The sequence below is a fragment of the Sus scrofa genome, unplaced genomic scaffold (genome assembly GCF_000003025.6).
Source record: "Sus scrofa isolate TJ Tabasco breed Duroc unplaced genomic scaffold, Sscrofa11.1 Contig498, whole genome shotgun sequence".
Taxonomy (NCBI): domain Eukaryota; kingdom Metazoa; phylum Chordata; class Mammalia; order Artiodactyla; family Suidae; genus Sus; species Sus scrofa.
The window spans coordinates 258,856-328,665 of NW_018085227.1; the positions used below are offsets into that span (position 1 = coordinate 258,856).

Consider the following 69,810-nt stretch of genomic DNA (forward strand, 5'->3'; position numbering starts at 1 on the left):
GGATATTGTTATTCAGAGGAATCTAAAAGTATCTGGCTGTCTAATCTAAGCTGGCTTTTCCAGGTCCTCCCCCTTTTAGCAGTGGAAAACTAGAAAGTGTTTTATTTGTTTTTCTGCCATGCATCTTAACAAGCCACAGTCTTAGAAACATCCTAAAGCTATCAAGTCTGTGTTTGACAAATAGTGGTTAGACCTATGCAATTTTTATTCAAATACATACTACTTAAAAATAAGGTGGACTTTAAGTAAAAGCCTACATGGATGGGAAGGGAAGGAAAAGAAAATGACATTTTTTAGAATCCATTCTGTCTGCTTTCCACAAACAGTCAGAACAAGCAATTAATATACTTTTTAACAATTAATTTACTTTTATCATCCTTATATTAGAGAGTAAATAGGGGTAGAGAGGTAAAATGAATCTTCCAGGATAACACAACTAGGAAAAGACAGATCCAAGATTTAATTCTAAGTTCCCTGTATATTTAGAACAATGATCTTTGCCCCTTACAGTATCCAGACTTGAACTAGTTTTGTGAATTCTCTAAACTTTAGGTTCTTCAGCCATTAGGCAAAATGATTGACCAGATGATTTTCAAAGACTGTCTCTTAATTAAAAATATATTTACCATAATCAGTAATAAACCAAATTAAGGAGAATTGTACAATATATTTTTTGAATTATTATCCTTTCTTTCCACAAACTGCATTATTTTGTATGCTCATATACCCCACACTAAGGCTAATAATATTTTGGAATAATTGATTTGGATCATAATAATTTTCTAAATGTTTAGTCTTAGTATTAAGGAATTCCTCAAATCTATGATATTCCACCAGTTTTTGAAAGCCAATCAGATTTGAGTAAGTCTATTTTCTGTGTTTAACCTTTACAAGTTGCCACTTGATTATTTCCTATCAATTAATCAAGTGTGATAGTATCCGCATATCTCTTTTAAAAAAATTGTATTGTTAAATCTCAGTCCTCTGAACTGTTCTCTTTTGTTCAGTGTTGACTCAGAACCCAAACAGTTGGACCTGCTGAATCAAGATTATTCAACAATATTCAAAAGAACCTCTTTACAATATCACTTTTCCATGAAAATATTCTAATTATATGAAAAAACCTGTTATGCCCAACATAGTTAATATAACTTAATTAATTAAAGTCCTACACGTGGACATCATCCGAACAGCAAAAGGTTATGCAGTTGAGTGAGAAGGTTCTGAGTTAGAAGGCTAAACAACATTTATCTCAGGCTTCTCTAAGTAGTCTTAACCTGATACATGTTTACAGAATTTGGGAGTCTCTGAAGCCTGAATTTATGTTCACAATTTTGATGATCTGTACATTTTTCAATAAAAATAGCCTATAAATTTCAACAGATTTTCAAATGGATCCATAATTGCAAAAAGCTTGCAAACACTCCACTAACTTCTAGGCAAAATATTTCACATCTCTCAGCCCTGTCTTATTTTCATGAATTTAAACTAAATGACTTAAAAGATTCTAACTTTACTTTTCTGTTGTTCTGAGAGCAAAACTGTTGCTATTAAATCTCAGATCAAGAGATCTATGTTTATTGCACAGAATACATTGGGGTGGTTTTTCCAATATTTAAATATTGGTTACTTAGTTTCTTCTTCACAGCTGTCTTCACTTCCTGGTTTCTCAGAGTATAGATAAGTGGATTCAGAAAAGGGGTGAAAATGGTATAGAAAATAGAGTTTTGTCCATCAGGAAGTTTGTGAAAGGCCACATAAAGATAAAGATGCAGGGCCCAAAGAACATTGACACAACTATGAAATGTGCAGTGCAGGGCGACAAAGCCTTAGATGATCCTGAGGAGGAGTGGTCCTTTATAGTGACAAGAACAGTAATGTAGGAGGTGAGCAAAAGCAGAAAACTGATAAGAGCAATCACGCCACTGGTTGAAATTATGAAGATTCCAAGAATATATGTATCTATACATGCTAACTGGATGACCAAAGGAAGGTCACAGAAGAAACTGTCTACAACATTGGGCCCACAGAACGGTAAATAGAGAGTAAAAGCTAACTGGGTCATTGTATGCAGAAAGCCCACTGTCCAAGAAGCTACCACAAGCCCCACACACATGCTTTGGCTCATAACTGATGAATAATGGAGTGGTTTGCATATGGCAATGCACCTGTCAAAAGACATGGAGATGAGCAGCACAATCTCAGTCCCAGTGAAGAGGTGCAAAAAGAAGATCTGAGAAATGCAGCCCTCAAAGGAGATCGTCTTGTGCTGAGCAAAATGTCCATGATCACCTTTGGAGTGGCAAAGGAGGACAGGCACATGTCAATGAGAGACAGGTTGCTGAGCAGGAAGTACATGGGGGAGTGAAGGTGTGGGCTGAACAGAACTGTGAGCAAAATCAGGCAGTTGCCCAACATGGACATCAGGTAGAAAAGGGAAAACATCACAAAAAAGAAAATCTGGAGCTCAGGAGAATCAGTAAGTCCAAGTAATACAAATTCAGACACCCTGGAATGGTTGGCCCCCTCCATTGATCTGCAGGCTCTGCTCTATAATGACAAAATGGAACAAAATGACAGAGCTAGAAAATATGATACTTCTGCAATTATATATGAGGCAGTTATAATATCAGTTAATAATTCACCAGAACATTGACTACCTAAAATCCAACAGATACCTATCTCAGCAAAGATTTTTTTTTGGAACCACTTAACAATTGTTCTCAGATATCACTACTCATGGACAACTTCTTGATTTTGTTCAGCATCAAGTACATACTGGGTTATACTCATCACATATCCATATAATAATATTGTTTTCTGAATATCGACTAAGGAGTTAATATTACTCATAGTCACAGAGGATGATTATACTAAGTGAAAGTGCTCTGCTTCATAAGTCAGGTAACTAAAAATTTAAATGAGGGTTAAACTCTCAAAGCTTTCTGTTAAACCAAAAAAAAAAAAATGCAGTTATGTTGAATCTACTGTTGTTGAACCTGGATTTAAAAGAGAGTTTAACATAACATAATGATTTCAGAAGACCCATTTAGTATGCTATGAGGGTGATAAGTGAGTTTTTCATTAAGCGACCTCCTGTTTTCTCAGCTACAAAAAATTTCAGTTCCTTTCACACTTCATTTGCATATTTTCAAATTATTTTTGTTAGTATTGATAAAGGCTATTTAAACTATTAATATATAAACGGTAAATTAATTTCTTAATATCATAAAATTACTGGAGACCAAAAGGCATATCTGTAACAAGAGAATTATTTTCAATTTTATGAAATAAAGTTGAATAACACATGAGAGTTATTTCATGATCTCACAGAAATATTTTTTTTAAAAGAGGGAGAAATTTGCTTCTTAATTTCTACTCATGTTACTCAAAGAAAGTTTTTGAGATTAGGAAAAATGAAAGAAAGATTCTAGGACAAAACCTAGGCAATATAGAATATGAGTGTCATTTGGGGCCCTCTCTAGCACCAGCCTGTAAGATGCTCAAAACGAAACAAAGAAACTCACATTGATGATGGTATGTCAAAATGATACCAGAGCCAACTGAAAGAGAAAAAAAAAAGGTTGCTTTAAGAACTCAGACTCACTTTTCAAAATTGAGTTTTCAACTTACAGCAGATTGCAAGTTCTGCAAATACCTTCTATAATGTTTTTAATTTAAATGACCAGTTTTCCTGTGTGGAGAAAAATCTGGCTTCATCCTCATTTACTTGCACTATTCAAATTGTTCTTTCAGTGTTGATAATCATTTTTAAGATTTGTCAGAGACTGAGTTCCCGTTGTGGCACAGTGGTTAACGAATCCAAATAGTAACCATGAGGTTGAGGGTTCGATCCCTGGCCTTGCTCCGTGGGTTAAGGATCTATCATTGCCAAGAGCTGTGGTGTAGGTTGCAGACGCGGCTTGGATCCCACTTTGCTATGGCTCTGGCTTAGGCCAGTGGCTACAGCTCCAATTTGTCTCCTAGCCTGGGAACCTCCATATGCTGCACGAGCAGCCCTAGAAAAGGTAAAAAGACCGAAAAAAAAAAAAAAGTTTTCAGAGAATATCCCAGAAATGTTAAAACTGAACTGTGGCACAGTGGTTAAGAGGGTTGCATTCTTGACCTGCTGTGTGACCTTGATCACACTTGAGTAGCCTCTCTAAGATTTGGCCTCTTTACCTGAAAGAATTAAATTAGATGGTCTATTTAAAGCATATTTCCTGGAAACATTCAAGAATTCTCTAGGTTTCATGGAATTCCCATTGTGGCACAGCAGAAAGAAATCCAACTAGGAACCATGAGGTCCCGGGTTCGATCCCTGGCCTCACTCAATGGGTTAAGAATCGGGCATTACCATGAGCTGTGGTGTAGGTCACAGATGCGGCTCGGATCTGGCATTGCTGTGGCTCTGGCATAGGCCAGTGGCTGTAGCTCTGATTAGACTCCTAGCCTGGGAACCCCCGTATGCCATGGGTGCAGCCCTGAAAAGACAAAGGACCAAAAAAAAAAAAAAAAAAAAAAAAGAAAAGAAGAATCCTCTTGGTTTCAGAATCCAAATTTCAGAATATTGTTTATAAATACTTGTTTTATTTAATTAATAATATTTACAATAAAACTATTCTAATCTAGTTTCAAGTCAGCAATTTAGAAAAAGATGAGAGCCCATGTTCCCAGAATCATTTCATCCTTTTGAGGTTAAATTACTTCTTTTCTTATAAGAATAGTATGAGTATCTTAATATATTAAAGGTGTTAATTCTCAACCTCGGATACTTGAATATTTCTTCTATTTTCCTGACTTTATAATGTAATAAGTAATAAAAACACAAAGCTATTATTATACCTAATTTAAATTTATATACATATTATTAATATGTTATGTATTGATTGTAAATGAATAAATAGTTGTCAAGTTTTATCTTCAGAGGAGCATTTCTAATACTTATTTAATTAAATCATCCATCTTTACGTCTTCAAATGACATATTTTTCCTTTACTACTTCTCTTATTTTTTAATCTGTACAGTTATTAAATGAAAATTGTCCGTCTAAAAACACAGACTACAACTGCTTCTCAAGATCCTTAATATTATTTCCAGCTTTTAACCTGCCAGCTAAGGATCAGAAATCAAAAACATCATATCCTTCAAGATTCACAAACCTATTGAAATCACCATAGTCCTTGGTAAACATCAGAAGCCTTGAGTATGGATATATATTTTCTCTGTTCTTGCTATAAAAGCCACTAGAAAGCAGGAACATTGGGGAGATCAAGGATTAGACACTACAGTCTGCTTGCAGTGGGAGTTATTAAAATGTTGAGCCAACTTTTCCTAAAGTTGCAGCAAAAGCTGTGAAGTGTGCTTTGCGATTTAAAGTGAGGATGTGCATTCGTGATGAACAGTATTCATTAGAGAAAAAGCACCACTGGGACTGGCCTTGTGGAGACCTTTGAGCAGTTGTTTAAGGAGCGTTTAAGAAGCAAAACATTGTTCCTTTGATTAAGGAAATATCCCCACTTTTATGCCCAGTGTTCAATGTCCCAAAGTTGGAAAGTGACTCTTTTGGGCTAAAGCACTTTGTCACCTGCAAACCCTTGAAGAATCATGTAAAGAAAGAATCTCTGCAGTAAAATTTCAGACAGGACATTAAAAATTACTACAGGCTAGTAGTATGCTGATAGCTGCTGCCAGGTAGGTGAACTTTGGGTAAGGAGAAGTTGAAAAGCTTAAAGTAGCTGAAAGAAGTAAAGACAGGTACACGACAAATAGCCTAGAGCAAGGGTCTAAGCATTAAATTATACAAATAAAAGCACAGCATTCAGCACAATGCCTGGCAAAGAGAAAATGCTGAATAAAATATAGTAAAAGGAATAGCAGGGGTAATTATAATTATTAATGTAATTTTTTGAAATAACTCAGGACACAGTTCAGGAAGACACTAGGTGTGAAATTTCAACGCTAACCTGTAAGTGAGAGTCTTGAAGACTTGAGGGTCAATTATCCGTCTGTGACTTGCCCTCCAAACACAGCTTTCTTCCCAAATACCTCAGTGATGTGAACTCTTTACAGCTACCACAGTTATCCTACTTTCCTCCTAAGACCAGCAATAAAGCCCACAGAAATCTTCCTTAACTGGCCACATTCCTTGCAGGCTTTGAAATAAGAAAAATAGCAACTTTGTTTTTAAGACATTTTTGTTTTATTTCTCTTCTGTAAAGAGAAAGAAAGGAAATAACTAAAACAAAAAAGACAAACCAATACAACAACAGTCACAAAGATTCAGTAAATCTGAAATAGTTGCCCTGGCTTAAAATTAAAGATAAGTGTATATGATTATTACTAGAATTATCCTGGAAAAGGCAAGAGGATGAACAGAAAAGTAATAGCAATAAAAGATAATTCAGAAAGAGCATGGAGACACATGTTCAGTGTCTTGAAATCTGCTGTTTTGTGGATTTTGTCAGTTTTTTATGCTACTCCATCTGTCTGTTTATGCTACTCCATCTTTCTTAGGAGCACAAAGACTATTCATATTACATGTGGTTTGTAATTTATCCTTTTACTATTACAGGTATGTTTTAAATAAGTAAAAATAGATCATAATACTCAAATGACTATGAGTTATTCAATTATCCTTTATTATTGATTTAAATAATCCCCACTAAAGAGGCTGCAGCTCTAACAGTGGCAAGAGTGGTGGTTGGGGCCAAGGTGGTAGAATCAAAGGGAGAAATGATCTAATTTGGCAATTTCAGGATGGTATAGCTAATCCAGACTTGTTAACAGATTGGATGTGGACTATGTGAGAAAATATTTTTAAAATAGTACAAATCCAAATTTTTGGACCAGAGGCTAGAAAAATGGAAGTACAATTAACTGAGATTGTGTTATGGGATGAGGAGAGGGGTATGGTGAAAATCAGGAGTCAGTGAGTTCTCTTTGTGATTCAGTGGTTAATGAACCCAACTAGGATTCATGAGGATGGATCCATGAGGGTTTGATCCCAGGCCTGGCCCAGTGGGTTAAGGATCCAGCATTGCCATGAGCAGTGGTGTAGGTTGCAGATATGGCTTGGATCCTCTGTTGCTCTGGCTGTGGTGTAGGCCAGCGGCTGCAGCTCCAATTCAGCCCTTAGCCTGGGAACTTCCATATGCCATGGGTGCAACCCTAAAAAGCAAAAATAATAAACATAACAAGAATAATTAAAAAATCAGGAATCAGTCTGGGATGTTACACATGCAGAGAGACATTAAAGTCCAGCTGCAACAGGGGCATGGGCTTCTGCAGAGAGGAGAGAAAGTTATGCAGAGAGCTTGTCCATATTTAGATATAGGACTTAAAGCCAAGAAACTGGGTCACAAAAGAGAAACTCTCAAAGAAGGATGAAGGAACAGCTGGTTAGACAGAGAGGGGAAGATGAGAGTGGAGAGTCCTGGGAAGGCATTGTGTCAAATGTCATTCAGAAGTCACATATGATGAGACTGAATAAGGATCATTAATGTCGTTGGTGGTCATGAGAAGAACTATTTTATTGGCATGATTGGGTGAATTGAAAGGAAAGATTAAAAGCAGAAGGTATAAACATGCCAGCCTGAAAAGACTGACTAAGCACTGTATGATACCAACTACATGACAGCCTATAAAAGGTAAACTAAAGAATTAGCTAAAAATCAATGGTTGTCGGGGCTTGAGGAGAGAAGAGAGGAAGAGATGAATAGGTGGAACACAGTATTTTTAGGGCAGCAAAACAACTTTGCATGATACTGTAATGATGGATAGGTGACATGCCTTCATCAAAATCCATAGAACTGTATGAAAAATGGGAATTCTAATGTAAATTTTGGATGTTATTTTAAAATAAAGTATCAACATTGGTTCATCAATCATTACAAATACACCATACTTAAGCAAGATATTAAAAGGGAAAATATGTATATGTAGTGGTGGGCAGAAAGTATATAGAAATTCTATATTTTCTGCTCAACTTTTCTATAAATTTAAAATTGCTTCTTAAAAGTCTATTCATGTTTAGGAGTTCCTGTCATGGCGCAGCAGAAACTAATCTGACTAGGAACCCTAAGCTTGCAGGTTTGATCCCTGGCCTCACTCAGAGGGTTAAGGAACTGGCGTTTCCATGAGCAGTGGTGTAGGTCACAGACATGGCTCAGATCTGGCATTGCTGGGGCATTGGTGTAGGCTGGCAGCTGAACCTCTGATTTGATTCCTAGCCTGGGAACCTCCATGTGCCTTGGGTGGGGCTCTAAAAAGACAAAAAACAAATGAACAATAAAATCTTTTAATGTTTAAAATCTAGATTACTTATTAAGCTTTGCTGTAAAGGGAAACTGTGGAAGGAGAAAGTTGAAAAAAAAGGTTTTTATTTAATATAAAAGAAAAATGGTTATATGCTAAGGGAAAAAAAATCCAATAGGGAGGAAAAAGTTAACAGTGCAGAGCAGAGAAAGAATTACCAGGGTGATGGCCCTTAGTAGGAAAGAGGGGGTGAATACTCATGCACAGATGGAAGAGTGAGCTTTTGTAGGAGCAGCATCAGGTAACCCAGTCTCAGGAAAGAGGCAGGTATGTGGGAAGACAGAGGGGTAGAAGCTTGAGGAATTCATTTCTTCTCCTTTCTCAATGAAATAGGAAGCTACAAGATAAGCTGAGAGTGAAGATGGGGAGGAGGTATTTGAGAAAAGAGAAAACTCTTTATGTAACCTGAATATTTTTACCATGCACATGGTTTATATTCATGGCCATTTTAATTTTGATTATTTGAAAATAAAATATAAAAAAAATTAATCCTAGATTTCCCATCGTGGTGCAGTGGAAATGAATCTGACTAGGAACCGTGAGGTTCCGGTTCAATCCCTGGATTCTTTCAGTGGGTTAAGGATCTGGCATTGCTGTGAGCTGTGGTGTAGGTTGCAGACCAGGCTCAGATCCTGTGTTGCTGTGGCTGTGATGTAGGCCAGCGGCTACAGCTCTGATTAAACCCCTAGCCTAGGACCATCCATATGCCGCAGGTGCAGCCCTGAAAAGATAAAAAAGACAAAAAAAAAATTTAATCCCCAGCATTTTGGGTTCCAGATTTGTTTTGAATATTGCCCATTCAGTATATTCAAAAGAAACTTAAATTTGGTTAAGTCAATGAGGCAGAGAAGCAGTAGCAATAGAGGCTTCTGTTTGTCTAGGGGAGATCTGATAGGAGCACAGTAGCTCTGGATCATCATCTTGTCCCTAGTCTGTGGCTAACATGATGGCATTTTTCAGACAAGATTGCAAAGATTGTAGCAAGAGCAGCCACCTTGACAGCCTCGGTGCCCTGTGGGAGACATCTCTGGATGCCTAGCTATGGTCTGTTCTTCCAGACTTTACAACTGTTTCCTAAGCATGTAATTCTCTATGTTATCATATTTTTTTACATAGCTAGAATGCAATAGATTCCTGACTGGTCCACCAAAGAATCACCATTAGTACACTCAGTGTGAAATTAGTACACTCAGTTGGGGATGAGATCAGCAAACAGATAGGGGTCAAAAAAGTCCACTAAGACTAATAATGAAGTTATAGAGCAAAAAAGTGAAATGTTTCCATGGCCTTTCCACATGAAAATGACAAGTTTTATTTGCCTTCCTCTAAATAATTATGGAAGAAAATTTTACAGTTTAATTCCTTTAAAACATAAGCATGGAATTTACTATTTAATGATTATTTTTCAACTCTCATGTCATCATAGAATCTTGAGTTTACAGCCCTAAGTCATTTATGAAACCATATGAGACAATTTATTATTTTGCTTAAACCCTTAGAATGGGTTTATTATACTTAAAAAAAAAACTCATTATATTCACTTCATAGACCCGTATATAGTTGGAAACTATAAGGATGTCCAACACAAACTCTAATCATTTACCCATTCATTTATTATATCCCAGTCAATTTGGACCTTTGCTGTGATCCTCAAATACACCAAGTTCATTCTTGTCTTCCCATTTTTTACTACCTGTCCCATCTGCCTGCAGTGTTCTGCCCATTGATGTTTGCATGGTTGGCATATCCCATTTATCTAGATATCAGCCAAAACTTCACTTCTGTTTAAAGGCCCTGCTTCAAGGCTAAATATAAACTTATTACCCCACCTCACACTTGCTGATTTAATATTTTTCTTTTCTTTCTAGTGTGTTCAGGATACCTCTTATTTAATCCATGCTGTTTATTTTCTACATGATTGGCTGTCTATTGCTACTCGATTGTAACTTCAGGGAACAGTGATTTTACTTCTCCCACTTATAGCTTTTTCCCAATGCCTAGAACAGTCCTGACAAATGGGAGGTGATCTATAAATGTCATGTTTGGAAAATGAATAAACTGATTTCAGCTGAAATTCTCCCATCTTGATTTTCTTACTCATATTTCCCACTTTTGATCAGGCTAATTGTTGATTAACAACCTTTTCAGTGAGATTTTTACTTCCTGGTTGCGAAGGGTATAAATCACAGGGTTCAATAGAGGAAAGATCACCGTGTGGAAGAGGGAAACCACCTTGTCTGCTGGAAAGGCTCTGAAGGGGCGGGTGTAGATGAAGATACCAGGCCCAAACATGAGAAATATAACAATGATATGGGTGGTGCATGTAGACATGGCTTTGGTATTCCCCTCAGAGGAGGAACCACGGACACGACAGAGGATGACAGGATAAGAGGCCAGAAGCCCCAAGAAACACAGGAGGGTCATGAGACCACTGTTGAAGACCATCAGGAGCTCCACCACAAAGGTGTCAGTGCAGGCCAGCTTGATGACCTGTGGCACATCACAGAAGAAGTTGTCTAGTCGGTTTGGACCACAGAAGGGCAAGTGGAGGATGAGGGCCACCTGGATGATGGAGTGGACAAAGCCTCCAAGCCACTGAGCCAAGGACAAGGCATAGCATGCTCTAGGGTTCATGACAGTTGAGTAGTGTAAAGGACGACAGATGGCAATGTAGCGGTCCAAGGCCATCACTACCAGGAGTAACATCTCCCCTCCTCTAAGGAAGTGCAAGAAAAAGAGCCGAGTGATGCAGCCTCTGTAGGAGATCACCTTCTTCTCAGAGAGGAAGTCCACCAGCATCCTGGGAGCCACGATGAAGGAGTAGGATGCATCCAGGAAGGCCAAGGTGCCAGAAAGAAGTAGAGTGGAGCCGTGAGGCCAGGGTCTGACCTGATGGTGAGGATGATGAGGAAGTTTCCAGGGAGGATGATGAGATAGAAAATGAAAACTAGCACAAAGACCAGGAGCTGGATATTTTGAGACTGGGTCAGACCAACCAGGATAAATTCAGTCACCACAGTACTGTTCTCACTCTCCATTTCCTCTGCCTGCAGTACATCAGGGAATAGAGGATTTATTTCCATTCTTTCATCTAGGTTATAGTTCTTCTATAACTAAAACTTGTGTATTCTACATCTATGTTACACCACGACCCTCCCACAAAGTAAGAAATCTCTCCTACCCTTTAGTCTTCTATATATCATAAGCACCGACTCCCTTGTCTTGAAGCTATACTTGTCACCTCTGTCCTGTGTTCCAATTTAATTGCTCTCTCGTGCAGCACTCTGTCCTGACCTGGATTTGTTCATGATTTTTGTGAGATATATGAACATTTTTCTGACAGAGAAAAAACTTAAACACAGATATCAATTTCTGAAGTTTTATTTGAAATGGGAGGGGATTGCGATGAGGTAGGGATTGACAGCAAAGAGGAATGACAGATATTTTTAAGGTAACAGAAATGCTCCATATCTCAATTGTAATGGCTACAAATGTCTTTTATTTTCAAAATTTATTGAACTATTAAACTATACAGAAACTGGTACATTTACTATATAATAGTAATATAAGAATACTTACCTAAAAAGTTAAAAAAACAATTATGACTTGAAATGTTTTCTTTTTCTCTATAGAATATTAACCCATCATCCTGGTCTAAATAAAAAGAATCTTGGTCATTTTGAAGAAATTGAGATCTGAGGCTTATTTGTACAGTGGTCTGCAAATTAGCAGTGTGCTCACCTGATGTACATTATAATTCATTGGTAGTGAAATTCGGGGACCTAGGGTAGGCCACCCCAAAATATGGCTCAATGACATATTGATTATTTCGAATTAAAATTACTTAAATGGCCAATGCAAAGGAAACACTCTGACCCTACTTTCTTTCTCCCTTAAAGCAGGAAGGAAATCTCTCCTGTGAAATGTATACTCCCTTCATCTGGAGGTACAAGGAGACCCTTATCAATGGAGGTAGGGAATTGAGGCTGAGAAACCTGTATGAACAAATCTTGTTACTTCTTTATTTTTCTACCCCAAACCCCAACTCCATTAGATGCGTCACTGATTGAGCACCTAAAACCTGTTTCTTTGTCCTATCAAGTCCTCACAAATTTATTGAGTTTTTCATCAAAAGAGTATAAAAGCTTCTGCTTTGGACAGTTGTTTATGTCCCATTTCTATGAGGTCTCCATGGACATGATTAAAATTGGTTTCTTTTCCTCTGTTAACCTATCTTGTTTCCATTTCATTATTAGTCCAGCCACAAGATCAAGATGGGTAGAGGGGAAAATTTCCCCTCCCCAACATAAACATCAATGATTATACCCCATTCTTTGAACTACTTTTGAAAGTGTCATAGTGTAATTTAATGTAAAAATACAAAAAAAAAAACCCCTAAATGTATTGTTTTTACATGCTCAAAAATTGTTTATTGTTAGGATAAGAAAATGTAAAAACTTGAAGACTTTTGAACTAGAGCATAATACCGCAGTGTGATATATAACAATATTGCACATGCTTTCAGTTACAGGACACATTTGTTTTTAAGTAGAGTGGATAATGGAGTGTCGAGAGGATGGAAAGATGGGTGTACTACTTTTAACTATAAATGGTGATAGAATGAAAGAGAAGATAAAGAAGGAAAAAAAATTCACATCCCAAATCAAGAAACCAAAGAACATATTTATAATGGCATATCTATTTAAAATAAGAGTTCCCATCATGGCTCAGCAGAAACGAATCTGACTTAGCATCCATGAGGACGTAGGTTTGATCCCTGGCCTCGCTCAGTGGGTTGGATCTGGAGTTGCCATGAGCTGTGGTATAGGTCGCAGATGCAGCTCTGATCCCAAGTTGCTGTGGCTGTGGCATAGGCCAGTGGCTATAGCTCTGATTCAGCCTCTAGCCTGGGAATCTCCACATGCCACAGGTGGAACTCTAAAAAGATGAAACAACAAAAAAAATTAAAATGTCTGATTTTGTATGCCTAAACCCAGATAGATTCATTAATAGCAGATGTTAGTCAAAATTAGGAATTATTAAAGAGGTACATTACATCACTTAGGCACTCAGCATGTGTGCTCACACATACATATATGCCAAGCACACATGTTGTTTCCTAAGCAAAACTGAAGCACAAACATTTACAGATGGCCTGATCCAAATTGCTTTGCTCTTCTCCACACCTTTCCTTTCCTTCCTTTCTTTCTTCTCTTTTTCTTTCTTCTCTCCTCCCTCCTCTCTCCCTTCCTTTCTTGTTTTCTCAGCATTCATTAGCTTCAATATTTATCATTCCATCTTAGCATAAAACCAACTGTTTGAAAAGTAAGTCAAGAATCCCTCTGTACTTATTCCTATACTGTTTGCATCTTGCACTCTATAACACACTTGGTTATTTCATACTCTTTCAAACACTGAGGCTACCTTTATACATAAGAAAAATCTTTATCTCTAAGTTTAAGAGTTGTAGGCTTTTCCCTCTCTGCCTTGTGTTTTATTTCCTATCATGCACTTATGTTCTTCTATTGACTTCTTAACAGATGGGATTTATTACCACCTAACATCCCTCACTTCTTTCAGTTAATATACCCTATGTAAAGTTAAGACCAAATATTAACATCTTGAAGACAACTGGAATTTTAATAAAGGCTTTATATATCCCCAATAAAGTAATTCAAAATATCAGGATAAACTAGACATATATTATTAAAAACAAATAAAATGTGCTACTGTATTATTGAATTCAGACTTGAAATATTAGTTTTTTTCCAACTATAATTCTGACCATTGCATTCCAAGAGAGCAGATGTCCCATCAGAAGAGTTGTGATGTTTCCACTTATTCCTTCTTTCTGTTCCTCATACATATGTAGAATGACAAACAAATTTACCTCTCTAGCAGTCCAACATTGCTATCCCACAGTAGACACCACCTTCTAATGGAAGGGACAATAATTGATTATTCCTGCCTTTGTTCTTAAATATCTCTTCTCACAGAGGGGCCTCAATGTTTGGAAATAACAACCAATTTGTGATGCGACAGAGAATGTACTTTGGGAATTTGAAGACTAACAAAACTACAGAACACTTTAAAGGGAAATTTCAGAATGCCAGTAAGATATTATCAAAGAATTAGAGATTTGTTAAGTACAAATATGCACATACATATCAGTTAAGGAGACACTGTGTCACTTATGGGTTCTGAAAGCAATATTCCACTAGTGACAGAAATAGTGGAATGGTGAGCATGTTTATTGAGTCTGAGTGAATAGAAAGCCAAGGGATGTTTATATGTTACACTGCAATTCAAAAAGACAAAAATAGGAGTTCCCATCATGACTCAGTGGAAATGAATCTAACTAGCATTCATTAGCTTGAGGATGCAGGTTTGATCCCTGGCCTTGCTCAGTGGGTTAAGGATCAAGCATTGCCATAAACTGTGGTGTAGGTCACAATCGTGGCTTGGATTCCACATTGCTGTGGCTATGGTGTAGGCCAGCAGCTGCAGAACCAATTCGACCCCTAGCTTGGGAACCTCCATATGCTGCAGGTACGGCCCTAAAAAAAAAAAAAAAAAAGACAAAAACAAGAAAAAAAAAGAGACAGATAAATATAATAACTGACAGGAAATCATCGATATATCAAGAAAGGAAATGATATGGTCACATAGATGATAAGTAACTTAGATTCAATATATTTCCAATGACAAAGACATAGGCAAAGAGAAAATAAATGACGGACGCTTGCAAAGTCTCCTTTGAATAAATCTTTATTTAAAAGAACCTGCATGTTGTAGAACTGAAAATCCTCTAGAGGAGACATCCTCCTAAATAGACCCTATTGTGGTCTTGATATTTGCTGTTTTTCATTTAGGAATATTTGTCTCCTATGCTCGGCTAAAGAAATGATGAGGGAGTATTTCTTTTTCAATTTAATGTTATTAAACAGAAAAAAAATAATTAAGAATCATGTGGTAGAAAGCAACTTAGTTTAAATTTTAGTAGATGTGATTTTGCTTTAAAGATATTTTCTATTAAAAAAATTAAAATATTGTCCTTACATGTTTAATAAAAAAAACAATGCAGAACCAAACATATTTCATTCTACTTTATATCTAGTTCATAGGAAGAGAAGTAGGAGGAGTGAAAAATGGGAAAAATAGAGAAAGAAATAGATATACAAAATTAGGAAGATAAAAATGTAGAGAAAGAGAAAAAGAAAATCAAAGAATAGGGACAAATGCAAAGACAGTATTAGGAAAGGAAGAAATGAACATAAAAGGATAAAGAAGCATAGAAATGCATATTCTCTAAAACCACATATACAAATAGATTTAACAAATGAAAGAAAGTTATTCATTCAAAAAAGAGAAAGAAGGAAACAAACAAAAAAGAAAATATTTGGAGAAACATATGAGGAGAAAAGTCCTCATCTTGGAGTACATTGCAGTCTTTATTGCCACTGAAGATTTTTTTAAATGTGATTTTTTTTCCATAACTATAGACATAATCAGGTACCTTTCTTCCTAATGTTTGCATAAAACTTAAATTAACCTGATGATCTAAAATAGTCCCCAGAAGGGAGACTTCTTACTCCTACTGGTAAAAATTGATAATTTTAGACAATTTTAGAAACAAAGTCATGAACCAGGCTTGTATTTCAGTGTTAGCAATGTCTCACTGAACAAGACAAAAGGGTTCCTGCCCCTGGGGATTTTTACATTGTAATGCACGGAGAGGACAGAAAACTCTAACATATCAGAGAGAAAATATCGGATGGTGGTGAGTGCTATGATGTACTATGATATAGTGACGTGCTGGGAAGAGATGGGAAAGAAATGGCTGCTCCTGGTGAGCTGGCCACAGAGAGCCTTGCTGAGGACATGGCTTTTCAACTGAGATCTACAATAAGCCAACTATGAGAACATCTGCAAAAATAACTGATAAAAGGCCCTGAAGCTGGAAGAAGGAGGTGCAGTGAGAAACATAAAGGAGAAAGAAGCAAGAAGGCCAGTATGGCAAGGTTAATAGTGGGTAAGTTGGAAAAAAAAAATGATAAGGCAGGATAGAGAGGAAATATCAGGTATAGACCAAAAGGCAATTGGTCATCATTCCATTTGAGACATTATAAGCAGAAGAGAACCATTATCTAATTTACATTTTTAAAGGATTATTCTGTTCACTAGTAAAGAACAGGTCATAGAGGGCAAAGAGTAGAAGCTAGGAGACTAGTCAGAGGGCATTTGCAGTACCACAGAGGAGGTGACAGGAGGGTAGGCTAGAACAGGAGATGGAAGGAATAATTTATACCAAATATATATATTGGAGAAATAGTCCAAGGGGCTTGTTGATAAGGAAGATAAGGAAGCAAGAATAACTCTTGATTTTGATCTTGATTTTTTTTTTAATTTGATCTTGATTTCGACCTCAATTTTGATCAGCATAACTGTGTGGGTGGTTGTGTAATTTTGAAATATGGGGGTAACTGAAACAGGTAAAGGTTGAAGATTAGATATTCTGCTTTAAATATATTTGTTTTTTAAAGTAAACTTTTCAAAATGAATCATATATTCATGTTTCAGAAATGAAAGATTTAAAAATAATTTGTACAATGAGAAATCTCCTTCCCATCTGTCCTCCATATGTCCATTTCTCCTCATATCTGACAACAGACAACTAAAATCTCTTGTGTCCTTCAACAAATTACATGCATTTAGAAGCAAGCATGAAAACAAGATCTTGGTTATTCTTTAAATATAATTTATACACATGAAAATGTACAGATAAGTTTTGGGACTGATCATTTCTGTCAAATGTATGCACTCAAGGAACAAGTTGTAGAATGTTTCCATCGTTCCAGAAAGCTGCTTTTTGACCCTTGTCATTCTTCCCTGCAACTACCACCATAGTGAGCAACCCCTTTTGAATGTCTAACATAATAGGCTATTTTTGCTTTTCTTTGGATTTTATAGAAGTAAAATCATGATATGTGTTCTGTTTTATCTGACTTTTTAACTGCATTATGTTTTTAAGGTTCATGCATGTTTTGCATTATCTGCGGCTATTCCTTTTAATTACTGAATAATGTTCCACTGTAGGTATAAAGCCCAAAGTTTTTATCATTTTTATTATTTTTTTTTTTTTGCTACTTCTAGGACCACTCCTGCAGCATATGGAGGTTCCCAGGCTAGGGGTCTAATTGGAGCTGTGGCCACTGGCCTGCACCAGAGCCACAGCAATGTGGAATCTAAGCCGCATATGCGACCTACACCACAGCTCATGGCAACGCTGGATCCTTAATCCACTGAGCGAGGCCAGGGATTAAACCTGCAACCTCATGGTTCCTAGTCGGATTCATTAACCACTAAGCCATGACGGGAACTCCCCTGCTTATTAATTTCATAATGATGTAGTTCGATGAGCAGTATTTTTTAATTTTTTAATGTTTAATGTATAAATTGTGCTTTTGTGCTATTTAAGAAATCATTGCTTATCCCAAGGATGGAAAATATATAATCTTCCATATTTTCTTCTAGAAGCTTTATATTTCTAACTATTACATTTAGGTCTATGATCCAACTCAAATTAATGTTGTGTATGCAGTGAGATAGAGGTCCAAGTTCATTATTTTCCATTTGAGTATTCAGTTGCTCTAGCATCACTTGTTTAAAACTTTCCTTTCCCAGAGAATTGTATAGATATCTTTGACAAAAATTAAGGTACCATTCTTATGAGTCTGCCTCTACCCACTGTTTTGGTCCATCGTTTTTCTCTTTCATCTGAAACTTTTCAGCCAGGATCACTTTCTTATTGTTCAAACATGTCCTTTGAAATTTTTCTTAGTTGGTTATCTACTAGTAGCAAACTTTGTTTTGTTTTTCTGAGGATGTTTTTATTTTCACAGAGCTGATAATTAATGATTTTCTCTCCAAACACTAATTATAACTCTTCATTGGTTTACATTTTTGCTATTAAAGACATCAGCTGACACCCTAACTCTCTCTTAAGAATAATCTCTGTTTTTCTAGTCAGATATGTTCAACATCTGTTTAGTGGTCTTACTGATCTGCAGTTCTATTATGATCTGTTTTAAAGTGCATTTAAACAAATGCATTCTTTCCAGCTTTCATTCTTTCTATCCCATTTTGTCTCTGCCCTGCATTATTGATCATTTACTTAGGTCTATATTGTAGGTTACTTTTTCTCTGGATGTGTCTAATTTGTATTTAAATATATCTTTTGAATTTTTAACCTAAATCTGGAGTTCTCTGTATTTTTCTCATAATTCTCCTGTTTGTTTTTATACCATCTTTCTCTTTATTCATATTTCCAACCATTTTTTAATTTTTCCAAAAATATTAAATACACTTAATTTATATTCTGTGGTTCTTTTGTGGTTTTGATTGTCCTTTCTGTTGCTCATCTGGCTTTCACAAAGTCTTGCTTTAATTTGTGTTCACCGATGTTTGACTGTAAGCTCTTTTTTCTTCCAAGTTTATCAGTAAAATACTTTGAATCCTTGAACAAAGATAGGCATCTTCAAAGGATATTTGTATTTCTATCAGGAAGCATTATAACTCTAGAACCAAAAACACTGGAGGAAATTATCAGCTATCAGTGATTCAGACTACTCACTAGTATAAATTCAAACCCCCCAAATATATATGAGCCCATTTATGCTTCATAATTCTTTTTTCTCTTTCTTGCCTTTTGGGGTGATGAGATTTTAAAAATCTATTTCACCACTACCCAGAGAACATATCCTTTGAGACCTGAGCATGTGGAACTGATCCTTAGGTGGATTTGGTGCCCTACCACCCCCACTTGCGGCCTTGAAAACAGAACACAAGTCCAAACAGCAGAACCTGATATCTGTTTCCTCATTTATTTCTCTGGGTTCTCAACCTCATTTGATTTTTACACTCTCTGTGTTCTACGCCATCTTTTTTTTTTTTTTTTTTTTTTTTTTTTGCCAGTTCTCAAAGTATTTTAAAAAGTGTTTATCCTACATGAGTATTTGTATTCATTTTTAGTAAACCTATCTAGTGTGCCACCAAAGGGGAATGGAGCAACTCTATAGTTTCTGAATTGTCAAGGTGTGTAGCTTTCCTACTCTTTAGCCATGCAAGTTCCCACATTAGTTTCAGGCTTATAGTTTTGAACCTCTACCCCTCAGACTGGAACTCAAACCCTCAGGCTGGGACATACAACCCTAGCTAAAGCCTAGACTGGACTTGAACCCACTGTTTTGTTGTTGTTGTTGTTTAATTAAAATCACTCACCTGATCCCAGGACTTACTGAAGTTCAAGTTCTTTTTCTTTTTTTTTTTTTTTTTTTTTTTGTCTTTTTAGGGCCACACCCATGGCATATGAAGGTTTCCACTCTAGGGGTCAAATCAGAGCAGCTTCAGCCTTTGCCAGAGTAACTCAGGATCCGAGCCACAACTCAGGATCTGAGCCATGTCTGTAACCAACACCACAGTTTCCAGCAACACTGGATCCTCAATGGGTTATTGAGCAAGGCCAGGGATCGAACCCAGGTCCTCATGGATACTAGCTGGGTTCATTAACCACTGAGCCAAAATGGGAACTCCTGAAGTTCAGGTTCTTTTATGTTGCAGCACAGAAGGAATTCAGCGAGAGACAAAATGATAGGTAAGAAGATGGACAAAGTGTGCCATCTCAAATGGCGAGAGAGCAGCCCTGGGAGAAAGACACTCCACCAAGTGTGGGCCATCTCAGAAGGCAGGAGGGAAGAGTCCTCAAAATATGGGGTGGTTAGTTTTTTATAGCTTGGGCAATATCATAGTCTAACAGGTGGGAGGATTATTACGACTATTTCAGAGAAGGGGTAAGGATTTCCAGGAATTGGGCCACTGCCCACTTTTTGGCCTTTTATGGTCAGCCTTGTAACTGTCATGGTGCCTGTGAGCATGTCATTCAGCTGCTAACTTGCTACAATGAGGATATAATGAACTCGAGATCCAAGCTGCATCTGTGACCTACACCACAGCTCATGGCATTGCTGGATCCTTAACCTACTGAGCAAGGCCAGGGATCGAACTCACATCCTCATGGATCCTAGCTGAGTTTGTTTGTGTTGAGCTACAATGGGAACTCCTATAACTTTTAATTTAAATATCAGTTTTGTTAGATATAAAATCTAAGGTTTTTACTTACTTGTCTGAAGAATTTTGTAGCTTACATTCCACCTCACCGTTTACTAAATGATAGTTAATTATATTGTATAGCAATGCAAGATAGGCAAACTGGCTTGGTTGCAATAGAGCTAGGTGGGGAGACCTCACAGATTTTGCCAGAGGAAAGCCTCAATTCCTAGGGAAAGAGAGATTGCTAGTAATGCCTTTTTTTTTTTTTCTTTCCTTATATGTTCATGTATTTTTAATGTCAATAAACAGATTATTTTAGTAATTAAAAAACAGGAGAACTTATTTTGTTTGGCTATAAAGTTTTTTTGTTTTTGTTTTTGTTTTACCATATGGAATAGCAAGGTCCTTTTATTAACATTAAGATTTGCAAAAAGCTATGAGATGGGTGGAACTTGGGTTCTAAAATATCAGGCCAGATTTCCCTCATGGCTCAGTGGATTAAAGATCTGGTGCTGTCACTGCTCTGGCTTTGGTTACTACAGGTGCGATCCCTGACTGGAGAACTTCCATATGCCATAAGCACAGCCAAAAAAATAAATAAATAAAAAATAAAAATAAAATATCAGGCTAGTCAATGACTAACTCAAAGTGTTATCATTATCTGGACCTTAAGATATTAATTGATTACTCAATTCAGATACTGCTAATATTAGGAATGGAAATACAATGGCAATTTTTGAAGGAAAGAGAAACAGACTGAAAGACACAAAAAAAGACTCAAAGACATTTAAAAGCAATGTAGAGAAACAAGGAAGAGCTAAATGGAAATAGGGAGTCTATCCACATAACTGAGGTCATTGAATTTCTTAGATGCAGCACTGTAGATGAAAAGATTATATATGAGATTAATACCCATTTATTCTACACTAGCCTGTCTTATATCCCTGCTCATTGTCTAAGGCAAGATTCCCTCTCTTGGAACTACTGACATTTGGGGCCAGATAATGTGGCGGAGGGGGGTAATTAGCTCATGTTTACATCATCCCTGGTTTCTATATATTACATGGCAACCACACTCCCCAATGTGACTGTCAAAAATGTCACCAGTCCCTTGGAGGCTGAAATTGCCCCAGTCTAGAATTACTAATTCATAATAATTCATAAGTCATAGTACTAATCATGTTCTCCATGAGTCCAGCCAGGTCACTGCTTACAAGTGTGCCGAAAGTTCTCCGCTTCCCTTCTGTTAATTTTATATGTATTTCTAATTGAGCAATTCTTCATTACAATACTGTTTTGATGTGTGTTCTTCTCTTTGCTCTGTCAACTTAAAAAAAATGCACAACCTGAAAGTTGAGAGTTAAGTTTTATTTTGGGCAAAATTAGGACTTAGGCCTGGGAGACAGCATCTCAGGTAGCCCTGAGAAACTACTCTGAGGAGATGAGGGGGGAGCTAGGATATAAGAGTTTTTGCAACAAAGGGAAGGTAATGGGAACAAAAGATTTACCGAAAACTGGATACATCAAGTTAAGGGAATTCATCCTGTTTCTAAGGGAAGGGATTCTCTCCTTTGATATGCACCCCAGCTATCTGGGCCAGTATTCTTTGTTTCTTTCCTGAGTTCCCTCAGGGCCCACCAGCTGACCCTTGGAGTGGCTGCACTCACAGATGACTGTGACATTCTTTGTTTTGTCCACTTAACTATAGGCCAGGAGGCAGTATTTCAGACACCTCTGAAATACCACCCCAAAGAGGAAAGGGGAAATCTCGGGATATGTGATAAAGGTGAAGGGGGAGGTGCATGCAGCCATACACACATTCTACAAAAGTTTGCTGCTGGTCTCATGAAGGTTACTATGAGTCAGGAGGAAGATACATCACCATGAAGGATTTTAGTGTTTTTCTAGATATGAGGAGATGCAAGAATTGGGCATATAGTATCTTCTCTTAAAAATATCTAACTATCTGACAACCTGTTCTTCCAGTTTTTCCAGAGCAGAGTACCTCACTCCTGAGCTCTACTCAGGGGGTGCTGTGGGTTGGCGGGGCTGCAGTGGCTCATGATTTAATCCACATAGAGAGTGATGGCAAGTCCCAAACTCCAGTACATAGCTAGCTTCAGTATTTTCAATAATATCCTTCTGTAGTACAATATACTTACATTTGAAGAGAATCTTGAGTCGGCAATCTCTTTCTTAAGAACAGTAATCTTAGCTAAATGAAGAATAAATGACAAAATGAATAGAGGTCTGGCTGGTTCACGTAAGAGAAATAACAAAGTAATATAAAATCTAGAAACATAACTCATCTTTTTTATTATGTATTCTTATATCTTTTATACATTAGTTTTTTTTTCATTCTTTGTTGTAAAATATTAGAGAGTCTACTGTTTTATTTATTTCCAGGCAATAAGTCAACTCAAAATTCAGGAATCATAATTTTTATCAGTGTCTTTGGATTCTTAGGAGAAAAATTACTGCAACATTGGAGTCATTGTGATATTTTGATTTATAAAAAAATGTATATATTTGGTCATTCAAATTGAAACCAAGCAGGGCCCTGTGTGTCTCCTGGGCACAAAAGCCTTTCTGTGTCCCCCATTTCTTATTTTTAGGAAGTAGGCTTCAGCCTCCATGACCTTCCCCAAGTTCCAAAGGGCAGGTTTAAATAGTTGCTAATTAGAGAAGGGAGAGGATACAGAGACAAGGGAGGAACAGTCAATAAAAAATATTATAGCCCTGAGGCAGGGTCCAGGTTTAGCCTCAAGGGATACAGATAACAATATCTTTGAGCTCTTCTGCAGTACTAAACTCCTCCCTGCCCCAACAAGTGAAAGATGTTAAATGCCTGATGAAGCATTCTTCATTCCTGAAAGGTTATAGTGCAATAATCTCAAGAACCACCAGAACTAGTCCCAGGACCACCCAACATCAGCTCTGAAGAAGAATGCAAGCTTGCATCTACCCTGGTCCTTATCTGTGGCCCTTTTTTCCATTTCCAAAACTATAAGACCATCTGTTATTCTCTCCCATAGGAGGGCACAGTCTTTGGAGCATTAACTGCTGTGGCCTCCTTTTCCTGACAAAGCAATAAAAGCTACTCCTTTCTCCTTCACCCAAAACTCTGCCTCCATGTTTCTATTTGGCACCAGAGGACAGAGGCTGAGTTTTGGCAACAGTGATCAAAATATATTTTTGATATATTTGGTCTTTATCCACATTTTCTGGCTCTCAGCTCCCAAAACCCTTGGAATTTTCTGATCAATGCAATGGGGAGCATCTTTTGTTATATGATCTTTTGTCCTCAAGGCCACAAAGGAGAAATGAATGTCTTGTTATTCCTAAAAAGCCCTTTTGATCACAATTAAGTTTATATTAATGAGGGTGACTTTTGAGTCCTACCCCAGGGTGGCTGCCAGGAGAATCAACAACCACATGATTACAGGGTTGGAACTTTCAGTCCCACCCCTGATTCTCAGGGAAAGGAGAGGAGTTTGAGGTTAAGTAAGTCATCATTGACCAATTATTTAGCCAATTATAAGTATGTAGTGAAGCCTCCATAAAAACCCAGAAGGACAGTTTTTTGGTCCATTTTGGAGAGCTTCTATATCCTGGAAACAGTACTGTGTGCTATCATGCCAGGTCTCAAGCTCCACAAGAACAGAAACTCCTTTGTTGAGAACCTCACCCTATGTATCTCTTCATCTGGCTATTGATTCATATGCTATGACATCCTTTGTAATAAGTTGGTAATCTAGTGAGTAAACAGGTTTCCCTGAGTTCTGTGAACTGTTCTAGCAAGTTAATCAAACCCAAGGAGGGGATCTTAGAAACCTCTGATTTATAGCTAGTCAGTCAGAAGCACAGGTAACAATTGGCTGGTGGCTGGTATCTCAAGTGGAGGTTAGTCTGTGGGACTGAGCCCTTTACCTGTGGAATCTGAGTCTATCTCCAGGAAGACAGTGTCAAAATTGAGTTGAAGAGTCTATCTCCAGGAAGATAGTGTCAAAATTGAGTTGAATTCTTGGACACCCTGCTGAAGTTCAAGATTGTGTATTGGAGTTCCCGTCGTGGCTTGGTGGTTAACGAACCTGACTGGTAACCAAGAGGTTGCAGGTTTGATCCCTGGCCTTGCTCTGTGGGTTAAGGATCCCGCATTGCTGTGAGCAGTGGTGTAGGTCACAGATGTGGTTCAGATCCTACATTGCTGTGGTTGTGGCATAGGCTGGCGGCTGCAGCTCTGATTCGACCCCTAGCCTGGGAACCTCCATATGCTATGAATGTGGCCCTCAAAAAAAAAAAAATAATAATAATTGTGTATTGGTGTGGAGAAGCCTCCACCCAAACATGGGGGTCTGGGAACCCTATTTACTCATCAGTGGGAAAATTTTCCAAAGCAAGAAATAAACTTTATGTACCATCAGTCCATCCTATGTGCCTGAGGTGCACTGGGTCTGGCACAATTTACCTTCTCGACTAATAAATAGAATATAGATCAAAAATAATCCTGGGAATGTTTTTATCAGTTATTCACATATATTAATTCTTGATGCTGACAGGAACCTATTTCCCTTGAGGTCTAGTCATAGTATGTTATCAAATAAAATACAAGACTAACACACTCAAAGCTCACAAAGTTCACTTGCCTTTGGATGGACAGACTCTCTCGTTTTGAAATTGAAATTTTAATTTGAATTTTTAAAAATTATATCAATTCAAATAGTATATATTTTACATTGTGAAGCATGGTAAGTAATCGAGTTCTTAGTAATTGATCATTAACAAATTGGCCAATAAACTGTAAATTGATTATTAACAGATAATTCACGGAGTTCCTGTTGTGGCTCATCAGGTTAAGAACACTACATAGGGTCCATGAGGATGCAGGTTCAATCCCTGGCTTTGCTCCGTGGGTTAAGTATCGAACATTGCCACAAGCTTATGTCTAGGTTGCAGATGCAGCCTAGATAACACATTGCTGTGGCTGTGATGTAGGCCAGCAGCTGCATCTCAGATTCCACCCCTGGCGTGGGAATTTCCATATGCTGTAGGTGTGGTCTTAAAAAGAAAAAGTAATAACAATTTTAAAAAATAACTAGAGAATTATAGAAACCAGTACATCTAGATCTCTTCCATATGTACTAAGAAATGGTTTAGTAGGAAAGAGCTCTTAATTATAGTGCTAATAAAAGCAGCACACTACTAATTTAACTTTAATGTGAAAGGCAGAATTAGCAAATTCAGAAATCACAAAAATGGCAAAGGAGGCAATCTTAAAATCACACAGCCAGATGCCTATCAATTCCAATCAATCTAGAATCCCTTTCCTCCAAGTCTGTATTCACACCAGAGGCTGTAAAGAGACACTGCCTTTAAAAATCATTAGTTGACTGGAGACTTCCTCTGAAAGACAGGAGTCCTCACATAGTAACCAAACTACACTCAGCCATGAATTCATAAAAAGTGTTTCCAAGATGTGACAAAATCTCGGGTCCTGTCACCAATACTGTTGAATGTCTACCTCCTGGAATGAGCTGAAATGGCTTCTATCAATGAATTCTCACTTTCTATTATTTATTCTGGAAAGAGGAAGAGATAAAAGACAAAAAATCTATTTTTCCAGTCCCAAAAAGATGGTTTGCCAAACACTATCCCACTAGGCTGAGATTGAAACACATCTATTTTTAATTTGGTCACTTGAAACTACTCATATTCATATGCTAGCCACTTACTTCCATACATTCATAATGGATATGTCTCCCAGGCCTTACTTATTTTGTTATTTCTTAACACACATCACATTCTCCTCAGAGCCAAAGCCTTTCCAATTAGTCACTCAATAAACAATTAGTGAAAATGTGTGTTTTAGCAGACCATTATTATATTTTAAATTCTAATAGTAATCTGCCAGAAATTTCAGGGAGGGTGTAAATAAATTTACTTACATCTTAACTTCTTTGTTTTTTCACCACATAGATGAAAAATCTAGTGGATTTTAAGAACTCAAACAAAAGGAGGTAGTGAAAGCAGCAATATTACTGCAAATGCTTCCTACTTTAGGTTTATCTTTTACTTCTCTTTACATAAAATGTATCTGTTGATCAGCTTCCTCATGGCTGTCTTGACTTCCTTGTTTCGCAATGTGTAGATGATAGGATTAAGTAAAGGGAATATCACAGTATGGAACACAGACACCACTTTGTCTAGGGAAAATGAGTCAAAGGGGTGAGCATAAATGTAAATGGATGGCCCAAACATTAGCACCACAATGGTTATGTGGGAGTAGCAGGTGGATGTGGCCCGGCTCGTACTCTCACCTGAGCCTGAGTGTTTCTTGAGCATGGCCAGGAGGAAGGCAGAGGACATGAGGAGAGCAATGAAACACACCACAGAGATCAAGCCACTGCTAAAGATCATCACTAACTCCTCCAGGAGGGTGTTGACACAGGCAATCTGGACAACCTGCCTTAAGTAACTATCTAACTCATTGGCCCCAAAGAAGGGAAGTCGAACAATGAGAGCCACCTGGATTATAGAGTGAATGAAGCCCCCCATCCAGGAGAAAGCCACCAGAATACAGCAGAGATGTTGGTTCATGATGGTAGCATAGTGGAGGGGGCAGCAGATAGCAGCATAGCGATCAAAGGCCATCACTGTGAGCAGAAACATCTCTGAGGCCCCAACAAAATGCAGGAAGAAGAGCTGAGCAATGCACCCCCCAAAGGAAATGATCTTCCTTTCCACAAAGAAGTCTACGAGCATTTTAGGGGCTGTGATGGAGGAGTACCAAATGTCAAGGAAGGCCAGATTAGCCAACAGGAAATACATGGGTGAGGTCAGATGGGGGTCAAGCCTGATGGTGCAAATAATAAGAATATTTCCTGGAAGGATGAACAAATAGAAGGACAGAAATATAACAAACAGGACCAGTTGCACCTCCTGAGTCGGGGATAGGCCAGTGAGAACAAATTCTGACACGCTGGTGTAATTTGCTGGTTCCATTTCTTCACTTTCTTTCTTATTATAGCTATGAAAAAAATAAAGAAATTGCAATTACTCTAAATAGCATTAAACCAGAGTTCTATCACTGCTTTAAAAATCATCATATGGTCACTGTCCTTAAGAAATTGCATTATAATATGTTTATTGCCTCATTTTTTTGTTTCATAAACCAAGCTAGGGAAAGAGTGATGATCTAAAAATTAGCAACATCGAAATCATATGAAGTGTGTCACATATCTGAAACCAAAATCTCAACCTGTTAGTGTTATTTCTATGTTTTATGAAACTCAGAAATCCATGAATCCTTCCCCCAAACATCTACTTTAGTAAATATATGAAGTGTGTCACATATCTGGAACCAAAATCTCAACCTGTTAGTGTTATTTCTATCTTTTATGAAACTCAGAAATCCATTAATCCTTCCCCCAAACATCTACTTTAGTAAATATATGCAGCTACTTCTGAGTTTAACCAGATTTTAGACTGGCAATAAGAGATGCAGACTCTTCTTTCTAGATTTTTTTGTCATTAATGAGAAAGTTAACCAAATTGGAAATTTAGGCTTGTAGTCTAATACCAGGTAGGCTAATCTGGTGGTATTTTTGTTTTAATCCAGCAAAGAGATCCCAGGCTTTGGGTGTAGTGGATATTCATTTTTTTCCTTAACGAAAACCTAGGCAATTTACCCTTAGTAATAGGTAAGCAATCACAACGCAGGACCCTCTCTATGTGCAATTCTTCTGGCTGTGACCTGATCCTATCACTCCGCTGACCATGCATTTTACCCACTGTTTCAGGAAGGTAGGAAGAAGATGTAGTGATCTAAGAAATGGGTATTCTTGCCACCCAAGCTAACCCAGTCTGCCATTTCAAGGTGGCAGTGGGAATAAGGCTATTGCTAACATTTTTCTTAAAGCTTAATATTGAACCTGATGTTGCTTAAGCAAACAAAGCCCATCGAATAAAACGAAGATCATCATTCACTTTACCAAATATGCTTCTACTTTTAAGCAATATAAAAGCTGCCACACCAAAGTATTTCTAGTGAGCAACAGCCAGTACTAAAGAATTGCTTCTGTTCTATTGGTATGCTACTTTATAGAATTGCCTTTCCTCAGGAAGTAAGCATAGCGAAAAAAAGGTTAGGGTTTTATGAGACCAAATGAATATGATAGTGTCCACCAAAGCTTATGCATAATATTGACTGAAGAAATCCAATGTTTCCTCCTTGGCAATGACTGGCTCAACTTTTGCATAATTTTAACAAATACAGGCTTCCAAATCTAGTAAGTTAGAAAAGTATTTTGTTATAAAGACGGGATGGCTCATTACAAGTAGAAACACCATGAAAAAACCAAAACAAAACAACCAACCAAACAAAAAAAAAAACAGTGTTTTCCAGGAATTTGACACAATAAGCAGAAAAACAAAAACACTAAGAAAGTTCAGTATTGTGGAATTACTTAATATTTTGCAAAAGGGAAATATTTCCACACCCAGGAATATCCCAGTGAGTTAAATCAATCATGTTTAGTAAGATAGGCATTTAAAATTCAGTTTAGAAAGTTTTAGTCAAAAGAAAGATAATGAGGCTTTCTTCTTTACTGTTTTTTATTTTGTGTTTTAGGGCTGTACCTGTGGTATATTGAAGTTGCCAGGCTAGGGGTTGAATCAGAGCTGCAGCTGACAGTCTACACCACACCTCACAGAAACACCAGATCCTTAACCCACTGAGCAGGATCAGGGATTAAACCCACATCCTCATGGATACTAGTTGGATTCCTAACCCACTGAGCCAAAAGAGGAACTCCATTAATGAGGGTTTCAATTCTCAACTTACTTAAAAACATGGTTATTTGTAATGACATATTTCCCAGGATTCCATAAAGCCATAGTTTTCCTCTATTTACCTAGAAGGGGTGCCCCATAGCCTCGATAACTAAAAGCACAGAAAGTATATAATTGTAAATTCATAGCATACTACTCATCCACATTCTCTGATGACTAAACTGTGAGTTTCCAAAAATCAAACGTATCTCTTACCAGAAGCATCTGGAACATTATGATTACTTAGTTCATTTGGATATTTTGCTATTATGCCATGTTGATTTTGAACAGATGGATGTGATTAAGTTATTTGTTCTTAATTAAAATAATTGACCTCTTGTTACTAAAAGGAGATGAACATTTCAGTGCAGTAAATACTATTACAAGACCCTAAGCTTTTTTTTGTTTTTAATTTCCATGGTGATACTGATATGATAATTGTGATTATTGTCACATAAGTCACCCTTAGCTGCTCTGTCATACTCTGTACCATCCCATCAAAGAGAAGAGGAAGTGACACTAACCTAAAAGAAAGAATCTAGGTGAATATGTGTTGGTGTTTTGGAAAGACAAACCCACTTCAGGTGTTATAAGGTAGAAAGGACTATTTTACCAGAAAAAGTGTCATAGAGATTTATTTTTGTATGTCAGTGTCCAAGATAAGATATACAATTTGAACAGAATAAGATATACTTTATCAAGAACCATAACTTTCCCTTGGTAAATGCCTGTCTCCTCCATTCCTTAGAACCATCAGGTTGGAACTAGACATTTACTGAAGCCTCTCAATCCAACTGTCAGGCAGCCAATCAAACTCTACACTCCCTAAGCCAGCACTCAGCAACTACTCATAACACACACATGGCACTAAACCTCAGTGCAGGACAAACCAACACACATATTCCCTACATGAACATGACCATGGCCTAAAATACCATAAAACTCACCACAATTCTGACCCTTGTGATTTAATGCATATCAAAACAAAACTTCACATGTGCCATTGAAAACTCTATCTCAAAATATGTAGTTTCTAGTTATGTGAGATGGAACATGATGGAGGATAATGTGAGAAAAAGAATATGTGTGTGTGTAATATAGATGTATATGACCAGGTCACTTCGCTGTACAGTAGAAGTCAACAGAACACTATAAATCAACTATAATGGAAAAAATAAAAATTAAAAAAAATGTTATACAAATAAAATTATCTCAAATGTTTTAAAAAAATATATAGTCTCTGGGGAGTTCCCATTGTGGTGCAGTGGAAACGAGTCCAACTAGGAAACATAGGGTTGAGGATTTGATCCCTGGCCTTGCTCAGTGGGTTAAGGATCTGGCATTGCTGTGAACTGTGGTGTAGGTCACAGATGTGGCTCAGCTCAGATCTGGCTTTGCTGTGGCTGTGGTGTAGGCTGGCAGTTCTGATTAGATCCTTAGCTGGAAACCTCCATATGCCGCGGGTGCAGTCCTAAAAGGCAAAAAAAAAAAAAAAAAAGTAGTTTCTGTGTCATTTCTGTAAATTATCCATTTGTTTATTCAACAAATATTTAGGGACTAGCAACTATGTGCTAACTAATGAGAATATAACAATCAACAAGGGAAACTCAATTTTTGTGTCATTGGGCTTTCATTTTAGAAGTACAGACAGATTATAAATTAGTAAACAAACAACAGGTAAATGAAATATAATTAAGTAAAATAAAATAATTACCTCTATTGATAAAAGAAGGAAATAAAAATGGAATCATGATAAAAACAAATGATGGCATAGGGTGATGGCTTTTTAGAAAAGCTTCTCTGAATTGAAATTTCATTTTAAGAATAGAAGAGAACACATGAAAATTGTGACAGGGAAGAGTTTCTAGGGGCTAAAGACAGTCTTTGACTTGTCTTTGTGACTGATTGAGGCATAAACACAGAATAAAGAGATGGTCAAAGACCAAGCAATGGAGTCTACAATAAGAAAATTATATTTGAACAGCTTCCAATATATTTTAGAATAAAATTGAGAGAATAACTTAAGATTTGAAATTTAGACATATCACCCTGGTTGCTATGTGAATACATTAAAGTAGGAATGTTGCAGCTTAAAGCTATAGCAGTAGCTATTAGAGAAATGAATCATTAGTTTAGAGAATATTTAAGAGCGACAACTGGCAGGATTTAATGTTAAACTGTATGTTGTTATTGTCACACTACCAAAGTCAGCTGGAATTTGAGGACCAAAATGCCAACCTTTAAAAAATTTTATCTTTAAATCTTCTGTGACTAAAATGAGGTTCATCTAGCACTTTCCAGATTCTTAAAATTTTCCTGACTCTGCCATGAATATTTAGAAATGCCCTGTGACACTCTAAAAAAAAAAAAAAAAAAATCTTGGGATTATGCCAATAAAATCCAGAGCAAGGAATTGTGTTTGTGGAGAAGTCTCAGGGGAAAATTCTTGGGGGAATTCATGGAGACTGAGTTAGGGCATTTCTTTCCAAGGCTGCAATTTAGGAGGTGTTAGTGATTCCAAGCCAGTGCTTGCCCTTAGAGCAGTTGCTCAAGAGGGTTTTACTTCATCCTACAGTCACCTACCTACACCTCCCAAGTTTCTGTATGCAGGCCTGCTGATTGGAGAGGGGGTGGTTATTTTTATTTTTTTGTCGTTTTGGGGGAGAGGTGCACACCCACAGCATATGGAGGTTCCCAGGCTAGGGGTCAAATTGGAGCTGCAGCTACTGGCCTACAGCACAGCCAGAGTAATGCAGGATCTGAGCTGCATTTGTGACCTACACCACAGGTCACAGCAATGCTTGATCCTTAACCCACTGAGCAAGGCCATAGATCGAACCCACATCATCATGGATACTAGACAGGTTAGTTAAATGCTAAGCCACTACAGGAACTCCTTGGCTGTTTTCTTTTTTTAAGATAAAAATTTCACACATTAAGGTATGCAGCACAAGGATTTGATATATGTATACAGAGTGAAATGATTACTACATCAAGCTAATTAAATAGCATTCCTTCCACATAGTTACCATTTTTTCCTATGATGAGAGCACCTGAAATCTACTCTCTCCACAAATTTCCAGTATCCAATATAGTATTATTAACTATAGTTATCATTGTGTACATTAGATCTCTGAACTTATTCACTTATCCTACCTAACTATAGCTTTGTACCTTTTGAGCAATGTCTCCCTATTTCCCCTCCACCTCCCTGTACCTGGTAACCACCACCATTCTACTCTTAAGTAGATCAAGAAATTATGATTTTATATATATATACACCTATGCACACACACACATTATCCAGCCTTAAAAAAATAAAAGGAGATCCTGCCATTTGCAAAAGCATGGATGAAACTGAAGGATGTTACATTAAGCAAAATAAGCCAGACAAAGAAAAATAACGCATGATCTTATATGTAGAATCTTTAAAAGGTCTGTTCCTTTTTAAACAACATCTAGTGAATTCCCATTCTGTGTTAATCTGTAGGGATGGAGTATCTAGAGGATGACTATGGAGATGCCTAGAGTCCAGAGCCCCTCCCCGTAAGTGACTGAACTATGAACTTGCCTCAAGGGAACAAAGCTTTGGGGACAAACAAGAATCTGTGCAGAATTTTTTCTTCATAACATTGCAGTGTTCATCCACATACTATTCAAATTCTCCATAACCATATGGAGAAGAGATATCTTGCCAATTTAAGTAATTTCGGGAGGCTTTCTCATCAATCCTGAAATAATAAGAGATTAAATGACTCGAGGATACTAGGTTACACTGATACTAGAGGCTTAAAATATTAGCTATCATCTACAACCACATCCATTCTATTTTCTTAGATGAAGATGTGAATGAAGAAACCAGTAGCTCTCAGAGTAAATGGCACTCATCCTAGCTTCTCTTGATAATCAGAAATACTCACAACTGAAAGAATCTTTCAGACTGTACTTTGGTGGCACCAGAGAGGAGGATTAAGCTGAAATTGAGAGAGGGAAATGCAAGAAAAGACAAGACTGTATTGATGAAGGGGAAAAATATTGTAAAAGAAAGAGGAAGTTAGTATCCTATATTTCTTCTGAAGGTGAAAACAACCCATCTTTATGGGTTCTCTTGCCACCAGTGGGTTGCTCATTTAAATGAAAACACAGAAAATAGTTTTATAAAAGGAAAAAGAAAAAAATTATCAATATTCAAGTGAGGATTAATTGAAAACCCTTCTTCAGAAAAGAAAGGTACTTTAACCTCTCAAACCTGCTGTTTATGGGAACAGGGTGGAGGCTGTGGAGCAGCACCTTCACCTTTCTGCACTATGGGCTAGAAGAGGAAAGGAAACAGGGAGAACTGGGCACTGAGGTCAGGTGGGGGAGGGAGCATGAAGATAAGTAGGGCAGGAATGTACTGGATTTTTAGAAAAGGGAGATAGATGAAGTTTATTTTGAGAGTATTCTACCTCAGTAAGCTCTATGTTAGAGCACAACATTCAACAAATATATATTTTTATACCAGTGGGTTAAGGAATCACATGAGCAAAGTCATTACTTAAAGGCTTTTATCTTTACACTCTCTTAATGTTGCATACAGAGACTCATTATATATATATATATACACATATATATGTATGTATATATACATGTGTGTGTGTGTGTGTGTATATATATATATATATATATATATATATAAAATGTACCCAAAATCTTCAGAGAGAATTGAAATTTTGTAAAGTGGAGGGTCTTATCTGACATGTCCTCCAGTTTGAAAGGCAGCTGTAAAGAGCTTTGAGCAAGAATCAAGAGACTTGTATCCTTATCATAGTTCAGCCACCAAAATCTATGTGATGTTGGGAAAGATGTAGACAGTAATTTCTTCCTAGAAACATAACAGATTGTAACTAGAATTTTTTTTTTTTTTTGGTCCTTTTAGAGCCACATCCATGGCATACGTAGGTTCCCAGGCTAGGGGTCCAATCATAGCTGCTGCTGCCAGCCTACACCAGAGCCACAGCAATCCCAGATCTGAGCCGTGTTTGTGACCTATACCACAGCTCACGGCAATGCCGGATCCTTAACCCACTGAGTGAGGCCAGGGATCGAATCCAACCTAGTTGGATTCATTTCTGGTGTGCCACGACTGGGAACTCCTGTAACTAGAATTTTAAGAAATACTCTAGCTCTGTAATTCTAGGATTCTATGAAAATAAAGTGTATTGAAAGTAAAGACCCCAGAAGATGAAATAAGAATAATGTGAGTGGCACTGTAGAGGGACAATGATGTAATCTCCTTTGTGGATATATCAACATATAGAAGAAACAACTTGAAATGATTTTTCCTATTCTCAAAACATCAAGTTGGAGTTCCCGTTGTGGCGCAGCAGAAACAAATCCAACTAGGAACCATGAGGTTGTGAGTTCAATCCCTGGCTTTGCTCAGTGGGTTAAGGATCCTGCGTTGCCGTGATCTGTGGTATAGGTCACAGATGCAGCTCGGATCTGGTGTTGCTGTGGCTCTGGCTTAGGCCAGTAGCAACAGCTCCGATTAGACCCCTAGCCTGGGAACTTCCATATGCCACAAGTGCGGCCCGAAACGGACAAAAGGCAAGACAAAAACCAAAAAAAAAGCCATCAAGTTCATTTATGTTACTCTGTATGAATAGCAAGAAGGTAATGTACAAAAATTTTCCACTGTATAAATGAGTATGTGGAGACCAGGAACCCTGAGTCTGATAATTAAACCAAAAAGTAGTAATTATCTTGATTGCCTGTATACTTTGTTACCCACTGTAAACTAAACAAGAAGAAAGTTTTACAATCAGAGAAGGGCTGATCTCAAAATGAGTGTTTTGAGGATCATCTGTTGCTTGAGCATTTCTGCTATAATAGACTTAGATACAGAGCATCCAATGCCTCAGTTCTCACCACAGCTGACCACTTACTAGCAGGGTGACCCTGAGCAACTCACTTCATTCTGCTTTAAATTCCCCATCAGCACAATGGAGATAATAACAGTATCTACCTCATAGGTATTGTTGTAAGCATCAATGAGCTAAAGCATATAAAACTCAGAAAAATACTAGGCAAATAACTTATACTTACTTAAATTATTATTATTTTTGTTGTTGCTGTTGTTGTCTTTATTACATTCTTCTTGCAGAGTAGGAAGTTCAGTAGAGAATCTATCATCCTCATATATGATTTCCAAAATGTTACCTTTTAATATCTGTTTATACTGCTCTATCATTGGGTCTGAAAGACTAAGAACAAGTCTAAAAAAGAGCTTTGAGAGGAGGACAAAATCATCTGCTTTCTGAACGCTGCCATCTCCTCCAGTTTTCTCCAAACTACAGTCCTATATACTTTTGATACATTTTTAAGTCCTCCAGCTATTCTAAGAAGGCCTTCTTTCCAAAGTACCTGAAATTTTATATGAGTAATTTCTAACAAGCACCATGGAAATGTGGGCTCCCAGAGTAGTACACCATTCACATCTCCACTAAAACCTTTACTCATTTCATTGTAATTTTTTAGTTTATGTTTTGGCTAAAATAGGACAGTAACTCTGAGCCCTTTGAGATAATAAAGGATGTCTCATTTTTACATCCATGTAGTGCCTAAGATAACTCTAATTTGCATTTATTGAATGAATGAATGAATCAATCAATTTTATGTAAACAAATTAGTTAATGACTTAGTAAAAAAAAAAATTGGCAAATATTTCCAAATGTATTTGTTATATTAATTCATTTGGTGTTTTCTGACTCTGCTTAATGATTCCTGATTTTTTTCCCTGGGATCTTCTTTTTAAAATATTTGTTCCAGATGGCCAACAAACACATGAAAAAATGCTCAACATCGCTGATTATAAGAGAAATGCAAATCAAAACTACCATGAGATACCACCTCACACCAGTCAGAATGGCCATCATTAATAAATCCACAAATAACAAGTGCTGGAGGGGCTGTGGAGAAAAGGGAACCCTCCTGCACTGCTGGTGGGAATGTAAACTGGTACAGCCACTATGGAGAACAGTTTGGAGATACCTTAGAAATCTATACATAGAACTTCCATATGACCCTGCAATCCCACTCTTGGGCATCTATCTGGACAAAGCTCTACTTAAAAGAGACACATGCACCCGCATGTTCATTGCAGCCCTATTCACAATAGCCAGGACATGGAAACAACCTAAATGTCCATCGACAGATGATTGGATTCGGAAGAGGTGGTATATATACACAATGGAATACTACTCAGCCATGAAAAAGGATGACATCATGCCATTTGCAGCAACATGGATGGAACTAGAGAATCTCATACTGAGTGAAATGAGCCAGAAAGACAAAGACAAATACCATATGATGTCACTTATAACTGGAATCTAATATCCAGCACAAATGAACATCTCCTCAGAAAAGAAAATCATGGACTTGGAGAGGAGACTTGTGGTTGCCTGATGGTAGGGGGAGGGAGTGGGAGGGATCGGGAGCTTGGGCTTATCAGACACAACCTAGAATAGATTTACAAGGAGATCCTGCTGAATAGCATTGAGAACTATGTCTAGATACTCATGTCGCAACAGAAGAAAGGGTGGGGGAAAAAACTGTAACTGCAATGTATACATCTAAGGATGACCTGACCCCCTTGCTGTACAGTGGGAAAATAATAAAAAAAAAAAAAAGAAAGATTGGAAGGAGAGAAAAAGGAAAGAGGTAAAGAAAAAGGGGGAATTGTTAATAAATTTTCTGTATGTGTTATAATATATGCTTTCACATGTTTCTCTCTTAAAAAAAAATAAAATATTTGTTCCACCTATATTAATTTCAAACAAAGTCTCTTTGCTTTTATCTTTATTTCTTTTTTTTTCCTTATTCACTCTCAAAATTGTTACTACTACCAACATAATCCCTTCAAAAATGAAATCTCTCAGGCTCTACCTTCCCATATTCTGGACAGTGGCCATCCTGAAGAAACATGGCAAGTCAAGTTTTTCCTAACTTCTTTTCTAGAATGACATGGTTCAATATTCTGGAACTCTGATTTTTTTTTAATGATTTGATACTTACTGAAGACCCATAAATCAAAACAACCTTCTCTGAGATTAAGAGTGGTTCATCCTTGGAGTTCCCGTCGTGGCGCAGTGGTTAACGAATCCGACTAGGAACCATGAGGTTGTGGGTTCGGTCCCTGCCCTTGCTCAGTGGGTTAACGATCCGGCGTTGCCGTGAGCTGCGGTGTAGGTTGCAGACGCGGCTCGGATCCAGCGTTGCTGTGGCTCTGGCGTAGGCTGGTGGCTACAGCTCCGATTAGACCCCTAGCCTGGGAAACTCCATATGCCGCGGGAGCGGCCCAAGAAACAGCGAAAAAAAAAAGACAAAAAAAAAAAAAAAAAAAAAAAAAGAGTGGTTCATCCTGTAAGGAGGAGATGACCAAGCTGTCTTCTCAATGGCCTGTTCAGCCTTTAGTTATGGGGATCAAGCAAAAGAGTCTGTCCAACTACATGGCTGAGATCTGCTCTATATGACCACCATGCTCCCTAAGACAGTTCCTTACTTGAGGTCTTCTACTTCTTACCACCATTCCTGGAGTATTTTCAATAGCAATTCCCATCATTATACCCATCCTATTGTCTGAAAGATAGTGGTTTATATAAATACTAAAACATCATTCTTCCACCTACCAATTACTGGTCCCAGTTGTGATGGACTCAGGAAATACAGAGGGGGTAGGAGGTGTGTCTTTCCCCATTTTCAAGAGAAAGCTCTCTCTTCTATATTTTGGTGTGTATCTGTTTCTCCACTGATGTAACAATGAGCTAACTAGCACAATGGGTTGTGACTAAGGAAATCAATTCTCTGGAGACCAGGGCCAGCTAGCTAGGAATCAAAACCCTGAGGGAATAATTTAAAAGTTGATGTGTACTTCATCCAAGGAACATGGAAATACAACTTTTGAATTGCCCAGAAGAAGTAAGACAAATGGCTAATTTCCCAGGACTAGGGGTGGAAAATGCTGTGGTGTGTGATATGCCCTCTAGAGCATGATGTTCATTTTCCATTTTACTATCCTACAGGGCAGGATCACTTAGATTTATTGGATCCTCAGGAAAATGGAGATATATCCAGATCCAACATTAATACTACATAATTTGCTTGATCAGTTTATCCATGTTTACAATGGAGGGTGTTAGTAATAACTCCATAAGATTTCTAAATTTTATCCAATGTCTTCTACATGTGTTTAATCTACTGCTTGTCAGACACTGTACAAGGCACCAGGCATACAATGATGAACAAGAGAGAAACCATTCTTATCTCCCTAAATAAATTAACTATGGATCCAGAGATATTTGTCTGTATTTCTCACCTAGAAATATTCTCTGGTAAACAACCTTAGATTCTTAGTTTTATTCTATCAGCCTGATCTCCCTCTCACAGCTTTTAATACCTTAATACAGCTGAAAAAAAATAAACTTAGTACAAGTCACTTGTATTGCGGCTGTTTGTCCCAGTAGCATAACTCTGTCTAAGCTACATGAAAAAAAAATGTCAATTAGCATTTGTCATGGCTTGTTCAGTGCTAGATAAAGAGTTTCTACCCACAATAATATGCCATCCATAATCTAGTTAAGTTTGATGTGACATAAAAAAGAGGCCTTGTTCTCATGAGTAATAGCAAGATTATCATCATCTAGATCTGAAGTCAAAAATAATAGAATTTAATATGTTTGACTATATATAATCACAGCCAACATTAATTCCTGTAAGAAACATTAAATAATGACCAGCAGTATGTATTAATTGGTGAAATGCTGAGGTCAATTTATTATATGTACTTAAATGTCTAGAAACAACCATTCAGAAACTGAATTAAAGCAAGAACCTAGAACAACTACATTCATAACATGAAAATACCTCTGTATTTTAATTTTAAAATGTTCCAAGAATACACACCAAATGTTACCAACAGTGAATCCTGAAGAGTAGGATTGCATGTGGCTTTCATTTCCCAAGGCCTACATTTAAATAGTCTAAAACAACCGAGAATTGTTTTTGACTTAAAAACGGAATTTAAATACAAAAATGAAAGGTTCAAGATGCACAATTCTTCAGTCAGGTTGTAGCAATGTCAATACCATTCAGAAGAGCATTTAAATTCTGAAATAAAATTTTACATGTGTGTCAACAACTGTTTACTTATTTTAAAAAAAAATCACAATAGCCCCTTAACAGGAAACATTCTTTGTGAGAGTTTGATGTCCAAGATAAAACCTCCTATTCGTGACTGTCTATGGCTAGTTTCTTTAAATTATATCTATTGTTCAGTTAATTGATTAGAGTAAGGAAGGAGATGATAGGAAAAGGAAAGAGAAGGGAGGAGAGAGAAGGGACAGGGACAAGAAGAGAAAAGACATAGGAGAGAAGAAGAGAAGCAAGAGAAGGAATACCATAAAAGTTAAAGGGAAGCAGTCAGAACTCCAGAGTGGCTCCTGAGTCTTTTGTTGCCTACTCATGGCTTACAAACCCTCAGTAACTGCTCCTGCCTTTACAATATCTCAGCATGGCACATAGAGATCTTGGTATCTGTCCACAACCCATTTTCTCAGCCTCTTATCTGGCCTCTCCATGGACTACCAGGACACTTGTTCTGTCATTAATACCAGGTTTACCCATACTTTTGTTCTGCACTAAAGGTATCCATGATCTTTTTCTTTGCCTGATTACTTCTCATTCTAAAAATTCTACCTGTGTGACAATAACTCAAGGATGTCTCCCTCTTTCCTCTAGTCTCCTCCTCTTTCCTCTCACGTCATACTTGCAAGCTTTTCGTAATACTTCTTCATGACATTATAATTTACAATTGTCTCTGATATTAGGGATATGAGATTCTTGATAGCATGGATTGTGTCTTAGTTATAAATCCTGACCAACCTAAGTCATGTGAGTTTGGGAGAGAGGCAAGGGGTGGAATGGATGTGGGCATGCATATGTATATAAGTGCATCAATAGTTGATAATAATACTTCCTTGGTAAGTACCATTTTGTTTCATGTATTATTCCTATTGAAAACAGATGCCTGTGGAATTAATAAATGATTGTCATTCTAGAAATTACCACAAACAGGAGTTCCCATCGTGGCAAAGTGGTTAACGAATCCGACTAGGAACCAAGGGGTTGTGGGTTTGATCCCTGGCCTCGCTCAGTGGGTTAAGGATCCGGTGTTGCCATGAGCTGTGGTGTAGTTTGCAGATGCAGCTCAGACTGGTGTTGCTGTGGCTCTGGCATAGGCTGGTGGCTACAGCTCCAATTAGACCCCTAGCCTGGGAAACTCCATATGCCATGGGAGTGGCTTAAGAAAAGGAAAAAAGACAAAAAAAAAAAAAAAGAAATTACCACAAAAAAATAGCAGGTCAAAGGCAACTGACATTAAAACCAATTTCCAGGGTCCTTCCTAGTTCCTATTTCTATATAATCCAGGTCTCAAAATTTTCCCATAAATTAAGACACAATAGAGGTACATGCAGCACTAATGCAACCCAAAATGAAATTCTCACTTTCCCTTGGAAAGTTTGGTACCTCCGGAGGTTCAACAAATGTTTGTTGAATGGAAAACTAAAACAGAGATAAGAATGAGAGGGAAGGAAGGCAGCAGGGCTTTTTTCCAATAGTGTGGAAGAGGTACTATGCATTACTCTTATAAGGAAAAGAGCTGGTAATTTTAGCAGGTTACTCATCAAATTCTACAATCCCCCTTACCTGACAAAAAAGAAAGGTCTCAGAAAACAATTTTTCACTAGTACTGAACCTTTTAAGAAACGTTTCCCTCTTTGATCTGTGTGGTCAATGATTCTTACAACTGTTCCAGCTCTGACAACAGCATTTGGTGACCACTTGATGACTCTGAGACCTGAATTCCCAGATCATTTATCATGAGAGCTCAACTTCAAATTCCCATGACATTGAGAAGAAAATATATATTAAAAGTTTGATTTAAAAAGTCAACAGAAATCAAAGGAAGCTATGGCTAATAAAATATGACAGCAAAATATCTTCAAGGAAAATCAGCATCTCCTAAATATTTTAGTGCCAATTTATTAATTAAATATCATTTAGAACAAGGCCAGGGGAAAAGAATACATATTAACTAATTCATTAGAAAAAAAAATGTGTGAAATTCTATTGGAAGCATAGCCTTGAAAACACTGTACCTGCTTTTTACCTCATTTATACAATTACTGACCCCACTTTAGAGATACTAAAATTAAGTAATATGGAAAGTAAATATGTAGGCAACGATCTCTATGCCAAACTCACATCCAGTATTAAAATGCAATTTTGTCCTTATTTCAAAATCCTTGGATTTAATCTTTTCACCATATTGCTTCTTTTATATCATTGCTGCAACATATAAATGGTCTACAGCTTTTTGTCTGTTGAGTATTTTTATCTACATTATCTCATTTCTTCTTTCTAACAAAATGATGAGATGGAAATACAATTTCCTATCAGATGAAGAAATAATGTTATGAAATCATCAGTTAATAGCAGAAAGGGGGCTAGAATTTGTGTTCTGTGGGATTCAGTTAAGTGGATAGTTTAATTCATTAAAGTGAATCTAGACATACTGAATGCATACTGACAAGCTTCTGAGAAAAGCCATGTACAAACATGGAAGATCAAATACCACACATTCTTAAATCATTTGACACTATCATAAGAGCTTTATTTCAATATATTGTTCTAACAAACTTGATTTCTGTTAAATTGCTATCAGTTATTCTCATTTAATAAAATTGTTCTAAGTTGTACATTACCTGGAGAGAAATGAAAAACCTAGTGTGTGAAGTGTTGTCTACTCTTTTACATGAAAATTACATTTTTTTTTTAACCTGGAAAGGGAAAGGAAAACCTAAGTCAAGTATAATTTTGGGGAAAAAAAAAAGGACTAAAACAAAGTGGATACTTAAATCTTCATTCATAATGGGAAAGAGTATTTCCTCATTTACCTTTCTTTAGTATTAAATTTTATGTTATCATATATGTACAAATCACATAAAGTAATATTAACCATCTGTGGGGAACAATCCAATGCCAATTAGTACATTCACAATATTGCACAATCATCACCTCCACCTTGTTCAAAAATATTTTCATCACCTCAAAGAAAACTCCACATACATTGAATAATCATTCTCCCTTTCCCTCGCTTTTAGCCCCTGGCCATAACTAATTTTCTTTCTGTCTCTAGGGATTAACAGATTCTGGATATTTTATACAAAAAGAATCAAAATAATATGTGACCTTTAATGTCTGTCTTCTTTCATTTAGCATCATCTTTTCATTTCACCCATATGGAAATGTGTCTCAGTACATCATTTCCTCTTATGGCTGAATAATATTCCTTTGTATATGGATGACTGTATCTGTTTATCCATTCATCAGCTGGTGAACATTTGGATTGTTTCCATAACTGGCCACTGTGAATGGTTCTATGGTAAACATTTGTGTACAAGTTTGGTTTGAACATCTGGTTTTAATTCTTTGGGTAATTCTTTTAATTACCTAGCAGTAGAATCAATGGGTCATATGGCAATTCTATGTTAAACTTGTTGAGTAATTACAAAGTAAGAAGCATACCAGTCTGTTGACATTTATTTGACACTTTTCTCATGATTATAGCAGAGTCATGGACTCAAGGGAGGAACACCACGGGTAAAGAGCTGTTGGAGACCACTGAACTGCTGAACTCTGTAGAAAGCAAACTTGGTAGTGGAAAAGCACGATAAGCCAAGGAATGCTTGTGATGGCGAAAGCCAGAGAAGCATGTTTGCTGATGCAGAGTTCTAAAGTGCAGGGTTTCCTGTCAAAATAAAGTAAGGGGTTTACACATTAACTATGTTGTTCTTTAGGCAGCTGCACTATATCCTAAATGTATTCATCTGTGACTTTTATTGCTAGTAGTCACCCTACATTTCACTAAGAGATAGCTTTGACACTCCCTATGCCTGCTTTTGCTCACTAACCTAAACACTTCACTTTCTCTAATGAAAGTCTTGTGGGCTAGAGCCTAGAGGCCTTTGTTCAGAGAAACAGAGTGCCTCCTGGTCCCCCACTTTTACAATGTAAAAGAGTCTCATGTTTTATATGCTGCACCATCCCTCTTTCAGGATCTCCCATTGACCTTCAGTGCAGGACACAACAAAGAGCCACCCTCCTAAGCTATGAATATGATTTATAACTGTTGATGTTGACCTTGATGATCTGGCTGAAATAGCAATTGCCAGGTTTCTTCAGTGTAAAGTTACTTTTCTTCATTTCCACATTGTACCTTTTGGTAAAAATCGTATTTAGCCCATACTTCAGGAATGGGGAGTTATTGTCCCCTAGTTTAGGGTACCATAGCTACATAATTTCTTTGCAATTCTTCCACATGGGAGATTTCTTTTCTACCTCACTTACTAATTTATTCAATAATTTTCATCAGTATTGAATTCATGAATATTTATTTTATAATTTGGATTATAATGTACTATTGATACTGGGAGCTTTTTCATTTGATTTGTGTGTCTCTATGATAGACCCCATCAATGTGTGTGAGAATATGTGTATTTGAGAACTTTATGTTCTGACACAAAAGAATGCTCCAGGCTTAACTTGTACCTTTCACCCTTATTCCCCAAATCAGCCATTTCTCCAGACATCTCTGTTTCCTTTTTCTGGAAAATGGTATTAGAAACAAACATATGTTTGATGTTGCTACGCATTTATTCCTTTTAGGTGCACAGAGATGACACAGCAAATGCATAAGCCCAGGTTTCAAAATTACAGTGTCATAAAAAAAAAAAATCATTGCATTAAAGTCTCCTGTGCTTCACCTATTCATCCATCCACCTGAACCCCTGACATCCAATTATCTTTTCACTGTCTCCACAGTTTTGCATTTTCCAGAATGTCACCAATTGGCTTCTTCAATGTAGCAATATACACTTAAGGATCCTCTATGTCTTTTCATGACTTGGTAGATTATTTCTTTTTATTGATGAGTAATTTTCCATTGTATGGATGTAAAATGATTTGCTTATCTATTCATGTATTGAAAGACATCTTGGTTGTCTCTCAGTTTTGATAATTAACAATAAAGTTGCCATAAACACTACTATGCAGATTTTTGTATGCACAAAATTTTTAAACTCAAGTTGATAGATACCTAGGAGTACAATTATCTTATCAATGGCAATATCATCTTTAGTTTTATAGGAAACTAACATAGTGCCTTCTAAATGTATGTCCATATTTAGAAATGTATTAATAGGGCTGGGGTTTTCTACATATATTTCTTTTGGTTGGTTGCCCCCTTTGGTTTCTTTGGTTAAGAGGCTCCATTTCCTAGAAGCTGCATCAGTATAAGAATAAAAATATTAACACCTTCATCAGTTGAACAGACTGTGCCCCTCCTACACTTCTGTCTTTCCTTACTGGTGAAGTAGAAACACAAGATTCATTTACTTCCTAGATTGTTCAGATAGAGGGACTATGAAGTTTCAGCAAACACTTGGAACTTTCCTAGAGTGCTCCATCAACCAAGACCAGTAAAATGTCTGTCTGGCAAAAACTCTCTTACAAATACAAGGGAGGGAAATGAACAGAAAATCACCTTGCAGATACACTGCATCATAGCCATCCTACCTGCCAAGCTTATGTGGAGTTGAGAGAAGGTATGTCACTCTGCCCTCCTCTATATTCAAGTTTATTTTAACAGAGTTCCCCTATTTAAATATATTTGTATTCCCCTATTGCCAAAATATTCACATGATGGAACTTGAATAAACAGTTTACTCGTTTAGCTTTGGTTTCTGTTTCTTAAACATAACCAACCACACTTCAAGGTAGAGATGTTTGTAGCCTATGTCTCAAGACAGAGGACCTTCCTATGCCTGATCTTCAGCCAGGCTGACCAGTGGTGGGTTGAACTCATTGACACTACCCACATAGTTCATATTAAACCTACATCTTATGCTTGTACCTCATAATTTTTCCACATCTGCTTTCCAAAGCCCAAGTATCAATTTCCAAAATGTGAAGAGAACACTAAAAATGTCACCACATAAACATTTTCTCTGAATTTCTCCCTATTTCTCTAAAAGCAACCACTTATATTGAATTAAAAGGTATTTAAATATAAATTGATTTTAAGTAAATTGAAATTTAAAATACCCTTTCAGTTCTTATGTCTTCTAAAAAATAAAAAAAGTCTCCTGCAAATGTATAGTTGACATGTGTACATATAATTATGTAATTCCATGGAAAGGAAATTGAAACCATAACCACCAATGTGAATAGGTGTTTCTTTTTTTTTTTTCCTAGTGAAAAAGTAACAGGAATGGATAGAGACAGATTTTCATAGTTCCTTCTCAACCTCTAAAATGTTGATGTCTTGTCAATAATAATGAATTTATATGATACTCTGTAAATGAAAATAAAAGGTAGGCTTCCATTATTTCATTATTTTGAAGGGTATTAATAATATTGCCTTTTACTCAAGGTGAAATCTAGATCATTGCTCAAATAACCACAGAAATTTTTGATACTTCACAAAGTTTCCCTACCCCCCCCCTTAAACCCCACTAGACAGCAGTTCAAGTCGGGATGATTTATCACGTGCATAGTTGGTGTACATCAATCACTAGCCCACTTCTCTCTGCTGGTCATCCCCTGCCCACTCACCCGAGTCATCTAGGACTGGAAATTGCAAATTAGTTGTGAAATAAGGTTTTTCTTTTTTAAAAAGGACAAAAGTTAACCAAAAGTTTTATGATAAAATGTGCTTAACTTCCACCATTAGAATTTTTATAATTGCCCTCACCAGGTTTCTTTCTGACCTTGACAAAAGGCACCCCTTCCCACTGATACTCTCATTTCACTTTAGACACTCAGAAATGAAGAGGTCCCAAAGGAATACAGCATGGGTAGCCTGAAAGTTTCCTACCCGAGAGGCCATTCTCTACCATAAATACCTGCTCACACCCTCCCATGAACACTGATCACAACAGAAAGTGGAATTTTCTTTTGATGTAATATGATTTTATTTCTGATTCTAGGTAGCATGTGGACAATGCTTCATCCTTGGGAAAAAGTATGATCAAATATGGTGTCTCTCTGGTAAGAAGATGGATAGTCTAAACTGTAAATTTCTTAACTTCTCTAGTTCCCATCCTCAATCACATTTAAGGCAATTTCATAAAGTTTTAATATCATTTTTATGCATACTAATTAGAATGGTTTGAAATTTGCTGCAAGCCTCCAGGAATATCAAGGAGTTCTTCTTCCAGCTACATTTTGGGGCTTCTGTACTCCCTAGGTAAGCATCATAAGGAATGCCTTCTACACAGTGTCAGAGATCCCCAAAGCCACAACCATCAGGGTCTATAGGCTTCCTGAATTAAGGAAAACTGTGTTCTAGCACAGATATGTAACAAACAGAAATTTTCAAACACTGAGAAGAATGAATTGTTACTAATTTAGCTCAGCAAGAAACCTGATAGAGATCGGAGATAGAGAAGTATCTCAAAGGGCATAAACATCAATAGTTACCATGGAAATGGAATATGCTCTAGGAACTGAACAGAGGGAGACCCAGAATGATAGCACAGAGAAAGGACTGGAGTCAGAGAGCTCTGGGTGTGCACTCAGTCACACTATTTGGCAGCTCTGAGATGTCTAACAAGTTGGCGAAACTCAGAATAAGACCTATTTCATGGGGTTATTGTGATGATTACCAGTAGACAATGTGAGTGGAAATTTCTGGCACATGGGAGGTATTCAGAGATAGAGGGAGACACTTAGTTTACCCATGATCCTGAAATTAGAAGCTCAAAAAAGAAAATGGAAATGATCTCATTTTCTTTTTTCTTTTCCTTTTCTCTTTTGATTCTGTTTTAATAAGTTCTAAGTCATTTGATTGTACTATTTTAATCTTAAAATCTTTAGACTTTCCTATCCCAACTATGATTGCTTAACAAGTATAACCCTCATTTATATAGCTATTTAATATACTTATTTTGGTAGTAATATTTTTCTTTTGTAACCAAAATACAAAGTTCAACTGAAATAATAATAACAAATTTTAAAGCAAGTATTAATTGAGACAGCAGGGATCATTATACAACTACAGATGTAATTAAAAAAAAAGAGAGAAAGCAGGCATAGCCTTTTACTCTTTGGTATAATCTACAACAACTACAGACTATTTCTTTTTCATTGAAATGCTCAAAAGTGATCACAAGTCATAGAAAACATTCAACAAATTCTTGCTTACGATACCAGGAAAAATTAAAAGCTCCTCCTACATCTAGAACTTTCTAATTCTATTCTTATTTTCATCCCTGGTATATGGTAATTATGGATCTAATGGGAAAATATAATCAACAATTTCAATTACAGACAGCAGTGAGGGTAAATTCAGACTAAAAGAGAGCAAAACCCGAAGCAATGAGTGCTAAGAACAATAACAGAACTATTTTTCTTTTTCTTTTTTCTTTTGCTAAGTTTTGATTATTTTTTAAATAAGCTCTGCTTTAAGTCATTTGATTTTTTTTTGTTGTTGTTAGAGTCTTTTTTCCAGTTGATTGAGAAATAATTGACACACATCACTGTATAAGTTTAGGGCATATAGAAGGTTTGATTTACATATATTGTGAAAAGTATTATCATTATTGGTTCAGCTAATATTCATTTTCTCATGTAGATGTAATAAATAGAAAAGAAAGAAGAAAAGAAGAAAGGGAAATAATTTCTCCTTGTGATGAAAACTCTTAGGATTTACTGTCTTAGCAACTTCCCTATATGTCATACATCAGTTTTAGCTGAGTCACCACGTTGTACTTACATCCCTAGAATTTACTTATCTTAATACTAGAAATTTCTACCTTTTTTTTTTTTCCGCTGTACTGCATGGGGACCAAGTTACACATACATGTATACATACTTTTTCCTCCCATTGTTGTGTTGCGATGTAAGTATCTAGACATAGTTCTCAATGCTACACAGCAAGATCTCATTGTAAATCCATTCCACCAGCAATAGTTTGCATCCCCTAATCCCTCCCACTCCCTCCTCTCCCCCCAGGCAACCACAAGTCTATTCTCCAAGTCTATTATTTTCTTTTCTGTGGAAATGAACTTTCTACCTTTTGATCCTTTTCCTCCAATTCCCCCTCCTTCCACCCTCCACCTCTGGTAAACACAAGATCTCTTTTTCTATGATTTAAAAAAAAAAATATTCCTCAGATAAGTGAGATCGTACAGTATTTGTCTCTGTCTGACACTTCACTTAGCATAATGCCTATAAGGTCCACTCATGATGTTGTCACAGATGGTAGGAGTTCCTCATTTTTTATGGCTGAATAATATTCCTGTGTGTGTGTGTACCACAACTTCATTTTTTTGATATAATGATTTTAATTTTTTTCCATATAGCTGGTTTACAGTGTTCATTTGATTTCTACAATTACAGTCTTAGAATCTTAGATCTCCTTCTCCCACTCAGGATATAATAGAAAATTATTTTTAATTATATATGATTAATTGTAACAAAAGCCTAATATACCTATTGATATTGTTAATTTAGTAGTACTAAATTATTGTCTTTTGTAAAACAACTAAAATATATTAACAACTTTTAAAGAAAATATTCGGTGAGAAATCAGGCATAGCCTTCTTTAGTTTAACGTATAACAATTATAGTTTATTTCTTTTTCATTGAAATGGTTAAAAGTGATCACAGTACACAGTAAGAAAACATTCAATAAGTTCTTATTTTACCATACTAGCAAAAAGTAAAATACCCTCTTACGTGTAGCATTTTCTAATTCTGTTTCTTATTTGCATCCCTGGCATCTGATAACTGTATGGACTTAAACAATAACAATATAATCAACAACAGCTGTACAGTAGAAATTGACAGAACACTGTAAACCAACTATAATGGAAAATATTAAAAATCTTTAAATAAATAAATAAATAAATTGTAGAGGGTAAATTTAATAAAATAAATTTACTGAGGGTAAACCAAGACTAAAGGAGAGCAATACCTGAAGCAATGTCTGCCAAGAGCAAAAATAGAACTACTACATATACAAAGATTATTTTTCATACAGCCATGTGCAACTTATATCTTATCTATGTACATGGAAGTTTACACAGCTTTGACTTTTATGAACAGAACACATTTCTTCCTGATGATCATTATTTATTCTGTATGCCTGGAACATTCATGCTTCCACTGACTATTATCCACTTTCTTCTTGATTAGTTTATTTGCTCTTATACTTAGTTAACTATGTTGTGAAAATGTTTTGTCCTTTTGTCAAAACTAGCATTAATATCTTTCTTTTAATGGATCCACTTACTAACCTATTTATTCACTAACAAAATATTATTACCCTTCAATAATGTGATATAGTTTTTTTCAAATTTATGTATAATAACTATCTTTTGATCAGCTTCAAACAATAAAATGTCATTTTTAATGTTTTAGATTCCACACATAAGTGATATCAAACAGTATCTGTCTTTCTCTTATCTCACTAAGTGTAATATTCTCTAGGTCCAACCGCATTGCTGCAAATGGCAGAAATTTTTGCAAATCGACTATTCGTCAGGAGAAAAATGTCATTTTTTGTAAAATGCTATTTTACCTCAGATTCACTGTACTGAATTGATCATAATTTCTTTTTAAAAAAATTTTATTGATGTATGGTTGACTTACAAATTTGTTATTAGTTTCATGTGTATGGCAAAGTGAATCAGATATAATCTATATGGGAAATATATATATATATATTTTTTTTCCCCATATGGATTATTCAACCTATTGAGTAGATTTCCCTGTGCTATACAGTTGGTCCTTGTTAATTATCTATTTTATCCAGTAATGTATATATATTATTGCTATTATAATTTTTTTTTTTTTTTTGTCTTTTTGCCATTTCTTGGGCTGCTCCAGCGGCGTATGGAGGTTCCCAGGCTAGGGGTCTAATCAGAGCTGTAGTCACAGCAACGCAGGATCCGAACTGCGTCTGCGACCTACACTACAGCTCACAGCAATGCCGGATCATTAATCCATTGAGCAAGGGCAGGGATCGAACCCGCAACCTCATGGTTCCTAGTCGATACGTTAACCACTGTGCCATGACGGGAACTCCATAATTCTTGACTCATAGCATATCCTCACAGTATTTTCCATGCCCATTTTTTGTTTGCTTATTTAATAACAAAATGATATATATGAAAGCACAACCTAATACAAAACACAAATAGGTGAAAAAAATATACAACTGCTTATGTGCTCATCCTCACACTAATACTTAGCTTCTGTAAAACTGAGGTCAAGCACCTCATTTTTTTGTATACAGTTTTATGACTTATATTTCTGAAAAATATAGTTATTTTTCTTTGCTCTTAATTTTATACAAATTATGCCATATGGATCCATTTTGGACCTTTTTTTTCCCTTCATTACTATGTTTTACTAAAATACATTGACGTCATTTTATTTTTTACTTTACGACTTTTATGTTTTCCATTACAGTTAATTTAGTGTTGTCAATTTGTACTGTACAGCAAAGTGACCCAGTCACATATATATGTATGTATATGCACATGTATATACATATACATATTCTTTTTCTCACATTATCCTTCATCATGCTCCATCACAAGTGACTGGGTATAGTTCCCTGAATACGGCCAAACCAATCTGAACATGCCCGATCTCATGTGATGTCATTTTATAAAGTCTTACTTTATTTGTTACAGTTCTATTGTCCTGATTATTGCAAATTTCTCCCTGTATACCTATGCAAGTGTTTATCCTGGGCATGTGTTTATCCTGGGCATGCAAATGGGAGTGAAATTTTTGGACCATGGAGTGTGTGAATGTTGAGCTTTATAGGAAAATACCAAATTTTTTTTTTTACAGAGTGATTATGTAAATATACATACATCCATTAGAAATATATGAAAAACACTTGATGCACAGACTGTTTATTCAGAAAATCTGTTTCTTAATATATTTTCTTTAGGTAAACTTAGACTGAACTAAATAGAAGAAGTAAACCAGACAGTGGTGTCTGAATTTATTCTTCTTGGGCTGTGTGATGCATGGGAGCTACAGGCCTTCCTCCTACTGCTATTTCCTTTACTTTATTTAATCACCATTTTAGGCAACAACTTCACTGTGCTCCTAATTATTTCTGACCTCCATCTCCACTCCCCTATGTACTTCCTGTTAGCCAATCTTTCCTTCATTGACTTCTGCCTTTCCTCAGTAATCACCCCTAAAATGATCACAGACTTTCTCAAAGAACACAAGACCATCTCTTTTGGGGTTGCATGTGTCAGATTTTTTTTGGACATTTCTTTGGAGGGTCTGAGATGGTGCTGCTTGTGCTAATGGCCTACGACTGTTATGTGGCCATCTGCAAGCCACTCCATTACTCTAGCATCATGAACAAACAAATGTGTATTTGGCTAGTGATGACATCATGGATCACTGGCTTTGTGCATTCAATAAGCCAACTAGCTATAATTATAAAACTGCCCTTCTGTGGACCCAGAGAATTGGATAGCTTTTTCTGTGATATTCCATTGGTGATCAAGCTAGCCTGCATGGACACTTATATTCTAGAAAAGTTGATAAATGCTGACAGTGGGGTACTGGCAACCACCTGCTTCATTCTCTTACTGATCTCTTACACTTATATCCTGCTTACTGTCTGCCATCAGTCTAAGGATGGGGCATCCAAGGCTCTCTCCACTTGCACTGCCCACATCACAGTGGTGGTGCTCTTCTTTGGGCCCTGCATCTTCATCTATCTGTGTCCACTGGGCATCACCTGGGTGGACAAGTTTCTTGCTGTCTTTTATGCAGTCATCACACCTCTCCTAAACCCTGCCATTTACACTTTAAGAAACAAAGAGATTAAAATTGCCATTAAGAGACTGTGATGTTTGCCTATGAAAGTCAGGATTTCACATTAGCAGAATGTCTACTGTGAGCTCCCTAAATTAGCCACACCTGTCCAATTACTTGGGACTAGGAAGAGTTCCTCAGTTCACATATGGAAATCATGTGTATCTCCAGATGTAAGTTCTGTGTCGATTCTACAATATACTACAATCCTTTATTGACCACTGAATGCAAAATGATTTCCCATTTGGGAAATCTGGCCCATCTTTATAATTTTGGTTGTTGTTCTCAGGACAACTGAAATTAATAATAATGTTAATTTTAATTATGACTATTGTTACTGTTACTTCAACATTGACTACCATATCTTTAAATTTTCTATTTTGCTAACCTTTTGTTTTTGGTCATGCCTGCACCAGCAAAAGCTCCCAGGGTCAGGGATTGAAACTAAGCCACAGAAGAGACAACACTGGATCCTTAACTGCTAGGCCACCAAGGAACTCCCTGCTAAGCATTTCTTTTAGCAAAGCATTTTACCAAGATCCTCTCTAAAACTTTTTTTAATAAGTCAGAGCAATGAATATTGTTATCTTTATTTTTACAGACTGATAGTCTATTAATTTACATTCTAGCTACATTATCTGGAAAGACATCTATAAAGGTAATCATTAAGTATTCCACCTCACATTCAGAAAAAAAAAATCAAATCATAATGTGGAGAGAGTGTTGTTACCTCAATGTCATGTTTCAGTCATTTCTGAAACAGTGTAACTGTCTTCAGAACATACACATTAAAGAAAAGATGAATGTATTACCAACCTTTGGAGATTTTGCCTACATATAAATGGGTTAGGCAGTTCCTTATCTGTATCAGAAAAGAACATGGGGAAAGTGTTATTAAGGTAGGTCAAAAAGTCAAATTTTATTTATTTCTTTTTCTTTTTTTTGGCTGGTCCAAAGCATTTGGAAGTTCCTAGGACAGGGATCAAAACCACACCACAGCAGCAACTCAAGTTGCTGCAGGGACAATGCCAGACCTCAACCCGCTGTGACACAGAGAACTCCAAAAAGTCTAGTTTTAGAATAAACTATCTATTTAATTCACTGCAGTGTTCAAATAGCTTGTAAGAAACTATATTATGTATGCAGTTTGTGAATTATTCATTATTACAAATAATACAACTTTCTTAAGAAATCTTCCCACTCCAGGCCTCAAAAATTATACATTGTATACAAAATTACACATTGTATAAAAATATCCATTGCATACATTAAACAATGTATACAAAAAGTTTACATTCTCTTATCCAAAATCTATTAATCCAGATATACTTCATATTTCATATTGCTTTTTAAAGATGACATGGTTCTGTGTATTTTGTAACATTCCCCACAGAGAGTCTGAGGCATAAACCCTCAAATAAAATAATTATTTATTGGTGTGTGAATATATCCATATCTGTTCTGATTTTTTAACTATTTTATATCTCTGTACACCAGTTTGGATATTGACTTGTCTTTGAATCCACTGATCCTTTTTTCTATTGTGTCCCGTCTGGTTTTAAACCTACGTAAATTCATGATATCAAATATTTATTTTTCAGTTCTAAAATCTCACTTGATTCTTTCTTAGATATTTTACTTCTCTACATAAATTCTTCATTTTTTTTTCAATTTTTAAATATTTTAATTGTATGATTTATTTTACACCCTTTGCTAATTTCAACAATTGAACTATCTGTGGTTTGCTTCTATCAACTATTTTATATTAATTGTGAGTTACATATCCCTGCTTTATTGCATATTCCAAAAGTTTTTGTGTTTCACACATTGTGTATAAAAGATCATATAGCTTTGCCTTTATTATTCCTCCAGAAACTATTTACTCTTTTCCCCTATGAGGCCTAAAAGGTAAAGGTGTGATCATTTCAATCCAATCAAGTGCTGAGCCTATTTGAATGTGGATTGTAGTTTTGATAAGATTCAGTACACTTCTGGCTTTTTCCTATTTCTTGGCTTTATTAATTCCATGGTTTAATTATGATTCTAATAAATCTCCTTCTCCTTAGTCTGAAAGATTGCATGTGGTTCAGTCTTGTCCTAGAACTTCTTAGCTTGGAACCCTAGTCTTATTCTCCTTTCTCCTGCTATTTTCAAAAGTATGGCAATTTCCACAAGCAGAAATATGGCTTTATATTTGTTCCTTTTACCCTATAATGTACCTAAGAAGAATTTATTAAAAATACAAATGAAAGCAACAAAATAATCATGAGAAGGAAAAATATAAAAACATTGCATAATCCTGAAAAAACTTTGGGTCACAAATACTCAGGATATAGGCTCCTTTCATAGTTTGACAGTAAATTTGGCTCAATCTTCTAGTTACCAAAGCAAACTATAAATTAAATTAGTTTCACAATATCTGCAGATCATATACACAAACATACTTGGAAACCATGTTAAGCAACAAAAGAGCTATTTAAGTTGCTAGAGAAAAATAGCCAGCAAAAAAATTGGACAATGCAGTTGTTGGATAATAATACCAGTCATGATATATCAGATCAACATCTTCTGACATTTGAGGACTTTTTGCTGAACAGATTAAGTCACTATTTCAAAAAGTATGAAATAGAAACATATACATAAATTATCCTTCCCTAGGCCAAGTGGAGATGACTTAAGCCCATGATAAGTGAGATAAGCCAGGGTGAGAGTAGTAGCCACAGGCCAAACACATGAAACATACTAGAAACATGAGGCTTTCATTATGTTTTCCCTCCCACCATCTGTCAATCTCCTCTTATTATAATACATGATCCATCCTCTGTCAACTCCATTTGTTACACTTGTTTTTTTTTTTCTCCAGGCTTTAAATCCTCTCTCACAAAATTTTTAAATTTCAAAAAATTATAAATTTAATAAATCATATCTGGGATTTAAATCAAAGGAGTAGAGTGTTAAATATTTCATAGTTCCTTCAAAAGTTTGAGTATATTATTTCTAAGTTAATTGTATTAATCAAATTCAGTTAGTTAATTGAATCCAGGCAGTTGTGTCTAAAGCCATAATTTCAGCAGATGCCAAGTCTGTAATATCTAGGCTTTTTCAAAAACTTCCCCCAAACATTTCCTGAGACTTTAATTCAACTGTCAAACAACTTGCCAACAAGAAGGTTATTTGGATGATTCAATGTAACCTCATAATCAGTGATCTAGTCTGAATATAATAAAACAGTGACTTCAGGAAAAAAAGCCCCAAATTTTGTGTAATTATATCAGAAATTTGTATTAACATTTTCTTAAAGTCACTTGTGCTGTCAGGAGTTATTTAGGAGATCTTCTGCCAGCTCAGGAGCTGACTACTCAGTCTCCTCATTGCCATCTTCATGTCCTTGTTTCTCAATGTGTAAATGGCAGGATTCAGGAGGGGCGTAATCATAAAGTCCAAAATGGCAAGGAACTTGTCCACCGGCACCGTGGGAAATGGCCACATGTAAACAAAGATGCATGGCCCAAAGAACAAAATCACCACACTGATGTGAGCCGACAGAGTAGAGAGAGCCTTGCACAAACTGCCTAAGGAGTGTTTCCATACCGTCACCAGGATGAAAACATAGGAGACAATCAGTAAGAAGAAGGTGCCCATAGAAATGAACCCACTGTTGGTGGTAACCATGAATTCCATTCTGTAGGTGTCTATGCAGGCAAGTTTGATAAATTGAGGAAGATCACAGTAAAAGCTATCTATTTCATTAGGACCACAAAACGGCAGATGGACCACAAAAGCTACCTGGACCACTGTGTGAAGGAGGCCAATAGCCCAAGCACCACACAGAAGCAAAAGGCACATCCAGGGCTCATGATGGTCAGGTAATGCAGGGGCTTACATATGGCCACATATCGGTCTAGGGCCATGGCAGTAAGCAGCACCATCTCAGATCCACCCAGGATGTGAAGGACAAATATCTGGAAGACACACCCCTGAAAGGATATGGTTTTGCGCCCAGAGCACAGATCAGAAATCATCTTAGGAACTGTTAAGGTAGAGAGACACAAATCAATAAAGGAGAGGTTGGCTAAAAGGAAGTACATGGGGGAATGTAGATGAGGTCAAAGATCACTGCAAACACAACAATTGTTCCATAACACACTGTAGAGAAGGCAAGGAGGAAATCCTGTACTGGTCTGGAGGGAGAAAGTCCCAGGAACACAAATTCAGACACTGAAGAGTAATTTGCTTTACTTATTGACTTTGTGTTACCTGAAAAGAACAAATAAAAATAATTATAAAAGAAAGTACCAAAACTACTGATAGAAGTACACTTCTTTACATTTCAAATTCTTATGGTAAGAAAAGTCTTCACCCTATTCACAGAGTTCTCTGCAAAAGTCATACAATTGTTTATTAATTTACACACACTCATTGAACAGCTCACATGAAGTCTTCCCATGTTTTTGACATTGTACTGCATTCTGGTATTAAGATGCATAGCCTGTCATAATGCAGATTATATTCTAGTCATGAAGCTATGCATTAAATAACTAATCACATAACTAGATGATTACAATGGTGGTAATATATTTGAAGAAAAGAACAAAGTGTTAGGGGAAATAAAAGAGCTCATAGCAGTGCCATCTTCTCTAGAAGAAGACCTTTGTGCTAAGATCTAAATGAGGAATAAAGTGAGGAAGAATAGAAGAGTGATCTACATATACAGAAGGCATGGGAAATACTGTGAAGCATGAAGAAACAGAACGGTTTGTAATAAATCAAATAAATCTAGTAAGGTATTCATCAAGTAAAATTCTATGGCATGAAAAGAATTTAGTTCATATTTTAGAAATGATAGAAAGTGAGGCGGAAAAATGACATATTATGTTTTTGCTTAAAAAAGCTTATAGTAGCTTCAAAGTTAAGAATGTAATAGATGAATTTGGGGGGGGAAACAAATCAGGAGTGTATCAAAAGATCATATAAAATCAGTATAGAAAAGAATAAATTTGTCAGTAAATGGTGTTGACACAGCTTACCAAAGTTGGCAAAAATAAACTGAATTCCTTACCTTAAGACACTAACTAAAATGAGTTTTTATTGGTTATTTAAATAAAAATAAAAGAAATAGAAACATACAAGAAACAGAGGCTTATTTTTAGATAATCCTTTGTGTGAAAAAATATCCTTCTAAGCATATTCCCACATGTGCAAATCATGCGGGAACAAAATGACACTTTCAGATTCAAAAATCTAAATCTTCCATATCAATTTTTTTTTTTGTCTTTTTGCCATTTCTTGAGCCTATCCCACAGCATATGGAGGTTCCCAGGCTAACAGGAGCTGTAGCTGCTGGCCTATGCCAGAGCCACAGCAATGCGGGATCCGAGCCATGTCTGTGACCTATACCACAGCTCAGGCAACGCCAGATCCTTAACCCATTGAGCAAGGCCAGGGATCAAACCCACAACCTCATGGTTCCTAGTTGGTTTCGCTAACCACTGAGCCATGACGGGAATTCCCCCTTCCATATCAAATTTTTAATGTGAGAAAATAGTCATCAAAGATAATAATAAATCAAATTTAAAATGAACAAACACAAGAAGATTGTGACCAAATATGAAATCCATGTAGTCAATATATGAAAACTCGTCAAATTCACTAATGATTAAGGAACTGTAAATACAAAATGGGGAGATATTATTACGTTTGTAGAAAACTATCAAAGTTAAAAAAATGAGTAACTTAGTGAGGCTGTGCGGAAACACGTTTTCTCATATTCTGTAACTCAGAGTACACATTTTTACACCTTCTCCAGAACACCAATTTCAAAATATATGTCAAATATTTTTAAATTACCTTATACCTAAGACCCTCATTACAAGAAAAAAAATTAAGGTGATAACAACAGATGAGCTAAAACACTTAGCTATTACAGTGGTAAATGTTATGTAATTATTTATGAAAAACTGAAAATTGGAAATAACCTAAATCCAAACAATAAGGAATTAAATTACAACAGTTCATCCAACTTGGAAATGTGCTCAACCTCGTTTGTAGTAAAAATCATAGAACATGTTTATAATGAACCTTTAATTTAAAAAAGCAGCTTACAAAAGAAAAGGTATAGAAATCAAAATTTTAAAAACTTAAGCCTAGAAAAGTGAAATAAAGATAAGCAACATATTGCTGAGTGTGTGTGTGTGTATAAATATATATAAATTATCAGTTGGAATCATATGAAATTGGTATTTCATTAGATTAAAAAAAAATCAAATAACTGGAGTTCCCTGGTGGTGTCATGGGTTAAGGATCCAGTGTTTTCACTACCATGGCTCAGGCTGCAGCTCTGGTACAGATTCAAACCCAGGCCATGGAACTTCTGCATGTCACAAGCATGGCCAAAAAAAGAAAAAAAAAAAAGTCAAATATCAATTTTAAATGGTTCTAACTAATACATTAATTATATTTTTCCCCTTTATTAGATTTTCTAAACTACTTTTCCTTTTCACAAACAAACATTACCAATGCTTATTTGCACCTGAATTAAGCAGCTTGGGTTCTCCAAACTACCACCGTCAAGCTTTCCTATAGGCCTTCACCACCAACAATCATTCTTTCTCATGACTTCATGTCCCTCTTTGCCACTCTACATCATACTCAGGGTGCAGTTTGGGCACAACCCTGTGGCACATAAGAAAGTGGGAGAACCATGGAAGCACTACAGCCAAGAATAGATGAGGGCAACTAGACCAGGCAGGAATGGGCACTGTGAGGGTTATGGAGACAGAGCAAAGATTACAGGCAAAACCAAACATTATGGGTGATGCTAGGAGGCCCTGATAAAAGGGCTCTGAATAGAGAGTTTTATAGATTATACCTGGGGAAATTAGAGCAGAATTGAATCAGAGAAAATGGGACAATCACTGAGGTGAATGACAATGGATATAACGTACAAGGCACTGCCAGCTGTTTTTATAGCTTGATCATGAGTGCGTGGATTTTTAAAGATACATATGGTGAAATGTAGAGTGTATATTCAGTATGATCGTAGTATAGATGATGAGGAAAGAACTGTCTTAAAAGACTCAGAGACTCAAGACTCCATAAAGGGGAGTTTCAATTAAAAATAAAACTATACAACAAAGTAAACTATGATAGAAAAACTACAAATGACAATTAAACTCATTCAAAGATAAGCTAACCAATCATTAAGGAAATGCAATTTTTAAAAATAGCTTTGTTTTGTTTTTCTAACATTAACAAAGACAAATATATATATATATATATATATATATATCAATCCCAGTGTATTCAAAGGGGTCCTTACAATAAGAATTCTTATACATGGTTGAAGATAGCCAGAACTAGTAATATTTATTAGGATTTAAGATGTCCAAATCAAGATAATAACAGAGTTTCCTGAGGCCCCTAACCTTGAACTGAAGGTTAAATTTATGGAGGATGTATTATAACCAAAGGAAATGCCATAGCTCTACTTCCACACACACAAATATACATATATATCCATATATTCAAAAGCAATAGCAATGAATTGTAAACAACCAAAATATACATTAATAGAGAATTTAAAATCAAATTATAATTCATCAATATAATGAAATACTACATAGCTATTAAATACAATAACATAGTCCTACATAACAGAGGCCTAAAGTGAAAAATTTTGCTGAATAAATCCATAATATGATTCTGTGTGTATGTACATAAAAGCATCTTAAAGAACAAATGTCTAGCTTTAATAATTATTAATACAGAAAATGTGAATGAATATATGTGAATTTAAATTCCTAAAATCATTACTTATGCATTTTAGATACTTTTTACAAGGAATTAACATTTGTTAATAAAAATCATAAATTACCCAAAACACAAAAATAAAAATTCAAGATGTTAAGCCTGTTAAATAAAGAAACATAGCACAAATAATGAAAAAAAAGTGAAGCTTTCCTAGTAGGTAATCAATTCATCACAAATCAAAATTATCAGTACAAAAATTCTCAGCAAGGGGCCCATTCGATGTCCAACCTTTAGCATTTTTATGTTTTAAACACCATCTTTTTCTGGAGGTGTGTGTGTGTGAGAGAGAGAATAGAAATGACTTTTTATTAAAGGAGGAAAAACAGGAGAAAAAATAAATAGGTAAGCTATTGAGAGAGTAAAAGAAAAAGAAAGAAGGCAGTCTTTACGACAGTCACCTGATTATTTACAGTTCTGCCTCAACTCCTTCAGTAATTTTTACTCCTTCACAAAATTTCAGATTCCTTCATATAAGCGATCTGTATCCTCTGTCTATCCCCAGCTTCACACCTTGATTCTTCCTTACTCTACAAAGTACATGCCGATTTTCTTGAACTACTCGGATAATCCTGTTTTTATTTGTTCATGCTAGTTTGCTTTGTTGCTTGCTATGACTACAGTGACATATGCACTTTTATGCTCTGACTGCCTCTCAGCTATAAGTACAATTCATGCAATACTTCTTTCTTCCAGCTGCAACTGACCCTATTCCTTTATGCTATCACATCATGTTATGCAAGTATAATGTTTAAGATACTACTTCGTAATTGACATTTGACTATCTTGTACATCACTCACCACATCTATGAGTTCCCAAAGGACAGACAGTACCCTATTAACAAATTCTGGCCTGTACTAAGTGTTCAATAAATATTTATGAGTGTATGGATAGAGGGATAAGTGGAGGTATGATCTGATGGTAATATTTTCTTGGTTTATAATATTTTGTTTTATAGTTTTGATCCTGCTCATAGAAGAATTTTGATTTTATTAATCCCCAAATTGTCTTAAGCATCTTTCAGGGTAAATTAATCCCTCACAATTTACCCATCACTTTATCCTAAGCCAAGAAAGTAAATCCAAGTCTGAGGGAGGTTCATTCAAAGAAATCATATAAATCCAAGTTGACTTTTGAAGTATACATGTGTATCTTATTTAAATTAATTTTAATAAAAATAATTGATAGGAGGGAGTACTGCTAACATTATTTCCCACAGAATAACATGCAGCAGCAAGTCAGAAAAGAGAGGGACCTAACAAGTGAGCAGCCCTGTTGGAACCTGTTGTGCTAAGGAGGCTGCCCTCAGGGTCTACTGTCTAAATCCACATCATTGAGAGGCTGGGATACACCGACAGTGGGGCTGAGTCCTGAACACTGATGTTGAGTTGACACTCCCTCTATGCACCTCATTTTCCAGGTGAGTTCTACTTTCTTATTTATTAGCTAAACATTTGTCTGACTAAATATTTATATCCTATATTTTTTTTTTCTTAGGAAGTACACTACATTATGCTGCAGCTACCTCTACAACAACCTTAATTCCTATTTATCCATTCATCTCTGAAGCATATCAATTCAGGGAATTTTTAGACCTCTTATCCTAAAGCACTTCTCACTGCAGCTTAGAGCCACACTGCTTGTTTCTAATGAATCATTTTATTCTTATTAAATGAAGCGGGGGCTAGAAATGACTGCAGCAGAAGTTGTGAGTATTGCTGGCAATGTACAAGCAATGACCTGGTAATATTGCTCAGTCGCCATCAGCACACTAAGTACTTTTCTTCACCTCTTAAAACCATCTCTGGCCTGAACTATGGAATTATCTTCCACTTCCTTCTACGAATACTCATACTTATCTCAATGCACACTTCTCATGCAAATGTATAATGCTGGCTATTGCTATATATGAAAATTGTGTCTTCCTCAATAAAAAATGAAATGATCAAAAAGAAATAGAAAATTGTCACTATCCAGCTGTTTTACACTATTCATCACTTTTTTGTTCTATTTATCTCAAGTAGTTCAAAATAATCAAATTGTCTATAAAGGTATACCCAGCCTTTTGTCTTTAATTCCTTGAATGAGTCTTCCCCTGATATTATTACTCCTTTATCTTTTTAATACAGGTTAGAAATAATTTAAACAAATATGTTAACTTCCTACTCTCCCCTCTCCCCAAAATTTCTAAAAGTAATTTTGTCAAGCTTATATTAACTGACAGAAATGGTATCTGACCGATTGAAACAGTCTCATTGAAAATCATTTTTTACTCTGGTTGATTTACTTATTTATCCAAAAAGTTGAAGTCATTATAGATTATATACCTAGTGGTTTTTAATCTGATGACTTTATTTGCATATTTGTAGAAGCCTTTGTAAAGAGATGTCTTCTAAAAACAATCTCTGTAACTAAAAAGTCTATGATTTACTCATAATATCCAAATATTTTGCTCATGCCCTTGAAGAAATGTTACAAGTGTGTAATAAACAAACATTTATCAACATCTTTAATGTCTGTCCGATGCAAAAAAATCAAACTCTGAAAGTTCTATAACAAATTTGCATGTTGAATTTATATTTTTGATCAGAGGAACCAAAGTTTCTGTTTCCTTCTTCAATCAATTCTGTGAGAATAAGAAGGAATAAAATACAGTATTACAAAGAGATACAGTGTAATCCCGGCAATGAGAAAGCAGAATCACTGCAAGTATCTCTCATTTCTGTTTCCTCTTCATTCTCCTACTGACTCCAATCTCACTGGCCCTGACTTGTGTCCAACAAGATTCTTTGACCAACCAGAGAAATTTTGATGCTTTCTACAAACCAACTTTTCTGTAAACGTATATATTCTAATAATTTTGAATCTAGTGATTTGTGACCCTCAAATGAATTTCTCTATGCCTAAATAAATAATGATGTTTCCAAGGTACTGAAGTATATAATTAACTGACCTAAAATATATTTCTATCAAGTGAGACATGTCCACAACACATTTTTATTTCCAGAGGAGTGTTTATAAACCTGACATGGTTGGTAGAACATTACCTGTTCATCCTTTACCACTCCTACACCAGCTTATCTACATGCATATAAACTAGAATACTTTTAGAGTCACACTTAGATTTTCTTACAGTTTCAAGAATGGTATAATATCAAGCCTGGAGTAGAAAATTCAGTTCTCTGTGAAATACACTTGGAAAAAAAAAAAAAAGAAAACAACCAGCAGAATTCATATGACCCAAGAAGTATGGGAAACGGAAGGAAAAAAACAGCTGTAGCCTTAATGAATTTTCAAAAAACTTCCAGACACAGTCCAAAGCAGTGTACCTAAAAATAAATTGTACAAATTGTTCAAGTCCCTCTTGGAGTATGCTATGATCTAGACACAAAAAAATCTTTCAATAGTATATTCCAAACATAGAAAACAACCCATACAGCATGAATTAAGTTTTAACTTTCCCTTCTAAAAGCTGGCCATCTAGAAGGTATTCAATATACATTTGTGGAACTGAAAATAGAGAAATTTAAAATTCTGAATTTTAGTAGACTACGATCTTTAATTTTATCTTTCTCACTCACCAGACCAAACAAAAAATGAAGAAAATAAGTTAGAAGAAAGCAATATCTTCAGATATGCTTGATTCATTTAAAAGATATTTCCATATTGATGCCCGGTGGTTATTATTGGGACAGTTAGAGTAAGTTAGAGCTGCTCCAGCACAAGCATCAGTTCCTAGTGACCACTTGATACTTTGGTGACCTAAGAGTCCTCAGGTCATTCAACATGGGAATTCTGCCTTAGAATCCCCATGATCTGAAGAAAGATGAAGTATGAGAAGTCTGCTGCAGAGTTCAATTAAAGCAAAACAAAGATTTGTGCAACCAAGTACACCTGAGTGTTCCTTAAAGGAGAATCAATGTTTGCAGGTAATGGAATGTCTATAAACTTTGAAACCAGTTGCAGTGAACAGGGAATAGCTCTAAACCCATTTAGTAAGCCTAGTTTAAAATTCAATTATAAAGCATATATACAATGAAAAAGCTTAATTGGGAAATTCTGTACATGCATTCCTATGTTAGTGAAGTTAAGTATCAGATGAAATAAGTAACTTGGTCAATGTCACCTTTCTGATTTTGGAGCCAAGACTCAAATCCAGATCCATCTGATTTCAAAGATCATGCAATTAACCACTTTACTGTACTATCTCTTTTGTCTGTCATTGTGACAGCATATCAACAGGGGCTCATAGGTTTATATGAAAATATGACAATTCCTCACATTTATAGCAAGGTTATGAGGTTAAAGAGTAATATTTTCTGACTTAATAGATTAAAAATGAGAACTTAACAGCACATGATTCACTTAAGACTGGTAGCAGGACAGAGAAAAGAATCCATATAACCTAACCATGAGATTCTGCCCTAATGCCAGACATACTAAATGTCTGAAATGCTTCTCAGAAAAGAAATCTGGCAAATATACATTCAATCACACACCTTCATCATAGTCATTCAAAGTGATAATAAGAATCCCTTTTAAACACATGGGCTCAGCTGAAAGAAATATGCAAAATTAATCGATGCTAATGAAACTGCAATAAATTATTTCCTGTTTACTAAGTAGTATGCCACTTTTTATAAAGTCTAATCTGGAGAGCTGAAAAGTAGCTGAGAAATTTTGTGAGTTAATTGTTTAAAAATCTCTCAGGCCCAGAGAACACAAAAAGTTAAGTATTATTTTTTATAAGTAATAAATGTTTAAGACTTGATAGAAATTCTGAAAAGCATGAAGAAGAACATTGAAATGTTTATATTTCTATTTTGCATTATTTGTAGTTTCACATTTTTCTTTACAAATATAGGATTTTATATATATATAAAATTTTGCAGCTTGATGTTTTTATTCTAACATATTAATAGTATCTTTGCATGTTGAAAATAACAGATCTATATTCATCACTTTCAGTTCATTTTTACTAACATTAATCCACTGATGACTATTTGGGTTTGTTCCATTTTCTAATGGTCTTTTAAAAACTAATAGCTTTAAACCTATAACTTAGCATATATTTTTTTTACATTTTTAAAATTTGTTTTAAATTGCATTGGAATATAGTTGACTTAAAATGTGTTAGTTTTAGGTGTATAGCAAAGTGAATCAGTTATACATATACATACATCTATTCCTTTTCAGATTCCTTTCCCATATAGGTTATTACACAGTACTGAGTATTACACTGTACTGCTATACAGTAGGGAAATTGTTGTTAGTCTATTTTATATATAGTAGCGTGTATATTTTAATCCAAACCTCCTAATTTACCCCTCACCCTACTGTTTCCTCTGTGGTAACCCTAAGTTTGGTTTCAAAATCTTTGTGTCTGTTCTTGTTTTGTGAGTAAGTTTATTTGTGACATTTTATTAGAATCCACATGTTAGTGATCTCATATGATATTTGTCTTTATCGGACTCAGTTCACTTAGTAGATAATTTCTAGGTCCATCCATGTTGCTTCAAATGACATTATTTATTTTTTATGACTGAGTAATATGCCTTTTTTTTTCTTTCTTCTTTTTAGGTCTGCTGGTGAAGCATATGGTAATTCCCATACTAGGTGTCGAATTGGAGCTGCAGCTGCCAGTCTGTGCCACAGCCATGGCAATGCTAGACCCTTAAGCCACTAAGCAGGGCCAAGGATCAAATCCACATTCTCATGGATACTAGTCGGGTTCATTACTGCTGAGCCACAATGGGAACTCCAATATTCCATTTTAGATTTATGTACCACATCTTCTTTATTCATTCTTCTGATGGAAATTTAGGTTGCTTCCATGTCTTGGCTATTGAAATAGTGCTGAAATGAACACTGGGGTGCAAATAACTTTTGGAATTATGGTTTTCTCTAGGTATATACCCAGGATGGTGATTGAAGGATAACATAGTAGTTCTATATTTAGTTATTTTTAAGGAATCTCAATATTGTTCTCCACAGTGGTTGTACCAATTTACATTCCCACCAACAGAGTAGGAGGCTTCCCTTTCCTCCACACCCTCTCTAGGATTTATTATTTGTAGACTTTTTGATGATGGCCATTCTAACTGGTGTGAGGTGATACCTCATTGTAGTTTTGATTTGCATTTCTCTATTAATTAGTGATGTTCAACATCTTTTCATGTGCTTTTTTGCCATCTGCTTGTCTTCTTTAGAGAAATACCTATTTAGATCTTCTGATCATTTTCAATTGAATTGGTTTCATATACACACACACACATATTGGTTATATATATACATTGGTTATATATATATGTATATACATATATAAAGCTTATGAGCTGTTTGTATATTTTGGAGATTAGTCCCTTTTTGGTCATTCATTTCCAAATATCTTCTCCCATTGTGTGGGTTGTCTTTCCATTGCTGTTGTTTTAATGTTTTCCTTTACTGTGCAAAAACTTTTAAGTTTAATTGGGTTTCATTAATTTATTTTTGTTTTTAGTTTCATTACACTAGAAGGTGGATCAAAAAAGACATTGCTACAATTTACGTCAAAGAGTTTCTGCCTGTGCTTTCCTTTAGGAGTTTTATAGTATCTGGCCTCATATTTATGCCCTTTATCCATTTGAGTTCATTTTTGTGTAGTGTTAGAGAATGTTCTAATTTCAACCTTTTTACATATACTTGTCCAGTTTTCCCAGCACTACTTATGAAGAGACTGTGTTTCCTCCATTGTATATTTCTGCCTCCTTTGTCAGAGATTAATTGACTGTATGTATGTGGATTTATTTCTGGGCTTTATATGCTATTCCATTCATCTGTATTTCTATTTTTGTGCCAATACCATATTGTTTTGATGATTGCAGTTTCTAATATAGCCTAAAGTCTGGGATCCTGATTCCTTCAGCTGTTTTTCTTTCTAAAGATTGCTTTGGCTATTCTGGGTCTTTTATGTTTCCTTAAACATCTAAAAATTTCTTGTTCTAGTTCTGGGAAAAAGGTTGTCAGTAATTTAATAGGAATTGCATTAAATCTGTAGATTGCCTTGGATAGTATAGTCATTTTAATGATATTGAGTCTTCCAATCCAAGAACACAGTATATCTTTCATCTGTTTTTGCCATTGTCTGTTTCCTTCATCAGTGTCTTATAGTTTTCAGAGTACAGGTCTTTTCACTCATTAAGTAGGTTTATTCTTAGGTATTTTATTTTCTTCGATGAAATGGTAAATGGGATTATTTCCTTAATTTCTTTTCTGATCTTTCATTTTCAGTGTATAGGAATGCAAGTGTTATTTTTAAAATCATGTTTATTCAAAGTGAATGATTAAATGAGTAAGCAATGATAGAAATTAGTCCCTTAAAAATGAAGTCTAAAAAATTAACTAATTAAATTTTAGTGACTAGAAGAACAAAATGTTCATATACCATCTTTCAAAAATCATTATGGTTAAAGAATGAGCTTTCTGTACTGGAAGCATTAAAGCAGAAATGAATAACCATGGAATAGAATTGCCATATCATAAAATAATATTAAGATAATTTCTAAAGTCTCTTCTTATAAAAGTGTCTGTGTGTAATTAATGTAGCTTTTCCTTGTGAACTTTAATTTGGAATACATATTTAATGGTAGAACAGTACTTGGAAAGTAAAATAATTTACTCATTATCCACTGCTGTTGAGCAATACATTTCAATAATCACTGATTTAAACAATTTTAATAGTCAAATTAACTAAATTGGAACAGTCTGATAATCTACCCTTCATAATACAAGAAATAAAGGAGATTCAAAGAAGGTAACAAATATATCAATAATTGGATATCCATGGCATTAAACAGATTTTTTTTAAAGAATCAGTTAGTATTGGATTATGAAAACAGCCCTAAACATAACGCATGATGCATGCCTATGCCTTTTAGAGTGAGAAATGTCTAAGGGATATGTACAACAAAACATGATTAGTGTGGGAGGAGGTAGCACTGGTTCATTCTTTTAGTCAAAGTTTATTGACTACCTTCTATTTGTTAACAAATAGGGAAATGTTTTTAAATGTTAAAACCTCATGTCTGACTTTAGAAGAATACTCTCTTTGGAGGCCAAACCTGTGCTTTCTTAATTTTAAGTCTTGACAATTTGCCTGTTCAAAATTCTATTGCCTAATAAACTAAAAAGATGTCAAGAATTATTATGAGAAATGTGGCTTCTCTGTCTATCTCTCTTTAGGTGGCTGGGGCAGGGGGTGGGCACAGTTTCCCTCATGACCTCAGTTATCTTAGAGGCACAAAAAAGCCACTGATTTTTCAGTGTCCAGTATTACTATTTTTCTTATTGTAAAAATGTGAGTGATAAATTAAAAATTCTCTGTCAAAGTGAAACCAGAAGTATCTTAGAGCTTTTCTGGTATAATTTCAAACTTGTCTAGTGACTAATTACAGTTCATAACTTCCTTCTGCTTTATGAATTTATATGTCTTGCATAGTCTCAAACTGGCTCCTTGCTGATTGCTATTCATACTTGAAGAGGTACATTATTTCTGAGCCAGAGAGTGGGAGAAATAGTGGGCGAGGATGAGCTGGAAAAGCAAAAAGTAAGGAAATCATAACTGCAGTTATGTGAACTGTCAAAAATGAAAATGGTCGGGCAGTCACCACCTAAGAAAAGAAATAAAACATTACCAGCTCTTCAGAAATACCTTATTGCAGTACAAAGGTTTTTTTTTGTTTGTTTTTTTAATTTCAGAGATATACTCCTTCAAACTGTCCTCTAAATCAGTATCCAATCTCAGGGAGTCTAAGTGTCCTCCTGTTTATAGGAGATGACACTTGAAAAGTGTATTAAAACACTTAAGCAAGTGATTAAGCACTGATTTTTGTTCTCAGATGGTCAGACATAAGGGCACAAAACGGTTGGTAGAGCAAATATATTTATTTATATTTTTGAGATGTAGTAATGAAAGAGATAAAACTCTGAGGTGAGAAAAATGAAACAGTAAAGAAGGAGAAGAGGGCCAGGGACAGTAAGAGACAAGCAAAAAGGGACAAATAGTAAGGGACAACAAAAAAAAATGAGATTTAAAAACAATAGCCTTTCACATTAATTTATTCACATTAAAAGTACAAAGATAAAGAAAATGATAAAAAAATGCCTCTCCAGTGGCATATATTGTTATGTACACATTGCTTTGGTAGGAAAGCAACAGAAGGATAATGCACTAAAATGCTGTTAGTTCTTACCTCCAGGTAACAACAATATTGGGAGGGGACAGATACTTCAGCATTTGCTCCAAATATATCTAGTTAATTATTTGATTCTATTAATTTAGATTGTATCCATTTAGTATTTAATAAAGTAGTGAATTGAAAGTACTCTTTCGTTATCTTTTCATCACTTAGAGAAACATCTATGATATGGCCTACACACAAACTGAATTTTTAGCGTGAAAGAGCCCTGAGAATGTCAAGACACAGTATTTTGAAGTAGTAAGAAGCAGAAGTTCATATAGGTCCTTAAGTCACAAGCACAGCTGCAACATGCCAGGGATGAACTCCTTGTCACCTGCCCATCTACATGATTCATCAACTTCTGCTGGAACTGAAACTTGTATCTTCTCCACGTTATGACATGGTAGAAATAGAGCAAAAGAAAAAGTTACATCATCCTAATTAACAGAATAGACATATATTTTAAATGTCCTTTCTTATAATTTTATCTGTTCTTAGTTCATTTCTGATATAATCTTAGGAAGAAGGTGGTGCGCATTTATATTGCCTTAACATTGGAAAGTTAGGAACTAA

General features: G+C 35.9%; 2 protein-coding genes and 3 pseudogenes across 2 annotated transcripts; 1 reads left to right on the forward strand and 4 right to left on the reverse strand.

Moving 5' to 3' along the window:
* Positions 1-1,472: 1,472 nt before the first annotated feature.
* LOC100155520 (olfactory receptor 4K2-like) lies at positions 1,473-2,807 on the reverse strand. The gene is given in 3 exon segments (XM_021082094.1): positions 1,473-1,726; positions 1,729-2,274; positions 2,277-2,807. Coding segments are annotated over 3 exon segments (951 nt in total). The 5' UTR covers positions 2,533-2,807; the 3' UTR covers positions 1,473-1,577.
* Positions 2,808-10,437: 7,630 nt separating this feature from the next.
* Positions 10,438-11,871, reverse strand: LOC100154300 (annotated as a pseudogene).
* A 13,609-nt stretch (positions 11,872-25,480) lies between these two features.
* Positions 25,481-27,434, reverse strand: LOC100153496 (olfactory receptor 4M1-like). Its single transcript, XM_021082091.1, has one exon. The coding sequence runs from the start codon at positions 27,424-27,426 to the stop codon at positions 26,494-26,496; it is 933 nt and encodes a 310-aa protein (XP_020937750.1). The 5' UTR covers positions 27,427-27,434; the 3' UTR covers positions 25,481-26,493.
* A 21,144-nt stretch (positions 27,435-48,578) lies between these two features.
* LOC100151889 lies at positions 48,579-52,247 on the forward strand (annotated as a pseudogene).
* Positions 52,248-55,101: 2,854 nt separating this feature from the next.
* LOC100517104 lies at positions 55,102-56,469 on the reverse strand (annotated as a pseudogene).
* Positions 56,470-69,810: the final 13,341 nt, after the last annotated feature.

Excerpts from the sequence above, each read along its gene's own strand:
- LOC100153496 (XM_021082091.1), bottom strand. The coding sequence starts at position 27,426 with ATGGAACCAGCAAATTACACCAGCGTGTCAGAATTTGTTCTCACTGGC.